The sequence below is a fragment of the Gordionus sp. m RMFG-2023 genome, chromosome 4 (genome assembly GCF_954871325.1).
Source record: "Gordionus sp. m RMFG-2023 chromosome 4, tfGorSpeb1-WG-v2, whole genome shotgun sequence".
In the NCBI taxonomy this organism is placed as follows: Eukaryota; Metazoa; Nematomorpha; class Gordioida; order Chordodea; family Parachordodidae; genus Gordionus; species Gordionus sp. m RMFG-2023.
The window spans coordinates 21,815,803-21,887,891 of NC_088778.1; the positions used below are offsets into that span (position 1 = coordinate 21,815,803).

Here is a 72,089-nt window from a genome sequence, read left to right on the forward strand (position 1 = left end):
TCATAAATATTCTCTTTTGATTCATGTTTAACTGTTTTCAATCCTTTTTACCTAAAATTTATCTCCTTATAAATGTTTTATTTTACAAACTTCATCGGCCATTATACCCCGGAACCGTTCGGGAATTCAAATATTACATCCATACTTTACCTCATCTACATCTATTTCAACCCCTTCCTCTCTCCCTTTATCTGAATTTTATTCCTTATCAATCTAATATTGGATCCTAATAATGCACTTTTCACTCATCACCCATTTGAATATAAAAAAAATTTGACTGATTTTCCTGCTAGAATTACCTCACCTCGAAACTATAATTTTGTTAAAATATATCCCTTAAATAATATAAATATGTATTATAGTGTTATAAGCGATTTTTGATTTAAAAACAAAATTTTTATTAGAAAAGTGCGTTTTTAAAACTATAATACAAGATATATTATGGTAAAGGATTAATACTTTGTATTGGGTGCTACTCCATCTGCAAACAATGTGTTGAAATTTAAGGTTTAATATTCAGACAACGATATATAATCTAATAAACAAATACTAAATTAAATTAAATTTGTCTAAATCTAGATTTTATTAAAGTGTATTTTGATATTGCAAAAAAAAAATTTGATGCAAGCATGAATGAACATAAGTATTTATTCAAATTTTTAAATAAACACATCAAGTATATACAAAAAATTTACTAAATAAATGAGTATATCCTTATTTAAAAGTGGCTATATTTATATAATAGAGGAATTATTTGTTACCAAAATCATCGTCCTCGTATTAAATCAAAAGATTTAAACTCTAATTTGTCTATAAACTTTTCATTTTTAAATTCAGTTTTTTCTATTTTTGACCCAGGACTTCCTTCATGCCTAAGCCATTCCTGCCTTGATAATAAATTAAATTTATATAAAGATTTTGATATTATAAAATATATAATTTGTAATACATATATACAAAAAAATGTTTATAATAAAGAACAAAAGATACATCAATACTTTTAAATGATATTAGTGGTCAATAGTAAAAATTTATACTTAACCTTCATGAATTATTAAAAAAATTTTTTATTCAAGATATGAATTAATAATAAAATTAATAAAAAAATTCTGAACCAATAAAAAAAGAAAGAAAGATGGTGCGGTCAATTTTTATTTTCTATCTTTTTAAATATACTTATATTTACTTTTATTTTAATTATAAATAAGTATAGAAAAAATGAGTTATGCCAATCCATAAACTTTTCACCAATCAATGCAATCCAAAATTTTCAGGCAGAACCCTAATAAAAATAAATGTTTGCTATTTTCAATGAATGTACTACATTATTATTTTATCAATATTGGGTAACAACCATTACCATGTTAATTAGTAATAGTGGTATTTGCTTAGATATCGATTAAAAATGTGGTATCAGTTCATCTCTGTAAAAGAACTATTAAATTAAGATTGGAAAAACTGATTATTCCAAAATATATAATATCTTATTCTACTACCCCATTTCACTGATGTCTGCAAATTTAGCCTTCATTAAAATATTATTAATTTCTTTAGAAAAATTACATTTTAATAAAATATTATTAAATAAAGTAACATTTTTAACATAGTTTGCAACATTTATAAATCAACCAATAGGATATAATACTCAAAATTTTCCAACATGTGTTAGTTTAATTATACTCTTTTTTTAAAATCAACCATTGCCTGCTTATTTTTTTAGTTATATTAGTATTCATTTATTTAGCACATAGGTCTATGACCTATTCTAATAAAAATACTATACGTTTTGATTTCGTAAATGGGTAGAGGTAAGACCCCAATTATTCTAATTATTGATATCATCTAACCTAAAATGATCTATAATATATTCTATAAAAATATTGGCATGTTTGAGCCTACTATATCATAAGATAACTAATTTAAAAGAGGGTAGGATTTTACAAAAAGTAGTCTTTTACCTCTTATAAAGTATGATTTGCACAGTTCCATTAGGAGATAAATTTAATAGGAATTTATTAACAAAAATAATATTTAATATATTATTCCTTTATAACGTAAAAAATGGAAATTCTGGTACTATAATATTAGCCTATGAAGAAACAATTTTTAATAATATTACTAAAGTAGAAAAAGTAAGATTGGACTTTATATATAATTCAGACAAAGGTGCAATTGGAAAACATAATCAGCAATAAAAATTTAGTAATGATTTTTGATTAGAATAAAATTGTATAAGAATATAAACAGAGACCTTCCATATTGCTTAGAATAAATTTTAAGTTTTTATATTGTAAAATGATGTAGAGTTGCATATGTATAAATGACTAACTGTGTATTCTACTTAAAATATAATCTGAAAACTTAAGAAAATCAATATGTGTTATCAAATCATATTGATTACTTTAAATAAATAATATATGTGAACAGAAAATAAACGAGCATACTAATTAAAATTAAAATAACTAAATATAATTAATTAGCTATTTTAATTATCATTTAAGAGTATATGTTGTTTTAAATATATATTTCTCACATGACTCTAATTTCAGGTTCTTTCCCTTGGATTTGTCCAATTACGGTGGATAATAAGGTATTTTTAACCCATCCAACTATACCTATTTTTAATGCCTTTTCTTGTGTATTCTAAAATTACTATATTCACTAAAAATTATAAAACGTTACCTTCCTAAAAAATACTCCTAAAGATGAAAAATATAAGCTTATTTAAAGCTTAATCTATACCTTGAACTTTCCCAAAAACTTCAAAATCAACTGATATAAATCTCATTGATATTAAGACTAATTTAAGAATTGGAAAAATGACAGCTAATATTTGACATACATCTTTACTGGACTTTCGAAATAAAAGTTGAATCTGAATAGTAATATTTTTTTAAATATCCATATTGTTAAAATGAGAAGTACAAGTCAGTATTTTATATCATTGTTCTATATAAAAATTTTAGGGTATATATATTTTAAATATACAACAAAATTTTGAATACCAATAAGATACAAATTTTTATCAATAGGTCATTCCAATTCTAGTCCTACAAGTCAGATAAACGTAAATTTATGCTACAAAAATGAATAAAAACGTTGAGCCAGAATCTAAAATCTGGTAGACACTTATAAAATAACAATTTTATTTTATGTATTTATATCTTATTTAAAATGTGAAAAGATACCTGAGAAACAATATAATTGTGTTAAATATATAAAGAATCTTTTAAAAGTAAGCAATATTTAGTAAATTTATTATTTCAACTTTCCTATATTTGTAATTATTTTTACCAAATTTTAAGTTATAATACCCATTGAGTAGCAATATTTTCCATACAATATTGAAATCTTACATTCCTATTGCAACAATATATTCGCGGAATTTTTTAAATGTCTCAAACCAGCATTTTTCAATTTTTTGTTAAAAATCCAACTCCAAATAAAAGCTTGCAAAAAATAAATTCAGGGACTCATCCAAGTTTGAAAATATAGATCAGTTAGAAATTAGAATTAATCTTTATTTTCTTAGCATGGAAGTTGGGTGATTTAGTATGGGCTAAATATGAAAATTCATCATATTGGCCAGCTATAATAGTACAAGATCAAGATAAAAAATATCATATGCCATCATCTAATCAATTTCATATTAAATATATTATATTTCCTGAAAAGATATCTTGGGTTGATAATAAGTTTTTATAGATTATATTTTCATTTATATATTTATAATGATAGTTTTATACAAAATTATGTTTCAAACAATTTGAAACAGAAAATATTGTCTTCCTGTAAAGATGAGAATTTAATATCTTGCATAAATCAAGCTGATAAAATGATAGCTTTTAGTATTGAGGACAGAATTTCATATTCTCAAATAAATGATCCCTTAAACAATAAAGTAATAACTGCTTACATTTGTTATTATTGGATTTATCATAGAAATATTGTCTTGATATGGATGATGAAATTAATATTTTATCTCATAATAGGTACACATATTTATTTTATGTTATATAAATTACAATTTATAAGAAAAAAAAGAAAATTGATTTATTCAGAAGACGAAGATGATGATTGTGTTTTAGAAAAAGAGTTTACAAATTCAGCTGATAAAAATAATAAGTGTTCACAAATAAGAAATAATCAAAGCAGTACTTTTAAATCAAATGATAATACAAATTTAGCTAAAAAATCACCTGCAAACAAGGTAGTTAAACTTTTTAAAAATAAAAAAAAGATATTGTAAATTCAAGCTTTATAAATTATGATTAAATCTGATATATTTAAATAAAAAGATTATTCCATCTAAAGGATAAATTTAGCTAAAAAATCACCTGCAAACAAGGTAGTTAAACTTTTTAAAAATAAAAAAAAGATATTGTAAATTCAAGCTTTATAAATTATGATTAAATCTGATATATTTAAATAAAAAGATTATTCCATCTAAAGGATAAATTTAGCTAAAAAATCACCTGCAAACAAGGTAGTTAAACTTTTTAAAAATAAAAAAAAGATATTGTAAATTCAAGCTTTATAAATTATGATTAAATCTAATATATTTAAATAAAAAGATTATTCCATCTAAAGGATTAATTTTTCATCTTCTATATATAAAATTTATATAATATAATAGGGTAAGACAAATTCCAAAGCAACTGATAGTTTACCTAAACTTAGCAAACCATTATATGAATTTAAATTTGTTCATCAAACATTGGAATGGCTTCAACCAAACAAAAGAAAGTATGGATTATACATAAATTTTTAAGGAAGTAACAGGACAGGAATATAGTTAAATAATTTGTTCATCAATTAACTTTAAAAAAAGGATTTAGAATCTAGGGGGCTGACAATATTTAGATTTAAAATAAACTTAGAATGTTCTTTCATATAATTTAATTTAACATGATATATAATTATCTAACCCCCTTTGAATCTTAATTTTTTCATAATTTTAAATAGGGACTATATCAATATATATTGCATCAGATTGGGGCCAATATTTTTAAATATTAAGTCCGGTCTCTACAAAAAAAACCAAACCTTTCATTTTTTTAATTACTATTTATTTTAAACATAATTTTCTAATAATAAAATATTAAAATTATAATAAAAGAAAGTTTATTGCTAAATTATCTGTTAGTGCAAGAAGAGAAGGATTTTAGATATTGAACTTGTAAATGAGATTATTAACTTTTGGGAATAAAAAAACCTGGTAATGTAGCAAATATTCCCTTGGCCATGAGATATGAAAAATTTAAACTTTGATGTTTTTATCTCATAGTTAACACTTACAATTAGAATTATATATTTTACAAAAAATAATGTTTTTTATGACATTGGTTTAACATAGATGGTAAATAAAAAAATCAATATAAATATTGGTTTATTATTGATTTTATGAATACCAAAAAATATTGAATTGAATTGGTGGAAAATTTGATGATTGACACAGACCTTATTTAAAAATAAATAATTATATATGAAATAATCAATTTAAAGTTATCCAAGATCTGGGGTTGAACCCTAATATCTACTCTTTTTTGCTGAAATGGATTTGATATTACATTTGGAGTCCCCCCACCCCAGTAAAATTAAACGAATAATTTTTATTAATATAATTTAACATTGGGTGTAAGAGAGATTCAGTGTCTTAAACCAAATTAAAAATTGACCAGACTTGCCTGATCCCAAATAAATATAGTTTATGTCAAAACAGGATATGGAATTCATGGGGAATTTCTCAATTTTGAATCATTGAGAACGATTTTTAAATTCGAAAAATCTTATTTGATTGTATATATATTCCAGATATGTAGGGTATTCAGCACAGTGTATTTCACGCAATTTTTCCATCAACTTTGGAACTACAAAAATACACCATGGGTTATTACAATATGATACGAAATTTAAAGCATGGGTACTTACAAGTTGGAATACATACCTATTAAATCAGATTTTTTAAATATAAATCTACTTTAGTGAATAGTTTAAAGTTGAGAGATTCCAAATTTATATGTTCTATGTCTCGTTATGACACATATATCACGATTCTAACTTTAAACAAATAAAAATTTATTTTTATGCTTATTTTCCGACCGATTTTGGAAGAACTTTAATCAGTTTTGAATCGTATACTTTTCATTTTAGTTTCAAAAATTACCATTCTCTTTTTTTTTTGTTTTAGCTCTTTCTCTATATTTTTTAACACATTATTTTAATCTTAGTTCAAATAGTCCTTTATCCAACCTATATATAATTTTTATACTTAATTGGTTATTTATCCATAAATTTAATTTGCGAAAAAATATTTCACAACAATCAACTTGATAGATAATGCCCTGCTATTTTTATTTAATGGTTTAAACAATTTTCAAAGCTTAAATTTTAGCAGAGCTTATTAATATGAACATTTAACGTAATAACCTATTCTATAAATTTTTACCTTATGGAAGTTTCAACCTTATAATAATTATAACAACCCAATTTATCACAGAGATATAGAGGGTCGATGTGTCGATCACCAAGACTACGATCCTCGCACCTTATATGTGCCCCCTTCATACCTATCCAAGGCCACTCCCGCTCTCAGGCAATGGTGGAAGATCAAAGCTCACCGATTTGATTGTGTCCTGTTTTTCAAAGTGGGGAAATTTTACGAACTTTATCATATGGACGCCGTTCTGAGTGTTAAAGAGTTGGGTTTAACCTTTATGAAGTGTGGCGCCGCTGATGCTTCTAACGAAAATCTTTCTGGGGGTAAAGAAATTGAATACAATATGTTTAGAAAAATATATATAGTATTCGGGGAATGTTTTAATTAAATGGTTTTTAATACTTTGTAAGATGCGACACCCAAAGACAGTCTCGTATCTGCCCATTCGGGGTTTCCCGAAATATCTTGCGGTCGATTTGCAGACGCTTTAGTCCAAAAAGGTTACCGCGTTTGTAGGGTAGAGCAAACGGAAACTGTTACTGCAATGGAAAAAAGACGCGAGAATAGAGATGGTATTTTTTTTTAAAATTATTTATTTTCATTCATGAGAAGTGTTATTAAACTTCCCAATTAGGATCGATCTTTAAAAACGCTCCGACTAAGATTTTAGAATAAATAATATAATGTAAGTCTCGAGATTTGGCAAATAAAGGTTCATACCTTTCTGCCACCTATGAGCACATGCTTTCATAATATTATTTTGGCTAAAATCTTAATCATTGCCCGAAGGATGATTTATTAACCACTTTTTAATTTGCATTTTCTTAATGTAATCAACCTTTAAAAAATAGAAATGTATATGTCGTATTGGGATACAATCCCCACTATTCGGAATCTTTTTTTAAAAAATATTCCAAATCCCCATGTTAAATTATTATTTTTTCTTCCTTTTTTTTGCCGTCTGGCTGGCATCAGAAAATTTCATTTAGAGATATTTTATTTGTTATAATAAAATAAATGATATAAATTTTGAAAAAGAATATAATTAATGCCAAAATAAGGAATTTAAAAAGAGAATGTTAAGTAAATAGTATAAAATTAAGACATATAATGAATGAAAAGGAATAAGGTTAAAAAGACATTTTTGTTTTTGTTAATTTATATAAAATCATAAATATTTTCACATGAATATATATTTTTTAAAAATCCGAATTAAAAAAAATTATTGCAACAATTATTCAATGCACTATGACATTTCGTTGAACATTTAAGGTTGTTCCTGAAACACTCGTACCTTTTATTCATGCAACCCATTTTGCAATTGCATAACGATGTTTTCCCATAGTTTGTGACATTCCATGAAGTTCCTAATTATTTTTAGCAGTTGATTTAAAAAATAAATATATTTTATGTACATGTATTAATTTGGAGAGTATATGTAGTTACTATAAAAATAGCTTAAATTACCTATGATTGATATATCTTTGTTGGGAACTTCAAAATCATTTAATTCTATAGTTATATATAGACTAGAGCAATAAATGGTGTTGAAATTCTTCCCTGCACATGTTCCTATCCATATTTTATTTTGTTCAATTTTTAATACTTTCCCTTCTAAATATTTAGGACAGATAATAGTTTTATCTGTCATATTGATAGGTAATAATAACACGAGATTACCTAAGATAAAATTATGTCCAATTATTTGAGAATAAATTATGTTTTGACGCCCACGAATATTTAAATATGAAATAAAGGTAGGGGCCTTTTTAAAATATTAGAAATACTATTCCCAATATTATTGTTAGGGCTACTATTTTTCCATGTAATTTTATGGCCAACATTTTTTAAACACACTAGACAATTTGAAAGCGCGAATCTTTGTTTGAAATCTTTGCTATTTTAATAGCAATGTATATAGCGTTCACATAATTTTCCTCATTCTATAAGCAATAAAAAAAGTGACGGCTTATCTGTGAATATATAAATAAATATTTTTATTTAATATCCCCTATTTCCCTACTCGTTAAAAATAATTACATTTCCTTAATATCAAGGAAAATCGCTATCGATATTTAATTATATAAAATATTTAGATTTTAATGATTATATAAAAAAGATCGCCCTCGACTCAGCCTAATTTTTAAAAAACCTTACTTTTAAAATGGAGTTAATATTTTTCCGATCCAGTATAAATTTGTTAATTTTCAATTTTATGGCATACTTTTGATTTTTATAAATAGTTTAAAAGGAATTTATTGGTAAATAAAAAGTAGCGCTGTAAACATTTCTAAAAAAATCGAACGCGTTCACATTCAAGTTCATGTTCAAAAAAAAAGGAACGCGTTCACGTTCATAAAACCGCTCAAAATTTTATGATAAATTTTTATAAAATTTAATTTAATATAAATAAACTTTCTTTTTTTAATACAATATATTTTAGCCATGTTAAAAAATATTATAGTTTTATTTTGATAACATAATTATAAATAAAATATAATATAGCGAATAAAAAGATATTTTTATTTATAAAAAAAATTTTTCTTATTAAATTTTAATAACAATTGTTTTCAAAATATTTATCTGATAGACAGGAACACTTGGCAGTTAATATGGCATTAGTTTAAAAACGCGATCTACAAGGGCAGATGAGGGGATTGCGGTATTATACTTAATAAACAGCTCTTTTAACGTGAAGAATTAATTTAAATTGTTTGTTATTTGCAAAAAATTGATTCAACTTATCCTCCTCCAATCCATTCTCTACTCTCGACAAAAAAAGGATATCTTGAAATTAACGGTTCTCTAGGGTTTTCAAAGCATTTTTTCAATAACGCTATAAGTTTATTTTTAATAGGTTCGTTCTGTGGAAGTTTTATCAATGGCCATTGAAGTTTGAGCTGGATGACCATATTTGAGGCCACTAATTTTTTTAATTTAATAACTATCGTTATTGTTAGGGTCAAATATCCCAAATGCATTATTTCTTCAAATTTAATGATTTAATTAATAATTAATATTAAAATCAAATGTCTTTTTAAATTGGAATCTGAAGATTTTGACAAAATACTTTTTGGCCACATTTTACACTTGGTAAGCATTGGATTAGTTCCTTCAATATAGGATGTTAATGTAAAACATTTATCATATTTGGCCATAGTAATGATAATTCATTTGATTTTGGATTTTCAGAATCAGATGATGAAGATTAAATAATAATATCCATGCTTATGCTAATCTACTAAATTAAAATATAAACAATAATATTCAAATTAATAAACTATGTGTTAAAAAAATTGAAATGTGAAAAGGAAATACACAGCCGATTAAAAAAAATAAATAATACATTTTTTTAAAAAAATTCGGAAATATTAAATTTTTCAAATAAATAAAAATATTTTTAAAATTGAACGAACATTAAATTCGAAAGCGTTCGTCATAAATTACAACACTAATAAAAAGTATTAATATTTTAAATTTTATCACTTCACAGCCCTATACGAGACTAATATAATGTTTTAGAATAAAATTTAATCTAATAATTATATGATAGATATCATTTATATATCTTACCTATATCCTTAGGTTCTTCAACTTCAGGCAAAAGAGCAAGAAAAGACTCATAATTGTTAAATCTAATGTCATTTTTTTTATAAAATATAATGAATATTTTTTACCGTTGCAATCTGACTCTTCTGATTCACAAGTAAATATACCTCTGCTGCCAATAGTATCTAAAATTTGGGAAAATACTTAATGGAAATGTTATTTTATATTTTACCCATGTGAGTATATTTTAAAATAATTCTGAGGAGTATCGACTTTTTGTTGATTTGATATTGATATGGAATTCACAATAAAGCTTCGTTAAAAATATTTAAAAACAATAATTAATGATATGATTTTTTAAAAATTGATGTATGATAAAAAAAAAATTATATAAATAATTGTTATTATTAGTAAAGAGAAAATTCTTATTTTCTTGACCTTGATCGACCAATAATGACTCTTAGGCCTCATTTATAGTAAACGCGTTATAATCAAGCGATGCTTTATTTAAAAAAACAAGACAAAATAGGTATAATTTGTAAATATGTGGCGTCATGATGTTAACGCTATGATAAAATTTGAAAAATACATGTTGCGCGACATTTATATATTTAAAAATTATCAACTCTATGAAGAATCAGCTCTGATTTCTATAGCATAATAATGCTAAGCTTGAATATAGCGCCTTTGATAAATTTACTTAGTCTTATTGAACTCGAATTTATTATTTTATGCTCATATATGAGCTTTCTTTGTTTTTTTAATTTTAAATATAGGAAAATTAACTCGTTAAAATTTTTACGTTTTATGATTTCAGGTATTAAATCACTTTTTCAAAATTTCTCTCAAAATTTAGCATAAATTATTTTTTTTTATATAAAAATACTTTATTACTCAAAAATTAAAAAAAAACGTTCTCAACTTCTTTTTTTTAAAAAAAATACAAAATTCCCCAGGTTCGAAAGACAAATTAGTCAACAGAGAAGTTTGCCGTATCATGTCAAAGGGCACCAAAACGTTCAGCTACCTAGATTCCTTAGCCTTAGAGACCGTTCCGGATAATAGATATCTGTTGGCCTTGACCGAAATATACCTTAACCCATCTTCTCTCGAACAAAATTCAGTAAAATTGCAACCCTTAAGATACGGGATATGTTGTGTAGATACTACGGTGGGAAAATTTTACATTGGAGAGTTTTTTGACGATTCTCAACGATCAAGTCTCAGAACCTTTATAACCCATTACCCTCCTGTTGAAGTGAGAACTTATTTATTTCTTTTAAATGTTTGTCATTTAAATTATAAAGGTGTAATGACCAAATGAAAAAATTAAATAAACTAATCGTTACCAGAGAAAACACTATTGATCAAAATTATGATTTTATAAAGACATTTGGTATCATGGGTTAAACTTTTAAATTTCGATATCTCTAAGAAAGAGAAGGATGGAAATAATAAAAATATGAATCTTTTGTAAATAATTTTATATTTGACACATGATATTACAACGGAAATTTTAAATTAATTATGATTATACAATTAATTTTGATTTAAGGTGCTTTTTGAAAAAGGTAAAATAGCAAAAGACACCATAAAAATAATAGATCACAGTTGTTCTCACCCATGTTTGAAACAATTTTTGATAGCGGGTAAAGAATTTTGGGATGCCTCTACCACTTTGCAACATTTTAAAGAATATAGTTATAAATCATCCGATGTTGTCAATACTTCAAACCAAATTGGTAGGATGAATTTTGAGCAAAATCTGTTATCTTTAGATGTTGTTATCGCACAAATGACTGATCAAGGTTTAAAAATATAAGGAAGGAATTTCTTTCTTTCTTTCTTTCTTTCTTTCTTTCTTTCTTTCTTTCTTTCTTTCTTTCTTTCTTTCTTTCTTTCTTTCTTTCTTTCTTTCTTTCTTTCTTTCTTTCTTTCTTTCTTTCTTTCTTTATAATTATTACTTTGAGTTATAATCACATTTATTTTTCTCTAAAAATGCATATTATACCAATTTCAATCGATGCTATTAACATAATTTTACAACAAGGTAAAAAGAAAACTGTGCTAAGCATACAATTCACTTAACTATTGGCACAACTAAAATAATCTCTCTTTTGAACAAATCATTTCCTTGTTTGAAAATCTAGAAAAAATATTAATTTTTTTAGCATGCCTAAATGATAATAGCTACCACCCACTCACATTTCATTTATAATTAGAATTATAATCAAATATGTTAACAATTTTTACAAATTAATTTTACAATAAGCCGATTTATTAGCCTTAACGCCCAAGAAGGACTGTGCCTTGGCTTTAAAATCTTTAGGAGCTTGCGTTTGGTATTTAAAAGATTCGCTAATAGATGCTGAAATACTCTCCATGGAAAACAACGTTGAAATATATGTTCCCCCTACAGGCAGAATAGGAGATACTGGTTGACATTTGATATTAATATTTTATTATTCTTAAATATGTTAAGATTATACTTTTTTAAACACCAGTTCCTCATGTTTCATTATTAGTATTTAATGTCCTTTATGACCCTAGCATATTTTCCCTTCATGATAATAATTATACAAGAATATATAAATCAGGGTTGTGTGACCCGTCAAATATGATTTGGTTAATTGACGGTCAAATATAGTCAAATTCAAATAAATGTTTTTTAAAATATTAACCTTATTTTATATAAAATAGTAAAAATATGAATCTATGTAATAATAAATTATATTTTTTTAAATTCTATAATTAATGTTTCGCTCTCCTTGGCAGAGTTATCCTGATGTGATTTATATTCAATATTATCATTTTCTTTAATATTTTTAATCTATCTTAAGTTATGATATACCCTTACCAATTTAATAGCTGTCGAGATCTTCAATCCTTTTTATTTCTTCGAATGAATATACCCCCAAACCGACAAATTTCTTTCTGCTGATAACTAGGAATTGTTAGTAAGATATTACACTTTTCTTTATGTTCAAAGTAGGCAAAGCTTAGTGTTGTTAATCTGCTTGGTCGTAAAATATATTTCCCAATTTGTGCTAGAGCATGAACCTGGGGTTCAGATTCGAGGTTTAGATGAATAATGTTATTCCAAATAGTTTAAATAAATAATATATACCAAAAATATAGAAACAGCAAAATGCAATGGCATTTTCTGGGATTAGATAGTAAAGCCCTGCAAGCCACTCAGCTTACGGTTAAAAATTTTTTTAAACGAAACCACTTAGGGCTTAGAAATACCAAAAAATAGGATTAACATGAGTTATTCCTAGAGCTATAGCATCCTAGTTCAGAATTAGATACGAACTTTCTAACCGAATTTGTTTAATTTCATCGCTTAAACGTATTGATTTTTTTTCTAATTTTACAAACGTATCTCCTTAGACAAGTTATTATGAAATTTGAGATAAATTTTTTAATAATAAAAAACCATTTTATAGATTCGGAAGGCCGATAACCGATATTTTTTAAAAATGAAATGTCGGCCCGATCCAATATAAAATATCGGTACACCTTTAATTTAAATGTTATAATTAATTCAAGCGATAGATTTAGATAATCTAATAGATTTAGTGTCTTTAGCGGATATAGTTATCGGTATTAACGTGATGTGATAAAATATATTATTTATTTTCTTATACATACTTGCCTGGTAGGTATTGTAAATATAATGTGAAAATCCAAGTTTTATAGAAGGTGCTATATTGTATTATAGCTTTTATAAAAAATTTTAAAAATATAACAAATCAGTTAAAAATCAATCCTGTATAAATATTTGAAAAATGCCAAAATTTCAATATCTAGGGGCTAACTTCACGCTATAATATAAGGTTTAAAATTTGATTTCTGAAATAAATAATGGAGATAAAACTTAATTTAAGTCATCATTAGTAAAATTCTCTATCGTTGTACTTTAATTTTTTAAAAAAAAATTTTTTTATTTTTGGCGCCATATTTTTAACGGTCAATAGCTGGAAAACGATAATGGTACAAATTCTTAAAACGGTACAAATCATTCTCTATCGACCTATACACTTTTTATTTTTTAATTCAAAAGTTGGGGGGCTGTCGTGAAGTTGGCCCCCCATTTTGTTCTTTAAATATCTCAAAAACGGTGTTGGTACAAATCGAACTGGAAACGGTACAAATCGGGTACAAATCATTCCAACAGATAAATCATTGAAAATTCAAAAAGGGGGGGGGGCAACCACGGACCTGCCTGGAAGAGAAAAAATGGTTGTCAAATTGACTCCAATCCAAAGCACCCCAATTTAAACAAATATTTAAATGGTTAGAAAGTGAGATTAATGTAGAATAAAATAATAAACAAAACTTTAATTTATAATTAGAATATATAATAAGTTTTAAGATTAGTTAATGAGATTTATTTTTTCTTAGTTTTCGTTTATCTGAACTGAACCACAGGTCTAAGTCACAGGTTTCAATCCCGGGTCTGTGCTCAGGATTCATGGAGCTGGTTTAGTCGATTTTTAGACTCAAACCCCGGTTCTGGGTTTTACACAACCAACTAATTAACAACACTAGCAAAGCCCATTCCAAAAGCCTGAAATCTGATTGTTTTTAATGTAAGTTACTGTTTTCCACATATTTTGGCTATTAAATATAGCGCGTCTTTTACTTCTGAAATTTATATATCACTTAAAATATTTTGATTATCATCATCTTATGATTATTTATTGAATCCCCCATGTATTTATACTGTTTTTTTCAAACTTATCTTTAATTTTTTTCTTAAGGTAAGGGAAATTATAAAATCATGGCATGATTGAATTATGTGTAATTACGCACGATTTACGAAGGTTCATCTATCCGTTTATAAAATAGCTAAATGTTAAATATAGTTTAAAATTTAAAATTTTTTGTCCAAAATATTTTTAATTTAATATATTATTGGTAATTCCTTTCGGACAAATATCCAACTTCTTCAACAGCTTTCGGAGCCTTATTGCCTCCTTGTATTTGTTCCTTGCATTTTATTAATGATGCCATCTTGTTTGGATAATTGTACATAATGAATGTAACAAATTTTTTTTTAGACTTAAAATTTTTTTTATTTCATATTTAAAAATTATAATAAAATATATAAAATTACTAGATAAAAAAATATATATAAGTATCGAATGCTCTAAAAAAAGCTTAATTTAATAAGGAATATGTTCCTAAAAGCGAATATCATGTTGATTGAAAAATTTTGAGGCTGTAAATGAGGAGGATGAGTGGAAAAGAGTGAGATTTTAGGTAGATATAATAAATAAAAAGCATGATGGAATATGGTTCTTTTTAAGGTTTTGCATTTAAAAGAATGTTTTATCGATAATTTTTTCCGATATATTATTAATTAGTAATGGGAGCCCAAGAGTTGGATATCTTCTTTTTCAATAATAGTGTAATCTTTAAAAAAATAAGGTGGTATCTCCGGGTTGAGGAAAAATATTTCTGTTTTAGCTTTGTTTAACTGTAAACTGATTTTAATGCATTCTGTTTCGAGATGGCTTAGAGCTTTGCTTATCTGATGTGAATTATATAGTGTTTTAATAGCCAAAATATGTGGAGAACAGTAACTTACATAAAAAAACAATCAGATTTCAGGCCTCGAGTTTTTGAAATGGGCTTCGCTAGTGTTGTTAATTTGTTGGTTGTGTAAAACCCAGATAGTAATTTCTCAAACATATGCTTAGCAAATTATTATAAATTATATTGAGATCCAATAAATTTATAAATGATTTATTTTTTTTAGATTTGCAATTTATTTTAATTTATATTGAGATCCAATCAATTTATAAATGATTTATTTTTTTTACATTTGCAATTTATTTTATTTATAAATTTAAATTATAATAACTAACTATTTATAAAAATATATATAATTACTAAATAAAAAATATATAGAGCTTAATTTAGTAATGAGTGTGCTCCTAAAAAACAAGTATAATTATTTTTAAAAGTTTCAAGTTGAAGTGTTGATTGAGGAATATAGATTCGCGGTATTCTTTTGTTATTTTAAATATTTTTCGCGATAAAATTTAAAAAAAATTGTATGTTGATTGGGAAAAATTGATTTATTTGATATGACTAATGGCTGAAACATAAAATTATTGAGTTTTGAATATTTATAAGTTTTTTTTCCCCGGTAGTTAGAAGGTTAGAATTAATTGAGGAAGGAAAAGAAGAGACGCAGGTGCTCCCAAATAAACGATTTGCCGTTGGATCAGGGGGGTATAGGTTAAACCGTCGGGTCTGAGACCATCCTGTAATGAAAGGTTAGTTGGTTTGAGGATGTTGGGAATTTTTGCCTTATTAAATTCGTTATGGATAATTTTGCTTTATGAAGGAATGGCGACCTTGACACGGATGTGGTTAAGGCTGTAATTAGGTCATTTTTTAGAAGTTGACCTATTTAAATCCAATCCATTCAAATTTTTTATACCGATGAACATTTATTTTAAAATATGATTCTAATATTTTAATAAGAAAACTTTATATTTTAATATATTATAACTAAATCTATTCTTGAAGATACAAATATATATATATGTAAATAAATATAACTTAATTATTGATGAACATACTTTTAATACATATTATAGTGATCTGCATTGGGTCTAATTTTAAAAACTTGACCCAAACCTGAAATTTTTAAAAAATGTTTTGCCGGCCTGAATTTATTTGAATATAGAAATTAATTTTTTTAAAAAATTATTATACCCAAAATAAAAGATATATATCATATGGTGTTTAGTTTCTTAAATAAAATTAAATATTTTTATTTTACATAAAAAATTCAACATAAAATTGATAAATTTAGATATATTTACAAAAATTTCCAAGGCCCAACCAGGTCTGAATTTTTTTTAAAAATATTAGACCCGACCTAGTCTGAACCCGATTTTTTTAAAAAAAATAGGTTCACCAATAAGATTTTAGAGTATTTGGCTAGGTAAATAATTCTTCTGTCAATTGACCGACTTACCAACCCTGATATAATAATTATTATTTTTACTTTATATGCAAACCCGTTATTATACTTACAAAGATAAAAAGGATAATTTAAATGGCATATATTATCCTTCGACCGAATCTTCGATATTTAAACATACCAACAATCAAAAGAGTATGATTTTGGATGATATTACCTTAGCTAACCTCGATGTTATAAATCCGATTATTTCAAACGGTTCCGTTAACGATATTGTGGCTGTAAGTTATTATTGATCCTTAAAATAAAATATCCTTAAAATAAATGAGTCTTTTTGGGATATATAAATTAAGTTTTTTATGTTTTTTTCAAAACGTAAAAGCTATCTCTTTATGACCGATTGAGCGCATTGACTTCCACCTCTATGGGTAAACGTCTGCTGACAAAATGGCTTTGTTCACCTCTTAATGACATAATAGCTATCAATAATCGCCTAGACGGTGTTGAGGCTCTCGCGTCAGGTGGGAATGATAGGAAACTACTCGATGATGTAAGTTGTATGGCCAAAAGTTTGCCTGATCTAGAAAGGCTGCTTCAAAAAATTCATGGCTTGAGTAAACCAAATAATGTGATATTTTGTGAAATTTTTTATTTAGTATATTTTTAAGTGTTTTCATTATCTTATAAAATAGATTAAGTTTACACTTTTTCTATTTAGGAGGGCGTATTCATTTTAAAAATTTATAGTATTTGACTTTGAAATACGTGAGGGAAAGGTAAAGTTGTTCGTGCACAGATATATTGGCAAACTCTATTATATAGGGAAAAACCTTCCATTGGTGACAAAGTGATAAGATTGATTCCATTGAAAAAAGATGAATTGGATAAAGGAGTACATAATGATACGATGTTAAGAATAGAGCCTTGCCACTATAAAGGCAAATGGGAATCTAGATAAAGAAATAAATAGAAAGCTACTACAAAAAATAAATTTATTAATTCCTCCATTTAATAAACTTTTAAATGATATAATTTTTAAAAATTACATTTTTATCATTAAGGTTATAGTAGACCAGCCTCCCATCCCGAATCGCAAGCAGTCATGTTTGAGGAAGCGACCTATAGCAAGAGAAAGATTGAAGAATTCGTTTCAACTTTGAAAGGATTTAACACAGTTTGTCAACTCATTGGTAAGATTGATCACGAAAGAGTATCGAGGTTCATCTTATTTTTTATTCTCTTTATATTATTATTTAGTTAATATTTAACTTATTATATAAAATGATTATACAAATTATGATAAAAATATAAAATATTACTTATTTAAAATATAAATTTGAAAAAAAGACATAAACAAAACTGGGGTAATAAAAAAAATAATGAATTTTAAAATATGTTTAGTTTTTATAGATCAAATCAAAGCATGACCAGTACGCCTAAAATATTTTCTATTGAGAAAAAACATCTATATAAGTTACGCTAAATATTTATTCATCAGGGCCATAGCCACGGAGGGGAACGGGAGGGCAGGTCCCCCAGAAAAAATCTTTGGCCTAAAAAATTTTTGTAATTTTTTAAATATTTATTCAAAATACATGTCTAGTTTGTAAATTTCTTTCTATCCTGTTTTATTTTTATCCAATAATAACATCATTGATGAACAAAAGCAAATCAAATTAAATAATTACGTGAAAAAAGATATCCATGGAAGGCTAAGATTATTTCTATAATCCTGTATAGAGGTCGAGAATGGTTGGAGTACAGTGTAGAAGCTGACGCTACTTTTTGTTTTCCATGTAGGAAATACTTGTGTTACCAAAGTGATGAATTTAAACAAAAGGGATTCAGAAATTGGAAAAGTGCGTTAGCTGCAAATAAAGGATTGCTAAAACATGAAAGCTCAAAAGCTTATTTAAATTCAATAACAATTTAACATGATAAAAATCTAAATATAAATAAGGATACTGAGATAACAATGATTTAGGCAAGTCAACAAATTAACCATAATCGTTACTATCTTAACAATATTTGATTTGATGCTATCTATTTCTTACCCTACAGGAGCTACCTTTTCGTGGGACTGGTTCAACAAACGGATGCTGCAAATGATGAAAACATAATTTATTCTTCTGGACTATTTATATATAACAATATTTTTATGCACCATCCAAAAAGCTTCTAAATTAAATAAAATTATGAAATTTATTAAAAAATGCCGAATATACATCACCCCAGATTCAAAACGAAGTAATATTTATTATATCTCAGATAAATGTAACAAAAGTGAAATGACTTTTTTTTTGTTTTAAGACTGATGAGACTAAGATGTATCAGGTTGTAAACTGAGCATAATTATTCGCTATATTTTCTCTGGAGAAATCCAAGAAAATTCAATAGGAATTATTAATTTACAGATTCTTTCTACTGAAAGCATTACTGATTGCATTTTAGAGCAACTTAGTGAGTTAAATATTAATCCAACGAATATAATAAGCCATGCATATGATAGTGCAAGCGTCATGTCTGGCCGAAATGAAGGAGTGAAAACCCTAAAAAAAATTAATAAAAAAGTTCCTTTTATACATTGCTACAACTACAAGTTGAATCATGTGATACAAAATTAGTATAATAATATTGTTTTCATTTCTAATTTTTTTAAAATTTATCCAATAATATTTTTAGACGCTTGATGTATCCTGTAAATATGCGAGTCATAATCTTAAGAGACTTTTAGACCAGAGGTGGACTGGCCATTTGGAAACATCATGAGAATTTTGAGGCCATTGGGGAAGTATTATTTTACTTTTCTAATACAAATCTTAATTCAGTGGTTTCCACTCATGATTCATTTGAAGCCTTTGGTCTTTTATCTCAATGCGTCAATATAAATTACGTTATATTAGTCATTAAAATTATGAGATATTTATAACAATAGATCCACTAAATAAGTATCTATAATCAGTAATTACTAATCTAGTGGATGTTAAAAATTGCATTGATTCCACGTTCAATATATTGAAAAATAAAAGGCTATAATTCTTTTGATTTGATTAGAATTAAGGCTATAGCAATATTTAATCTCACTCCCCAAAAAGCATCAAGAGTACGTAAAACGCCTATAAATTTTTAAGATCTTTTGGTCGAGGCCAAATTGCAATTTGATTGTGGAAAAGACTCCAATTGGAGTTCTTTAAAAGTGAATTATTATAAAATTATTGATTACTTTGTTGTTTGTTTTTTTTGATAGAATTACTCAAGATGATTATAATCTTCTATCATGCTTTATACATTGTCCCCCTTTCACTCTGTTTATTTTATATCAGATAAAATGGCCATATTAGAATCATTAAACTTAAATTTGGAAACATTACATCATGAAATGAAAATAACTAAAGGATTATTAGCTGTAGATTTAAAGAAACACATAATTTTGAAAATATCCTAAATTAGCATCATGCATTTAAAGAATTTTATAAAAGCTACTCAGCAACCATCTTCATTGGGATATCAACGGATTCTTGTGAGGCCTCGTTCTCTACACTAAAGAAAGTTCTATCAATCACTAGAGAATCGATGAAAGATCAACGTAAACAAAATTTAGTAGACTTATAAAAAAAAGAATAAAACGGGATTTATCTTTTAATTCATTTATGTTAAAATTTAAAAATAAAAATCGTCGTATTATATTATAGTATTATAGTATTATTTGTATATTCATATAATATTATTTTGTGTATTACATGTCCAATTTTTTAATAAAAATAGCAAAAAATTTCTATGAATGTTTAATTATTTGTTTTATTTTTAAAAACAAGTGGTTCCCTCAAGTAAGCAGGTTTCCCCCTAGCTATAAATTCCTGCGGCCCGGTTAGTCATACAAATTTTTTCCAAATTGTAATAGCTATTCTCAAAAAATTGTGTCATTTATCTTTTAAAAATGGACACTGTTTTTAAAAAAGTCTTGAGAACGCTATGATGCTTCAAACTCCCGCAATATAAACTTTTTAGCGTAATTAAATATATTTTAATTTTAAACGTTATATTTTAAAAAAAAATATTAAAATTGTCAAGCTTATTTTTGTTAGAATATGGAATTTCATTTTTTGAAATTTTGAGTCTAATTTAACCATAATATATTTTACAGCTCAAAATTATTGTCAGATATCCTAAATGCCAAAAAGAAAGATGGCGAAAATGTTTGGACATTTATTGACAAATTTATCAATGATTTTACATCCAAATATGATTTTGAGAAAGCCAAATCGAACGGAGTGTTGATACCAGAACCAGGTTATTTAATATATATTATTTAAAATATTCTATAATCCTGCCGTCAAAATATTTTTTTGAGTTATGTAAAGTTTATAATTTGTAAGTGCATGATTTAAACAATTATATCAAAATAATGCAAATTTTGGCAGGAAATCATTAATAGCCCTTTGTTTTTCACTAGTGGAGACATCAATGGCCTTTTTATTCAAGGGTTCTAAGCTAAGTTTTATGGAGTTCAATATTATTAAAAGGGTTAAATCCTTATATATTGTTTTGCTATACTAAGTGTTAATCAATGTTTTAGCAACTTTGAACTCATCTAAATTTTTAAAATAATCTTAGGAATTGCTAATTTTTATTTTAAGGGAGACTTACCTCTCCTTTATAACGTCAATATTTTTTAGATAGCTATTTATTTATCACTATCATCCAATTTTAACTTACCACGACCTTTTCTTTCCACGGTCTAAAGCAAGATTGGCAAGTCTATCAAACAGATTAAACATTTGATCCATCAAATACTCTTAGATAGTATTTGGTAATAAATATATTGATAAATATCTAAATACTTTTTTGAAATATGGTAACATATATTTTGTATATATTTTTCAATTATTCTTACAAGCGATTTAACACATACCAGCATTGGCCAAACAATGTGGATGTCGTAAATAAAATGTATGGAATAAATATTGATTTTTAAAAAAGCTCTGTAAGCACGAGTTGTGAAGGAAACTCTATGTTATACTTATATCAGTCCCATAAAAATTACTAATGGAATAGGATATTATGGATGAAAATTGTAAATTTCTCTACTATACTTCAACATCTAACTACGTTACTGTTGAAAATGCAAATGGGTAATTATATTTTGTCTCACGGTAAAAATAAAATGTTTAATTTAAAACATATAAATCGTGCCATTATCCAATATTTTCGCCATCTAAATATAATAAAAATCCAAAATATGTTGGAAATGATAATGAAATTGAAGAAGATCTCAATATGATACAAGAATCACACGCCATAACCTAAGGATGTAAAATAAAATAAATTACCTGGTAAAGGGAGCTAAAACGAAATTTTACCATAAAGAATGAAAATATTAATTGTGAATGTTATTTTGTACATTTACTATTCTACTAATATTTACCATTTAAATTTGGTGGATCAATTACCCATCTGACCGAATCGCATTTTGATTGGCTAAAATTGCAGCCATGATCTAGCTAGAGTTACATTAACTTCATTGTAAACCTGGACATAAACTAATTTTTTTAAAAATAGTATGATTTCAATATAAACTACTAAAAGGGATCGTTCCGGAATATGACGAAGCCGATGAAAATGCCAAGATACTCGAGTTAGATTTGCACAAATATTTGAAAAAACAAGAAAAGGCCATCAATTGTAAATTGGTTTATTGGGGAACTGGTAAGAATAGATTTCAAATGGAAATACCCGAAAGTCATTATAAAAAGGTTCCAGACTATTTTGAGATCAAGAGTCAGGTAAAGATTTTGTTATAGGATCATGTTAAAAGGGTTCAGGAATTTTAATATATTTAGCGGAATTTAGCTAGCAAAAATTAATCGGAGCCGATTTTCTGAGAGTGGGTTAAAACCCGCCCCGGTCCATATTACCACGGGTTTGATGTGTTCTACATAAATCGGTTCTTGTTTAATCTGTAGTCTTAAGATTTCGAAGCAAACAATTATAAATTTCTGAACTCTTATTAGGATTTACAGCCTGAAAATATTTTTGCCATATATTTTGGGCTCAACTCTACAAATTTTACAATTTATTTAACCGAAGAATACTAAGAGTTTTCTCTCCATTTTGTTTTTTATTGCGATGCATGCATTCCTTTTTTATTATTATTGATTAATTTAATCAGAGTTGAGATACTTTTTAAATGGATCTAGATATGTATACAACCTTTTTATATTTAGATACTTTAACTTTTTTTAATCATTAGCCGTTCACTCGTTAGTTATGATTATAAATGTAATGAAAGTTTTTTTTGCTATCTATTTTTGTTCACAGAGAAAAGGCGCTAAAAGATACAGGACAAAAGAAATAGAATCAATGCTTCAAAGTTTGACTGAATACGAATACAGAAGGGATCAGGGTTTATCTCAATCTATGCGAAAGATTTTCGCGAAATTTGATCAAAAGTTAATTTAAAATTTATATATATTTTTTAGTTTTCTACACAAGTTAATTTCTCATTGGCAATCTGATTTACATTTTAAAAGTAATGCTAAATTATTTTATTAGGGGAAAAAAGTAATGAATTACCAAGTTTTAAATTGATAATTGCTGAATTTTACATTAAGAGTGTCCAAGTTTTATCTGCGGCAAAAATGATTTTTTTTTTAATTTGAACTATCATTACCTTTTATATTTCCCTCCTATAAAATAAAAGTTTTTTAAAATCTCTTAGACTCTATACTGATTCTAGTTAAGTTTGATATTTATGATCTAAAAAGCTTTTGAACTATGACACCCTATTTGAAATGTTTTAAATGTTTGGTGGCATTATTATTTTTCGTATTTTTTATGGTTGTTTTTTTAACCTTTTACGCTGTTTAGTCGAATCTAAATAGTCAGCTAGTTAGTAATGAGTCAAACCAAGATGGCCTTATGTATTTTTAAAATATAAAATTTAAAAAACCAAAATATTATTTAAAAAAACATAGTATTTTAACATTAAAAATAACTTAGAAATATATGTTTGAGAAAAACCTAGCATATTAAAAACTGAGCATATAATTTTTTCTCCTTCTTCTCATATCAATAATATTACACACCATATTAAATAAGCAATGAAGATAATAAATATAATTATTTTTAATATATATTTTCAATTAATGCTTTGATTTATAATCTCAAGCTCAGATATATGGAATTTTGCGGTTCACGCCATTAGTCGACTGGACGTATTAATAGCTTTCGCAAGATACAGTTTTTACGAGAAGGACTCAAACTCAAACAATTTTTGTGTAGAAAATCGATGCAGACCCATAATTGTTACAAAAGAAAAACCTTATATAAAAATCAGAGGTTGTGATGTGTAAAAATGAACGAATTATGATTAAATTTGTTAAATTTTATTCTTTTTGTGATAATTTTTAAAATTTTCTAATGTTTTGCTATACATATCGTAATTTTCTATTGATTATGTAATAAAAATAGTTCATCTTTAAATTTAACAAATATAATATACCTTAATATATTTTAGGTTCATCACATCCTTGTCTCAATTTTAACACTTTTTCCGGCGGGGATTATATTCCAAACGATATAAATATCAATTGCGAGGAGACAAAATCGTTGATAGTTATAACCGGACCCAATATGGGCGGTAAATCAACTCTCCTTAGACAAGTCGGTCTTGTCACTATTTTAGCTCACGTGGTAATATTTTTTTTAAATTTTGCTTTAGATTATATAAACGAGGTTTTAGATAATTTGGAATATAAATGATGAAGAAGATTTAAAAAAAATATTTAAAAAAAAACAAGTAGTAATGCTGAGTGTGGAAAATATTTATAATTTTCACTACAGTTATTTGATTGATCAAGAATAATTATAAATCGCTATATATGCTAATGCCAGATATTTTTACTGTTCCTTTTTCTTGTATGGTAAGGTTTATTACTATAAAAATAAGAAAATATATCTCAAGCTAGAACTATTAGGTAGCAAATAGTAACTTATATTTATTAAATAAATATCAACTTAAAGTTAACGTTTGCATCAATATTATTCTGAAAAATATTGAAATATGACTAAATATTTCCTAATTTTTTAAACAAGGGATGTTACGTTTCAGCAGAATTTTGTGAAATGTCATTAGTCGATAGGATATATACACGATTAGGAGCCAAGGATAACATTATAAAGGGGGAAAGTACATTTTTTGTCGAACTCAAAGAAACATCTGCTATCTTGACTCACGCCACAATTAATTCTTTAGTTTTGATGGACGAATTAGGTATATATATATGGTGAATTCCATGACAAATAAAAAAATACATTTTCAACCCTACCCTCTCAGATTTTTCTAAAATTTTTACAAGAGTTTGTATATGTTATAACTAACAAAAAATTTTTTTAGCCTCCAACTCCAAACATGGGCCGAGGTATGAGCTTTTAAATGTCGAAAAAGTACATAAAATGCACTACCTTACATTATGGATGTCTTTGAATATAATTAAGCTAGAGGCTTCATTATTTCTTTATATAGCTTAATAATAACCCTATAAGTTAACATAATGTTAAATATTTTTTAAAATTTAAATATCAAAAATCGGAAATAGAAAACGGAAATGATCATAAAATCAAATCATCATTTTTTTCATATATAGCTATAAAATTAGTTAATAAACATACAAAATATCAAGTTGGGACGAATACAGGTTTAGGAGATATGGCATTTTATGATCAGTCTATAGCAAATATTCTTAATAAATATTTGATTAATCAATAATTGTAATATAAGCCAAAAGCTATCAAACATTTTTTGTTTAATATAAAAGAATAGTTATTTAAGATCTAGAAAAGAATTTGGGGGGAAAGGTCTTTGGTAATTCCTCAAAAATATCTAAAAATATAAATCAATTTTTGATTATAATTTTATTGAAGTCAAATATATATTGTAAATTGAATAATTTTTACAATATGAATATAATATAACTTTGACCCCACTAGACATAAAAGCATGAAACTTTTTTATTCTAGGAATGAGTAAATGACCTTTTGTACAATACATTTTTTTCATATTCATCTTTTACATATGCATACTTAATTCCAGTGATATTTGTCTTACAAAAATTAATTAAATCTAAGATGTTTCATTTATTCTCATATGGACTCTGAAGGTAGTTCTTTCAAACTTTTAGTAATGTTTGCCATGGGATGTTACGAAGAAATGTCATTCCTCCTTGATTCCAAAATCAAGTTCATGATACCCTAGATTATAAATTTTATTCGTATATTGAGTTGCTACACCAACAGAAAAAAATCATTCATTTTTGATAAATTTTGAATCAAGAAATCAGTCATTTTGGTTTAAAGTAAAAATATAAAAAATTGGTCTAAAATGTTTATCCAAGTTGAATGAATAAAAATGAAGATAATTGTGAATTTTAGGAATGAAGTAATTGTATTAGATTAAATAACAATAGCCCCACCTCCTCCTCCTCCCCATCTTTTCCAATTTTTTATTCAAAAGAATAATAAAAGATTTATAGGATTTTAGCTTTTCTTTCTTTCTTTCTTTCTTTCTGATTGAATTAATGATTTATCGGATTTTCACAATTAGTTAATGATTAAAATAACATATTCTAAACCTGGGCTCTGCCCAACTTGAAATTTTGAGTATTTGTTAATTAATTCTTTAGCTAAACATAAAATAAATTGAGATATAAAAAATGCCAATTTGATTTTATAATCATTTCCGGTTTTTGACATTTAAATATTTTAAATAATATTTAACTATAACTTTAAAAGCTTACCATTAGGCTGTATAGAGAACTTTAAATAACTTATAATTTTATTCAAACATATCTAAAGTTAAAGGGAGTGCGTTTTTCTCAAAATGCCCCATTTTTCAACTTTAGAGACCCATATCTCAGCCACTGGTTGGAGTTAGAAGCTAAAATTATTTTTTTTACTTATAATATTTTCAAACTAGTAAAAATTTTGAAAAATCTGAGTAGGTCAGGTTTAAACACATGTTGATTTGTCATGGAATTCACCATATATAATTTACATTATTTCTTCAAATGTTTAATTTTCTTTAATAATGTGTAATTTTAATTAGAATAATATTTTTTTAAAGCGAGGTCTCAATAAAACTATTGTAAAAATCACTACTTCATTTTATTTTAAAGGTAATTCTCGAAAAATAATTAATAAGGGCGTCACTTCAGCCTTTTACACATTTTTTTCCTTTTTATATGCATGTCGAAAGGAAGGGGTACTGCTACTTATGATGGTGTAGCGATTGCTGATTCCGTTATAAAATACATTCGAGATAATATCAAATGTAGAACCTTATTTTCCACCCATTATCATTCGCTTGTTGACGAGCTTAAGCATCGAGACGACGTTTCCTTAGCTCATATGGTTAGCACTTTTCTTTATAAAAATTATTTATCAATTTAATATAATTTGATTTTTATGCGATTTATTTGATCTTTTCGATAAAGTATTAAAATTTGGAAACATTTACTTGACCACAATTATAAACTCTCAATGATTTAGATATGATAGTCACCTGTCCCTCTATTTTATATCCCGCTTATCCGAAATTTTGAAGTTAGGGAAGAACAATAGAGAATTAATATTTTAGTCAAAACTTATTTTTAATATTTCTAATACCTTATATTTTTATTTAAAGGCATGCATGATCGAAACATCCGACGATTCCTTATTTTGTCATGGTGATCAAGAAAATGAAAAGGATATAGATCAAGAGAAGGAATTATACCCCGATAAAAACGTCTTGACATTTTTATACAAACTAAGCCCAGGGCCTTGTCCTAATAGTTATGGGTTTCATGCTGCCCTATTAGCCGGCATGCGTTACGATATTGTTAACAAAGCCTATAAAGTGGCAAAAAATTTTGAAAATGAATTTGTCATACATACTAATTTTAATCGCTTACTACAGTGCATTGGTAACATTGACGTTAAAAATATTTCAAAACCCTCAGATGATTTTGACGATTTAGTGATGATCTGCAAAAATATTCAAAAAATAAATTTTTTAATTTGAATTACTAAATAGTATTTTTATAACCCCTTATATATAATTATAACAAATCATTATCATATTATTAGGATAATTAGTCTTTTATTATCTAAAGTTTATATTAAAAATATTTAACATTCTAAAAATCGAAATATTTAGAATTATCATTAAATCATATTTATATTGATTCTGGCATTACGAAAATCTTAAAGCTTAACAATTACCGAGAAGATTTTCGATTGCGACATTGGAAATCTTGTATGAACCTATAAATTATTTTAGTTTTATTATCCGCATCCTTTATATGTTTGAATTATATTTTTTGTTATTTTATTTCGTTGTTTCCTTTCGATTACAAAGGCTAAATTAGCCCTGGCCAGATAAATGTATATTTGTGGGGGGGGGGGGGTATAAGAATGTACTCCATATTATATTTTGAATTTCTGATTTTCTCTCTACTTTCTTAGAGGTCACCTCGTATATGTGACGGTTGATTGATCTTTATATTTAAAATTTGCAATTTTTATCATAATTGGTCATCTGAATATTTTATTTTTCTGATAAAAAGCTCTTCAGTGCATTTTGAAAAGATAGGAATTAAAGAAGAATTAAATTATGTAACCTAACAAAAAATTCTAAAATTTTATCTATCATATATATGGAGATCAAGAATCGTATGGACTCGCCAATGTGGTTTCATAAATTGGAACATATTTGTATTAGGGGTCAATTCGAACCCACTAGGGAAAATTTTCAATCAGTTTTTCTTTTTTGACCCGACTCATATTATTTTACCCAATCTGACCTGTAAAATATATTTTGTACAATTTATTCAGCCAGATCTTAAAATCTTTTCTCGTGTTTTTGAGCCGCGCATACCATAATATATTTTTAATTAATATTCTTTTTGCAAATATTATTTCGAAAGATTTTTCTGGCTAGTTTAAATATAAATTTGGGGGGTTATGACGCGAGACCGTCATTGAAATAAAGTCGTGTAAGGATTTGTGAAAAGGCTATTTTTCTTAGAGTAAAATTGGATTTAAGTCAAATCTCTTTGATAACATACACAATTAAATTTTTATTTTACTTGCATTTAGGCGCCAATTTAATAAAGAATTCTTATTTTAAATGTCTTCTGTCTCTTCGAATATTTAAATTTTATCAATTTTCAAAAACGGCTACAGCTAAATCATGATTTTTATCAAAAAAATATTAGCTAAACCTCGAAACTATGCATGTATATGGCAAAAAGGGTTTAGGTCGGACTTAAATTATATTTTTGGTTAATAGCTTCATTTTGCTGTACTTTTAAAATTGGCTAAAGGGTTTCAACACATTTTTGTCCTACAAATAATACAATTATTAAGAAATTATAATTGTAGAATTTTTAAATTGTATAATTGAGAGAAGTTGATGATAAAATATGGAAGAATAAGAATACAAATTATTTAATTCCACTTTACATTCAAAACCTAAGTTAAAAATTTTCATATTTATTCAATAAAAAATAGCATTGCTTGTACATTTATTAATTGAACCTAAAAATTAAGATATCCGATATGTTACATCTCAAAATAATTATTGGAAATATTAGCAGTGACTACTGTTACTATAGCTAACCGTGACCTAATCACGAGGGAAGAGAGCAAAATCTTCTACGTATAAAAAAAATGCAAATTTTTTGAAATTTACATGTTTTATGCTTATTTATATACACATAAGCAATGTTATATTACAAATTATAAAATCAAAGTAATTTTATTAGCAGAGTTTAAAATACCTATTAAATTTAATTAATTAAATATACTAAAATAAAAACAATGGTGATATATGAAATGAAAAAGACATTTATTGGTGTATATAAAGATATTATGCTTTCATCTAATAAATTTTATATTTAATAATGTATGTAAAGAATTTTTTCCTAAACTATATATGCCGGATTGGACAACCCTGATAAAATATAACCGATTAGACTAATAAATTTATGTTTTAAATATCTTGAATTTTTTTATATGTTATCCTTAAATCAACTGAAGAATCAACCCGATTCTCTTCGATTTATTTTTAAATTCGTATGATGGTAGTATAACTAACTAGTAAAAACACAAAATTTTAATGCCCAAAAGCTTACTTATGTGGCCATCTTTAGAAAAGCGAAAATTCCAAAATACACTTTAATTTTAAATATCTCAAAAATTAATTAAGCTAAATATAAAATTAATTTTATTCAAAATTCAAATACCTATAAAATAAAATAAATTTTTCTCCTAATTTTTTTTACAGATAGACATTATACTTCCTAATATTTGTACAAAATTCTTTATTGGGACAGGTATTGGGCCAGAAGTTATTACACTTTAAATGTAGAAGTATAGATACAATCGTTCATAAATATCATTTATATTAAAATTTATTCATAATTAAAAGGAAACTTAAAATTTAGATTTAAAAAAAAATGTTTTAAAAAAGTTTGGACTCGATCAGGCTTAAATTTTATATAAAATTAATGAATCCCGGAAAATAAACCCCCATGAATTTTTTTTCATTTTTATAGAATTTAGTTAAGAACTAATAATAAAGGTATATTTTTATTTGGCCTACTCTCCATAAAAAAATGCTTAAATAAGAAAAACTGATGTTTAAATTGGTACTGGGGAAAAATGCCTCAGTAAAATAACTATGTATTGTAAAAAAAATTAAGTATAGTAAAAATACAATACCATCTTTAAATATGATATTAAATAGACTAAATTTGACAAAACTTAGAAATAAGAAATGTTTATTTTATTGGTAAATCATGATTATGTATATACAAATTTTATAATAATTATATTGGTTGACATCGAATATTGAAGGATATCGCTCTTATAAAATCTGGAAGGCTTCGCACCCCATCACGGTATTCTTCGCAAAGTTTCTTTAGCCGAATCTGGTTGTTAGAACTCTGCGATTTTGTTTTCGATGTCCAACTACCTACGCGCCATCTTTCAAGTTTGGTTTCGTCGGCAGCCACCTCGCATTTCATTTTTTTAATGAGTACCCAGATTGATGGGTGTTTATTCCCAACCAGATTAGAAAAACGATAATTCCAACCTTCGCATTGATTATTTGTTCGTTCTTCATCTGAGAGAGTGCTCTGATTCACGTTCCAGGTTTCTGGAAGAAATCGAGGCTCACTTCGACGTGTTTGGGATTGAGAATTGCTTCTCATGACCTCCCTTGATACTCCATTGACATAATTTTTATCGAAATAATCAAGAATGTCCTTACCATTGCTCGGAGTAACTGATCTCAGGAATGTCATTGCATTGTCCATATCACATAACGGAACGAATGCTAAGCCGTCCATCATGCCACAAAAAAACTTAGAGTTTCATCGGTCCTGTATTCGCTTTACAGACCCAGCTTCTGAATTTTTCTATGTGTACTCATCCTCTAATTACGATGTGATCCCCTAATTGGAAAAATAAATATAAATTATTATACATATTGATAATCATACCAATGATACTCTTAACCGCGGTCATAGCAGACTTTTCGAAATCCATATATATATATAATGGATCAGGAAATAAATCCCTCTTCTGACATTTAGACATTATTGTTTGAAATATTATTTCATAAGTACTTTGAGTTTTTTTCTGGAGTACACAATAAACCGCTGTAATAAAAATATTGTTTATTGCTACTCTAATCACATATAATTGTAGAATTTTTTGGGGACATGGCAAAATTATCATCCATATACCACTCTGTCTTATTAGATATTAGATTCAAGGAATCATCTGTTGCGAACATTATTATGCGTTCTTCAGCTTGTGGGCCATTATCAAATAATAAAAATCGTTTTGAGTTCTGGGAGCCACAATTTGCCCAATCACCTATAATATTTAAATTTTTATGAAAATATAATTATATTTAAACTAATACCTTCAATAACTAGGTCTTTCAAATTCTCAAGATTTGAAGGGTGTTGCATTGTTTTGTGATTCCTTAGAGTTCTTTTTATAGAATCTTCCGATAACATATGCGACTGAACTCTTTGGTCTAATTTTACAATTTCCTCTGTATAAATTTGAAGAGGTTTTGCCAAAGAGTCTGCACATCGCTTCTTCATGTTAACAATGGATTTCATTGCTACTAGTCCATCAATATTTGATGGATGATTATGAGCTGTATCAAGAACCGGGTCTTGATTATCGAGTGTTGAAAAAAGTATTGCTCGGCATTTAAAAGAAGAATACTTTGAGCAGCGCCATCTAATCTTGTTTGAGCATTTTTTATGTATGGTATAAGAATAACCTTCAAATATGAGCTTTCTAGGATGAATAAGATCCATTAAATTTTTTTTTATAAAATATAAATTTTATAAATAAAATATTTTTGTAAATTTAATTTTTTTTTTGTCTTTATATACGGCATAAAGATCCAAATTATTATTGTTTAATTTTATATTTTAATTGATAAACAATTTTTATTCTTTTGATTAAAAATACATTTTAAAACATAATGATCATAATACATTTTAATATCTGTTCATTTAACTAGTTGCTGAACAATAATATTTTTAACAAATTATTAACTTGCAATTTTCTAAATACCAATTATAGCGTTTTTAATTTATAAACAATTTTTATTCTTTTGATTAAAAATACATTTTAAAACAATACATTTTAATATCTGTTCATTTAACTAGTTGCTGAACAATAATATTTTTAACAAATTATTAACTTGCAATTGTCTAAATATCAATTATAGCGTTTTTAATTAATAAACAATTTTTATTCTTTTGGTTAAAAATACATTTTAAAACTTTTAATAAGCTAAAAACTAAAGGTAGTTGCATATCAATGAGGTGAGAAATCATGAATAAATTAAAATTATCACATATATTCAAAATACCAAATGCAAAAAAATCGAGTATTTTCCATTTGCATTTTAATGGTTTCAACAACTGAATTAAATTGTATATTGGGTCAATTTATATTTGTTTCTATTATAATAAATCACGAATTTATTTCAATATTCATCTTTTAAATATGCAATGAATTAAGTTTCTATTTCTTTATATACTGGCTGCTAACAACCAATCAAGTTATATACAGATGTATTTCTAAAAATTGATTATCTGCTTAAATAAATTTGTATTTTAAAAAAATCTGTTTGGATTGGCCTATTTATGCAAGCAGTTACTTCTAATAATTTAGAATATATACATAACGTTTTAAGTATAAAAAGTAAATATAAATAAACCATCATATTAGGGGGTAAATTTAGATGGTGCATCATATTCATAGGAGGCACACCAACTCCAGCAAGGCCCGTGACAGTAGGAGGAGGTGGGGGTGGAGGAAGCATGAATGGTCTATCAGCAAAAAGTTGATGAAGTCATAATATTTTTAACAAATTATTAACTTGCAATTGTATAAATACCAATTCAATATAAATTATTGCTAGAATATATTTAAATATGAGAGTGTATAAAAATAATCCCAAGGGGTTTTTTCCTGGGGGTTATTTTCCGGGGGTTTTATTTCCTGGTGGTTTTTTTCCGGGGATTTTATTTCCTGGGAGTTTTATTTCCGGGGTTTTTTTCCGGGGTTTTTTTTCCAGGGTTTTTTTTCTCTAAAACAATGATATTATTGCCCTAAAATGAATATATTTTATAATTTTTCATAAAATGGATAGCTAATATTTTTTTTATTTATTTGTAGAATCATAAACTAAATTTAGCTCAGTATAATGATAAACTCTATATAATAAATTCTGTCCGAAAACAAATAATTATTATTTCGCATCTGGCTTTTAGGGACAAATAAATAAACATTCGAGCCGTATATATATTTTTATAAATCTTTCGGAGGGCTAGAAAAGGCCCTATGCAGATCACTAGTAGACATTGTGTAATATTTAACACATAAGTTTAGTTATTTTTTTTAGAAATAAAATAATTGTAAAAATATTTAAAACTTATTTAGAGAATTATTTATATTAAATAACTATCAATGGGAAATTAATATTTCCATAAATATGTTAATTAAATAATATCATACATCAAATAATCGAAGGAATTAGATTAAAATTAATATTTTTTGTGTCCCGGAAGTCGTTTGGCCGTTAAAAATCTATTTTTGAGATGTTTCCATTCTTAAATTTGCTGACAAATATATAATTAACCCTCAAGATATTAATTATCGCATAATTATATAAATCCATAGGTGTTAGTATATAATTTTCATAAGGACGTCGCAGGCTTGCTCTAAACGCTAACCTCTTAGTAATACTCCTTAAACTATCTCAAGGGGTTTTGCCAAGTGCAGCTGCAAAAAAATACCATTTTGCCTTGATCCCAAAATTGTTATAATGCTCACAAATTATTATAAAGTTTTTTTTAGGTTTTTATTCTCTCTTTATGTGGGGTGAAGAGATTATTAAGTTCACTTTTAATTATCATAGTTTTTTACTTTATTAATTTTCACAAAATCTTGTTATTTATTTCTTATAATGACTTCTAAATTAAGGCGTTTGCCTTATATTTAAAACAATACAATTTTAATAAACGCAAAATAATGGGATTTTTTAAGGATTTTATATTTAATGCTACTGTTCACATATATTACTCATTTTTAAAAATAAATGAATTACTATATATTTAATATAAAAATTTAAGCAACATTATATTTGAATTGTAATAACTCTTTACCCAATATTTGTCCAAATCTAGGACTTTGCACAAATATTAGGAAGTATAATGTTTATCTGTAAAAAAAATTTAAGAGAAAAAAGAGGTCGATTTTTATTTTATAGGCATTTCCGGTTTTCTATTTCCCGCTTTTGGTAATTTTAATTAAATCAATTTAATATCATATTAAAGGGTTTCATGACCTATTAATAAAATTTAAATTATGTTTTTTAATTAATTTTTGATATATTTATAAATATAGTGTATTTTGGAATTTTCGCATTTCTAAATTAAATTTTGCATTTCTAAAGATGGCCGTAAAGTTAAACAATTTCAAAAGAAATTTTTTTTTTTTATGTGATAAATATTTAAAAAAACGGGTATAAGCTATATAAAAATAAAGAATCGTTATTATTTATTATAAAAAAAGGTAATAAAATACTGTAATGAGGAGGTGCATCTAGGTTATGGCACCGATTTTACATTTTTATTAGTTAGTCTTTATACTAAAAATTCAATTTTTAAAAAAATCAAAGGGAGTCAGGTTGAGATTCTACATTTTTTGGTTGATTTTGGAATACAACATATATATGAATATTTACTTTAAATCAATCAGATACACCCTTAAAAATGATGTTACCCAAAATGTCGTTCAATATCTTTTTCGACTAAACACGTTTAAATAGCATGAATTTTTCATAAAAATATGGCAAATTTTCGAAGGCCTGAGTATTCTGGTCCGGCTTACCTGGTATTTTGTGAATTATAATTTAACCTACTTAATTTAATATTTATAGTTTTATAATGAAAAAGAATCCCGTAAATATACGAACAAGTAAAATTACAAAATTATTGATTAAAGGGTATGATTTAGATGCTAGGTTTTTTATAAAATCATAATCTTGTTTAAATTTAAAGTATAAATGTTATACCTTAAAATAATGTAACTCATGTTTTATATATAAAATATCTAGGCTGTTTTCAATATAAAAAAATTTAAACTTTCTAAAGTTCTGTAAAAGCATTGCTGATAGTGTATAATTACAAATTAATAATTCATATATCTTAATTCAGGCTCAGCAAATTTTATTCTAAATATTGGAGATATTAATTCATCCTTTTCATTATATTCAATTTTTATAATACAAACTGGAATATACAAATATTTTTCCATTTTTAATATGTGTATGGTGACTGGTCAGTAAGCATAATGGGAAAAAGTCCAATGGGGCCTTGGCATTATATAAAAAAACAAGGGCTTTAGAAATTTTTATATAAATTTTTTTTTTGATTATTAAAAATGAATATAAATCAAGAATATGGAGAATTGTGACATAGAAGTAAAATGTAAAATGAATTTTGATTTGCAAAGCTCAAATTAAGCAAGTGTTATCAGTTAGTTCTTATGTTTGGTATAACTATATTATCATTTATATGTTAATGATACTTATAAAAATCTTGAAGTAAAGAATATCTACTTAACAGACCACTTTAAAATAAAAAGATTGAGATATAGGCCAAAATATATGAATACCATGTAATAAGTTCAAAAAAGTTCAAAAAATTTAAAAGGCTTCAAAAAATTAGTAAAACGAAAAGGTGGACAAAGGAATTTTTATTTTAAATGATATAGCAACAAATCTTTTGAATCAAAAAAGTCTCTTGATACTGAAGCTTTATTAAATACAATATGTCATTTTAAAACATTATACATCTCAAATATTTTTGAAATAATTGAGCTAAAACAACTGGTAAATATTTGAAGATAGTAAATCTTTTGTAAGTTCTATGGGTAATTTTCTTAGGCTATCCAATTTTTTTGGCTAATGATGGGCCTGATCCAATTTAGCCAATCTTTTTTTGGCTAAGACTTAGCGTAAGCTGATTTTGATTGGCTAAAATTCTGCCTTATTATAAATTTTATAAAAATTTAATTCAGATGGTTGACAATTGTCATATTCATTATTTTATAACTTTTCCAATGTTTTTTAATAAAATTAGGTAAATGAATATTTTAAATCTATTTAGAGGAAATTCAATATAATTTTGATATTCATCATAAACTTTTCCAATATTTTTAATGAAATACATAATAATATTTTAAATCTGTTTTATTGGTAATTCAATAATGTAATTCAGAAGGTTGACAATTGTCATATTCAACATTTTAGAACTTTCTGAAACAAAATTAAATAGGCTTAGCCTAAAAAAATGCAATTATCCAACTATATTTATTAATGAAAATATGACTTTGATAAAGCCCAAAAATATTTTATTGAAATATTATAACTTAGTCATAAAGAAGTCTTCAGGAATTTCCAGATTAACACCCAAATGATGCACTTCAAAGCTACTGAGTTGAGGTATTTGTTGCTATTATTAATCAGATTTAACTGAAAGATTTTTTTAATCAACAACTTATCATGGATGTTCAATATTTCTCTCCTTGAAAATTTTGAGGATAATATTGTCATTAGCAAAATTAGATAGTGAGAAACTATGAAAAGAACTAATTTCATATTCAAAATTTTATGGCAAGATATCCTTAATGAAGTAGTTAATCTTCTCAATTCATTTATTAGTGCATGGAAAATATTGCACCTTCCAGCAAGATAGAAATCCTTGTCATACTGCTTATATAAAAACATTATAATATCAATTTGTTTTCATGTTCCAGATCTTAATCCTAATGAAAAAACTGAATTACTCAAACAAAAACTTAGTAAGTATCAACCTAGAATAGAAGATGTTTTTATAGAAATCAATATACTGGAATGTGTGCCAAAATCTTAATAATAAATGTCATAAAGAATAGTCACAGTTACATATGATATTGATAATATAACAAAATTTTAAAATTGCTGGGTCAAAATAATCATCCTTTCATATTGGGGCGATAATTTTGAATAGAATTTTATATTTATTTTAAAAAATAATAATTTGTATTAAATTTTGTTCATTATATATGACAATTTAAATAAGGCTGTACGGGTCATTCCACGTCAAATGAGCAAAAAAATGAGATTTTCGGCCGACCCCCTTCGATTTTTTTAAAAATTGGTAAGCAAAGAAAGGTCAATGTAACTAAGAAATAGCCAAAATTTTAGCCTCGTAACATTTATATTTTTGAAGATATTAGGGTTCAAAGTGGCAAAAATGACGTATTTTTATTTACCATTATCTGCCTTCATTCAATTAAGCATATCTTAAAAACTACATAATTGTAAATAACAAATTTAATATCAAAATTACGTACAAAGATTCTACTTTTAGATAAAAAAAATTTTTTATTTTTTTTTCCAATTTTCGGTCATTTTATTTAATATATAAGGACTAAAAACGATTTTTTGGAAATAATACGACCTTCAATTTTTTTAAAAAATTTAGTAGACATTATTATACTCTTCCTTTATATTTATAAAAAAAATTGGTCTGGGACGCGGCCATCTTCATTCTCAAAATCGATAAAAATGTTTAGAAAAGTGTATATATATTTTCCCGAAAGGGGGCGTTTTTGTATAAAATTATATATTAATCAGTTTTTAATGGTTTTTCTTGGACTATTTGATATAATTTAAAGGATTATTCATCTTATAAGTGAAAATAACAATAAATGGGGCTTTCATTCAATTATAGAAATTGTCTATCGATAAAAGAAATTCAATTTATTACTTTATTATAAAAATTTTTGCCCATATAACATATATTTAATAAATATTAATAAAATATGTTCAATTAAGTTTCGAGTTCTTGAATATATGAATCAGAATCTTGTGCATTTCATATATGGCGCCCTAAATATTAAAAAAATTACTATAATTTAAATTTAAACTTACTTTTAAAAGATTCTAATTTTTCGGTAGCGCATTTACTTTCTTGTGACGACATTGTATTGTATAACTACGGCCAGTAGCATTTAACAGTGAAACTAATGTCAAGATATGACATTTGGGCAAGCAAAGAGTGTCGTCTATCTTGGAAATGTAAAGGAATTAGAAGGTCCGGATGGGTGTAGAAACTTTATATATATTTCTTCCTGCTTTTGATTTTTCACTAAAACAAAGCTAACCACCAATTAGAATCATAAGGATAAGTTAGGTATCATGATATTTCTCCAATAATTATACTTTCATCATTATATGATAACTATTCTAAAGTACTTTCTATTGAATTGGAATATATTTTACTTTTAAATTATGTAGATCTGTTGGAATCAAGGTGTATTTTGTGTGTTCCAGGTATAGATCTAGTTTTTGAAAATCTTTCCCTGAGTAATAGATCTTCGTAATCATAATTTATTTTGGTCATCTATTCAAAATATATGACATTAATATTTTCTTTAGCTAACTCGTACAATTCATATGATGTGTACTTTGAGTAAGGCCTTGTAAACTAGCTCTAGCGGCTAATCTTTTAACAGTGCCACCAATCCCATCACAAACACTTTTCCCGTGTGCTGTAGCAGAAAAATGCCATTTCGCCTGTACCCCGAAATCCATCTCATGATGGCAAATATTAATAAAATTTTTACGTTTTTATACTGTGCAGCGGATCCACCGGAAAATAAAAAATTTTATTAATTAAAAAATTTAGCAATGTTTTTTTAAAATTATGTACTGCTATTGTATTGTGTTGCAAAGATTCGGATATCATTACATAATTTAGGCAACAAATAATGGTAAAATTATCTTTATAATATATAACAAAAGGGTGAACAGTGGATTGAGCCTTATTCCAATGATAATTTTGTACTTCATCCTAAAGTATAAAGCTATAGTTTTCTTAAAAATCACAAAATTAAATATTGGTCTTCGTCTAAGTTCAATTTTAGATTGTTTTGATACAACGATTGTTGCGTTGAAATAAAAAAATGATAAAGATTCCATTTTTTTAAAAAAGGCATTGATAAATTCACCTACTGGTTTGGTTATTGTTTCAAGAGTGGTTCTATCTACGGATAGCCATTGTTTGTATGTTATAAATTCGATGTCCTTAGAACGAAACAATATTTCTATTTGATCGCGTAAATATGTTGACCCTGGACAATTATCACATTTGCCCATATAACTGGATGGTTGAGGCGAATTACAAATTATTAAGTGTAAAATATGTTTGTATGTTTTAAAGGGCAACATATCATTGGTTAAATTTGATCCAATGATCATTAATTTAAAATTTTGGTGGTAGCTGCAATCACATACATGTGTACCACTACCTTCAACGAGTATACAATTTTTGGGCGAATGCTTGCGAATTTCGAAAAACCAATTTTAACATCAGGCCTCATTTCTTTAAAAAATATATAAATTTTTTTCAAATTATCTAAAATTAATCTCTTATGTATGGTATGGTATTCTTTTTTCCGTCTTTGGTCAAAATCGAAACGCAATCTTTCTTGACTGGCATGATTCTGCTTATTTCGTCCATACAATAAAATTCTTGTACAATTTTAACTGTATATTCATCTATAGTTTTTCCAGGCTTGGGGTTAGGTGTTGATAGAAATCAAAATACCAAGAAATTTATTAAAAAATGAATTAATATAGTGAGCATGTGTTATTGAATGAATAAAACCCTTTCGCGCCCGAAATATTTCCCATGAACAAAAAATACTTGTACTTTGATATAATAAAATAATCATTTTGACATTTTGATATAATAAAATAATGATTTTGACAGGTTAATGATAAAATATGAAATAATAAATATTGTTTTATAAATTAATATCTCTAAGTACCAACCATTAGTTTCTTTAAATATAAAAATTAATTGACTAAAAATTTTAATGACAAATGATCTCGCTGGGCGCGAAAGGGTTAATCAATTTTAAAATTTTTATTTATTTTATTGATTGAAACACTTATTTATTGTTATTCTAATTTAGTAAGACTATGCCGATTTTAGAAAATCCGATCCAATATTTATATTGTTTTGGGTAATTTTATGATAATACTTTTATTTTGTATATAATTTCATAATAATAATAAATTAATATTTGTAATATTTTAAAAATATCAAATTATTTTAAAAAATTGAGTAGAGAAAATTTCGATATTATTTTTGGCGTCTATGAAATGAACAAGATTCTGATTCATATATTCAAGAACTATAAACTTGGTTGAATATATTTTATTAATATTCATTAAGTATATGTTATATGGGCAAAAAATTTTATAATAAAGTAATAAATTGAATTTCTTTTATCGATAGACAATTTCTATAATTGAATGAAAACCCCATTTATTGTTATTTTCACTTACAAGATGAATAATCCTTTAAATTATATCAAATAGTCCAAGAAAAACCATTAAAAACTGATTAATATATAATTTTATACAAAGACGCCCCCTTTCGGGAAAATATTTATACACTTTTCTAAACATTTTTATCGATTTTGAGAATGAAGATGGCCGCGTCCCAGACCAATTTTTTTTTATAAATATAAAGGAAGAGTTTAATAATGTCTACTAAATATTTTAAAAAAATTGAAGGTCGTATCATTTCCAAAAAATCGTTTTTAGTCCTTATATATTAAATAAAATGACCGGAAATTGGGAAAAAAAATAAAAATTTTTTTTTATCTAAAAGTAGAATCTTTGTACGTAATTTTGATATTAAATTTGTTATTTACAATTATGTAGTTTTTAAGATATGCTTAATTGAATGAAGACCGATAATGATAAAAATAGGTCATTTTTGCCACTTTGAACCCTAATATCTTCAAAAATATAAATGTTAGGAGGCTAAAATTTTGGCTATTTCTTAGTTACATTGACCTTTCTTTGCTTACCAAATTTTAAAAAAATCGAAGAGGGTCGGCCGAAATCTGATTATCCATACAAACCGTTCTGATGCAGATTTCTAAATTACGCCTATTCAAAAAAAAAATAGCAACACAATACCCTAGAAAAAACTATTTCAAGAGAAAATATAGCATTACAAAAAAAACATAGTATTTCAATTAAATTTGAAAATCAAATTTTACATTTAAATCATTAATTAGAAAACTTAATTTGTTCCTTTATTTAAATAGTTCACGAATGATACAAATACAATCAGAAATGAGTGAACGAGCTATTGAACTCCTAGCTATCCCAGAGAATGATAAATATTTTATTTTGGATTTAGGGTAAATGCGTTATAATTTTGCCAATTTATAATAAAGATATGAATATATTTCTCTTGTTGGTAATTCCTAATACTAAATGATTTAAAATATTTATTTTTTATTTTAGTTGTGGTTCAGGTTTGAGTGGAAATTGTATTTCAGAAGCAGACCACATGTGGATAGGAATGGATATAAGCACATCTATGTTAGGTTTTTAAATTTATCTTTATATAATAAATTAAAATAATATTCTTAGATATTGCCATTGAAAGAGAAGTGGAGGGAGATTTAATACTATCAGATTTAGGCCAAGGTATTCCCTTTAGACCTGGTTCATTTGATGCTGCTATAAGGTATTAAATATAAATTATCCTTTTATTATATATTTTAAAAATTTAGTTTTTAAGTTTTATTTTTCCATTTGAATATACATTTATTAAATTGGTGCAGAGCCATATATTTGAGGTTTACACAATATTACTTTAGCTAAAATCTTATTCTGGCCATTTTTAAAAACCTACCCATATCAGGCTTTTTAACAACACTGGATTTGATTCATTTTTAATTCGATATTAAAATAATTTATAAGATGTTTTAATTTATTATTTAATTTTTTATAATAAAATTCTGATTCTAAATCAAAAATTAACATCAGAGATCAGCATGGCATGAAAACTTAACTAAAATAAATTTGATCTAGGAAACCTGTATAATATTTTTCCCAGCTGGGCCAAACAAATTATTCAAAAAAAATTTTAGCCAAACTGGCCTGGAATTTTTTAAATCTTTGAAATATCAAATTTTTTTCCTCATAAAGAATATTTATAGACCTAACTAAATAAATAACTGGTTGGGAAGCCTCTATAAAATATTTTTAGTCATGCACTGATCCTTGAACCATATTCTGGCAACCCTTTATATAAATATTTAGGCATATCTCTTAAAAATATTCACTTATAATAAGATATAAGTTCTTTTAAAAAAATAATTTATACTTTTGTTAATTCTTTATCATTAAATTATTAAGGCAACCTAAATTGAAAGGGTTCTAGAGACCTGAAAACGGTTTTTTCCACCGCCTGCTATGCAGTACCGATGATTTTTTAGACCTAGACCCAGCCTGTTGAAGCCTGAATTTTTTAGGCTTATAGGGAAGGAATCTCAAAATATAAATTTTATTTTTTATTAAATGTTATGAATTAAATTTAAATATTCACTATTTTTCTTGTATTCCAGAATATCATATGAAAATGAATAGTAAAAATTTCACACCAGATATTTTTTATTCATACAGGCAAAAAGAGAATAGGAAGAAAATGTAATTGAAATTTTTTGGGCCACAGGCTGGGCTTATATTTGATTTTTGTTACTACTTGATCGGCTGATATGTCGACCCTGCAGGACGGACTCTATGAATTGTTATGCATAAAATGTGATCCGGATGGAATGATGCCTCCTTGTTTGAGGACAAAATAAAGATATGTTTAAAATAAAACCTTATTAGTTTCTATTTTCTAAAAGTATTGTAAAAACCTTAATTTAGGGGTTTTAAAATAAATAATATTACCTAGCTAACCCTCGAGATTTGACCAAAACATGGCATAAATGTTTGGCCCTCATTGGAAAAGTTTTGAGGCTTATGTAATATTTTTTTACAAATATCTTGATTTGGCGGTTTCTAAAATTTCTAAATGAAGAATTTTCGAATTTTTTAAGGTAAAACTCAAGCACTCCATAATCAAATATTTTAATCGATTGAAATTTATGTGATTAGATAAGTTCAATCCATAACTTTATTTCCAATACGAATTTGATATTTTTATTTTAAAAAATGCATCATGTTTAGTACCTGACCTACTTGTTTTTTGTACCATGAATTAACTGATCACTCTACTTCTTGCTAATTTTGTATCTTCTATCATTTTTTTTAAAGTAAATGTAAAAATATATTTATATAAGCTCGTGTTAATTTTTTGAACAAAGTGTTTATTTATTCTTATTTAAATTACTTTCGGGCAGCTGTTAACTGGTGGTAGAATGTATTTTGAGACCTTTTACGATCAAGATTTCTTAAAAAATTATTATAAGTATTTTATTTTTAAAAAATGATATTAATTATTTTTTATTATACCACAAAAGCATATCCGCCTTACAATGGTTGTGCTCTGCTGACAATAGACAACAATCGATACCTAAAAGACTATACAAATTCTTTGTCACTTTGTATTCTTCATTGGTATAATAAAATAATTAGTATTTTTTCTATTATTATTATTTTATTAATAATGCTCTACCAAAGAGACGTAATGCACGAGCCATTTTTCAAATTTATCCTGACTGTGATGCACAGGTTTTTAAAAAACTTATTATATTTGAATGCCTTCTATTTATTTTATACTTTTTAAAAATTGATTATCAAAATATTAAAATTATAAGACCATTGGCGTTGCTAGCTCTCTCATAATTTTGATAACATGTTTCTCTTAACTAATTTAGGCGTGCTCATTGTACGCCGTTTGCCCCTCTCTACTGACGCCAATGTTCGATATTTGAAATAGAAAAATAAAAATTATATATTAATAATCGATTAATTTTAATAATTTAATGCAAAAGATAGAGTTAATAACGAAACAAGCTATGCGAGCCGGTTTTACAGGTGGATTAGTTATCGATTTCCCTAATAGCTCTAAGGCCAAAAAGTTTATCATAAAAATTAATGTATAATATCAGACTGTCGATTTAATATATAGGTTTGGCGGTTAAATAATTAAATTTTGTGGAAGTAATCTTTAAATGAAAATTCATAAAGATTCAGTAGTTATTTTTTTACACAGGTACCAATATATATTTCTAAATAATTTCAATCTTATTTTATGACATGATAGAGGCATAATAAGAATTAAATCACAGTTTAGAGTTAACCCATATAATTATCAATAGTTATTTATATATAAAAATGATAATAACAGTAATTAAAATATCATCTAATATGTTTGTCAAATTATATTCTCTGTGGTGATAGAATATTTATGAGTCCTGAAAATGCTTTTTCGACCGAAACCTCTATAGCTAGGACTAGTGTTGTTAAACGGCTCGTTTTGAGTCGATTTTTAAAAACGGCTAACTCAATATTTCAACTAGAATAATATAACGCAAGCCTGAAGATTTTGTTTGTAGAAGGAACAAAGGTTTAGACATCTATTACCAAAATTTTGAGGCTTCGGCAATATTTTTCTGGCTAAAATATTGAGTTAGCCGTTTTTAAAAATCGTCTCAAAACGAGCCGTTTAATAACACTAGCTGGGACTAGCATAGCAATTTTTACTAATAGATAAAGTTCGGGTTATCTAATTTTCTACATTTCACATATACCAATATTTCATCCCATCATTTTATTTCATATAAATATTATTTCAAAAACCAATATAACATCCCATGATTATATATCAAAATATCAATAAACAAATGAAAATTCAAAACATATTCTTCTCGAAAATATATTGAAAAACATCCATAAATGTCAATTATAAATCGACAGATACAACTGTATTCTTTTGTGTATTATGTGGCATATTTGACATTTGTTATCTCTCTTTAGGAAGGGCTATAATTGGGGAGGGGCGCACATAAATATTAGAAAAAATTTTAGCTTCCCAGGTAGATAATTTTTTTTATATAATTTATGCAATCAGAGTACGACAGAAAGAAAGAAAAAAAGTCAACGACCACAATAAAATTAGCCATATTTATCCTCTGAGGAATGAATAGTATTATATAATTATTAGGGTTAACTGCTATGGTGTTCATTTATATTGTTTTTTTTATTTGTTCTGATGATTCACCCATTTTAAGTCTAATAAGTTGTAGTAATGTTCAATGTTCATATAAGATTAAACTAACACATGTGCACAAAAGTTAAATATTATATAGAAGATTAATCCCTCATATGATGAATTTACAATCAATAAATTTGATAAAGTAATTTTAAACTTCTCACTTTAAAATTTTTATACATTTATTAAGTTCTCAATGTAAGGAGAACTCAAGGCCAATGAAAGATTTAACATTTAGTGTGGAGAGTAATGACATTAAGTATTTTAAATTCTTTTATTTAAATATATATTATTTTTAACTTGAATTTGAGGTTTGGTTGTTCTTGTATTAAATATTCTAAATAATGATTGGAAATAATTTACCTATCCTTAATTTTAGTAAGTAGAGATATAAAAGAATATATATTTAAATAAAGAATTTAAAATGTTGCTTTATATCATTAATCACCACATTATGTGATTAATCTTTCCTTGTGTTGAGTTATATTTACATTAAGGACTTGTTAAATATATAATAAAAATTTTTTATTTTATCAAATATATTGTATTGTTTATTTATTCATCACATGAGGGATATATCACTAATCAACGTTAATTAATTTATACAGGGATACGAACCCGGCAGGATACGAACCCGGCAAAATTTTTGTCCATGTTCGGTTTAAGGTTTAAAAAAAATAGGTGGGTTTGGTTCAGGGAAATATTTTTGAACCCGGGTTTGGTTCCGGGTTCAGCTCGGGTTTAAGAATTTTTAAATTGATAAAAAAAATCTATATTTAAATCATAATTAAAAAAACTAGACATAAATTTAGTATAAAAAATAAATTTTTTATTTTATTTATAGGCAAAATATTGTTAAAAATATAAAGCATAGTCAAGCATCAATTTTAAAAATTTTTACTTTGACTTGTTCCCTTTCATTTTCCTCTAATTAATAATCTTTGAGAATAAGTTAAAAATTAAAAATAAATAGCGTATATGAATTTAATTGTTCAAAATTTATTAACACTCCAATAGGAATCTGAGAATAAATTTAAAAATGGCGTAAATGAATTAAGTTATTTAAAATTTATTAACATGCTTCAATTAATTGGAAATCTGAAAATATTATAAAATCTCAATTAAATTGTTAATATTTATATTTAAAATTATACAAATATCATATATGATTTTTGTCAATACACTGAACCCGGTTGAACCGGGGTCAAATAAAATTCCCGGGTTCGGTTCGGGGTTTTGAAAATTTGATAAACGGGGTTCAGGTTCGGTTCGGGTTCAGATTTGTTTCCAAGACCCATGTTTTCTTCTCCGGGTACGGTTCGAATCCCTGAATTTATTTTTACGAATTTATTTTTAATTGAATTTTTAATTTATTATATGATAAATACTAAATAGATTATCTTTCTATATTGTGTGTCTGTGTTGGTTTAATTTTATATAGGGCTGTGCCGATCCACATATTTTTCACCGATCCGATCCGATATTGCTTTAAACCCGATTCGAAACCGATCCGATATTATTACTGATTTTTAATCACCCCCATTTTAACCAAATGTAATTAAGAAATCTATTTTTTATGCAAAAAATCGAATTATGAATAATTTAATTTTTTTATTTCTACAATTAAGACTATAATAAAAAAATATATATTTAATAATAGGGGTGGCCTAATGTAGATGTATGCTTGGAAACAGAAGTAAGAACAAGGACGCAGGTTCAATCCTGGTAAGGATATAAAAACTTTCAAGTTTTTCTTCGATGACTGATGTGTAAAGACATATGGTATGATGAATTTCGGAGCTTAGAGATGACATACCAGTCACCGACAGGCCTGGACAGCCGGGTGCTAAGGATACATGTCCAATAAACAAAATGAAGGAAACAAATAAAAATATGAAAGCTAAAGCGTTCCCTCCAAGCGACGCGCAGTGTATAGACCTCCATCCTGTGAAAAGTAAAGTAAAGGTCATAGCAAAGAAGACAAGATTATCAAGTTTGAATATTGGGACGCTTAAAGGTAAGACGAGAGAATTGACATCAATGTTGAACAAGAGAAAAGTTGATATAGCGTGCATACAAGAGACGAAATGGGAGGGCAGAAAACTTTCATGATTGGAGATGGGTATAAATTGTACTATAATGGAATTGTTAGCAATAGGAACGGTTTCGGCATCATCCTCAGTCAAGATCTAACCTCCTCAGTAGTAGATGTCAACAGGATCTATGATAGACTAATGAAGATAAAACTCTGCATTGGTCAATCAATACTACACATCCTTTCAGTATATGCTCCTCAAACGGGTTACAAGGAAGAAGGGAAAGATGACTCTAGAGCTATCCTTGATGAAGCTGTAATGGAAATCCCTAAGGATGACCTAGTCATAATTGGTGGTGGGTGACTTAAATGCGCATGTGGGGAAAGCAAGAGATAGCTACAAAAGGCATCATGGTGGTTTTGGATATGGAGAAAGAAATGATGAAGGAGAGCATGTACTAAAATTTGTGCAAGCCTTCGACCTTGCCTTAACCAACACCCACTATAGGAAAAAAGACAGTCATCTAATATCATATGAAAGTGGTACAAGGAAAACACAGATAGATTACATGCTAATCTCTCGCAGAAGATTAAAAGATGTAATAGACTGCAAAGTCATCCCAGGAGAAGATATCGCCGTGCAACACAAGCTACTAGTCATGGATTTACACATCTCAAATTAATCCACTCAAAACAAGATAAAACTGGAACTAAGCATCAAATGGGGCAAATTAAAAACAATGAAGATGCCTTTGCAATCAATACAAACATTAAAACAATAGATTCCTCACAAGTCACTGAAAAAATGTGGACAGACCTTTCATCCAGATTAATAAACACTGCCAAATCGACACTAGGCTTGACAAGGGGAGGTAACAAATTATACAAAGAACTATGGTGGTGGAATGAAGAGGGACAGACCACTATACAGGAGAAAAAAGCCCTTTATAAAATATGGTACAAATCCGAAAACCCAGATGACAAGACTAATTACAAAAAATCCAAGAAAATAGCTACAAAGGCGGTGGCTAGGGCCAAATCTATGGCATACGAAGGGCAAAATAAAATATACATATTAGCCAAACAGCGAGAAAAGAACTCTAGGGATATAAACGGAGCTCCGAAAGTAATCAAAAATAAAGATGGGAAATTGATAATAAAGGAAAAAGAGATAATGAATAGATGGAAAGAATATTTTCAGGAGCTTCTCAACTTTAATCCCCACATACTACATTTAGACGAACACTCCCCATGTCAAAACCTTGTACAACCTATAACAGAACAAGAAATAATCACATGCCTCAAGCATATGAAAAACAACAAAGCTAGGGGTCCAGACGATATTCCAATAGAAAGCCTTAAAGCACTAGGAGATGATGGAATACACCTCCTCACAAATCTGTACAATAAAATACTTGGAAATGAAGAGGTTCCCCAAAAATGGAGGCAGAGCTATCTAGTTCCTATCTTCAAAAATAAAAGGGATCCACATAATTGTCAAAATTACAGGGGCATAAAACTAATGTCACACTGTCTAAAACTATACGAAAAAATATTAGAAAAAAGACTAAGAGATATAATCGAAATAGGAGAGACTCCGTTTGGCTTTATGCCTGGAAGATCAACAACCGATGCTATCCACGCAATTAGGCAAATGAGTGAAAAATACAGGGAAAAGAACAAAAAGCTACACATGGTCTTTCTCGATCCAGAAAAGGCCTTCGATAGAATTCCAAGAAAACTTATCTGGTGGGCGCTACGCCACAAAAAGGTTCCCAAAAAAGATATAAGAATAATACAGGATATGTATATGGGCCATACAACAATGGTCAGTAGCACAACAGGTACTTCAGCAGGCTTCACAATAGCCCAAGGAGTTTATCAAGGGTCGGCTCTCAGCCTACTTCTCTTCATTACAATAGATGTATTAGCACAGTCTATACCTTAAACAGTCCCGTGGAATATGATATTTGCAGATGATATTGTGATACTTGCCGAATCTAAGGATGAAATGAAAGAAAGATTAGTGAGTTGGATAAATATCTTAGAAACGCACGGATTAAAAGTATATAGAGAAAAGACGGAGTATATGGTGATAGGAGGAGATGAAACAGAGAGTATTGATATAAATGAATGGCAGATATCGGCAATTGAAAGCAATATTTGGGCTCTACTATACAAACAAACGGCACAATAGAAAAAGAGATAAAGAGTAATATTAATCAAGGGTGGTTAAAGTGGAGATCTTTATCTGGAGTGCTATTTGACAAAAGAATCCCACATAAATTAAAGGGAAAAATTTACAGTTCCATAGTACAACCAACTATTCTATATAGTTCGGAAACATGGCCAACCAAAGAATCAGACGAGAGAAGTCAACAAACTATGGAGATGAGAATGCTGGTGTAACAAGAAAGGATAAAGTGCGCAGTACAAGAATACTAAGTAGTTTAAAGGTAGTGCCCATTAAGACTAAGTTAATGGTTAACAGACTTGTGGTATGAGCACACAATGAGAAGGCCTATGAACTACATAGGAAATAAAGTTGAGAGTTTGGAAGTGATGGGCAAACGTAAAAGAGGAAGGCCAAAACTTCAATGGGGCCATAAAGTTATAGCCAATATAAAGAGATAAAAGAGATTGTATGAATAATATAAAGTGGAGAGAGATGTTGAAGGAGCTTACCACCAGAAAAGGTGAAAGCTAAAGAGAAAAAAAAATTCCATTTTATGTTGGAATTATAAAATTGTAATATTTAATATATAAAATTATAATATATTAGATTTTTTTAATAAATATGAGAGCCTCTAGATTTTCTGGAAATAAGCTTCTACTATATGGACTATCTATATCTCCTGCCGTACTGAAGGCAGGCTCAGATGATTCCGCAGATAATCGCATTTCGCAAAATTATCTGTCATTTGTAAAATATTTCCATAATTCAGATACCATATTTAAAAAAAATCTTTTATTTAAAATATAAATAAAAAAATTGGAGTTATTTAAAAAGATTTAAAATAAATAAAACTTTGGGTGTTCCTTTCTATTTTTATAAAAAATTATTTTAAAATACTATAAATCTATTTTTTAAAAAAAATTTAAAAAAATTATTTAGAAAATATTATAATAATGTAAAATAAATATACATAACATAAAATAAAATAACAAAAAAAAAGAAAAGTAAAAAGATCGGATCTGATCGGTATTTTTACAGGTATCGGCCCGATCCGATATTTTCGGAAAACGCTAAATATCGGCAACGATTCGATCAGATATTTAATATCGGCACAGCCCTAATTTTATATGTTTACTTTACTTTAACTTATTAGATTTAAAATGGGTGAATCATCAGAATAAAAATATTCTAACAATAATGATAAACACCTTAGAAACTCTACGAATTATATAATAGTATTTAATTTTCTATGGATAAATATAATTACGCATATTCTTTTTCATCATTTTCATTGATTAGTTGTTTCTTCATATGATTATATAGTTAATTTGTCGTCGATTTGGACATCGTACTCTGATTGCTTAAATTATAATTATAAAAGTATCTACCAGATTTTTTCATTGCTCTTACTCATCTTATAAAAATAATTTTTAATTTTTTTCATCTTCATTAAACACGGCTAGTCAAAATTGATATAATGCCATTTGATCGAATTTTTTGTTTTTAAGAACCTTAAAAAGGCAAGGGTTCGTTTTTGAAATTAAAAATGTACAATATATTTATATATTATATTTTATATAGTTTTGGAAAAACACGCTTTGTCCTCTATTATTTTGAAAGATGTTAATAAATTGGATTAAGTGACGCACTACAAGCCCCTTACCCGACTATAGTCCTGTTAATATGTTTCTTTAGTTATAAATTATTAGTAACATCATATGAGTAAATTATATAATACATTAAAGTTTAAAAAAAGAATCCGGCTGTGTCCAGCACATCAAAAAATGTAATCTAAAATCTTATCGAAAAAACTTAAAATATGCATTTTTTCCAAACGTTAAATTTTTACGACTTTATAACTAGGCTTCCATAAAGTTTTGAAATGTCTTAAACAGTTTTAAGATTACAAAAACAATATGTAATATTTAAAATTACATTATTTAATATTTAAAAAATAAAAATTTATATGGACCTGACCAGTTTATAGATGAAAGTAACTCCTTTAAATTTTTTAGAAAAGGTACGCTTCAGGTTTATTAATATTAAATTATAAAGGTTCGGTTAGATTTTCAAGGTTCGGTTCGACAATGTATAATAAAATGTATTAAATTTATTTTTTTTTAAATAAATTATTTTTAAAGGATATATTTATGCCTTTTTGCTGGGATTAATTTAAACTTTACGCTACCCAAACCAAAACTCGTAAACGAAAAAATTTATAAAAAGCTTCAAAATATTGATAGCGATTCCGATGAAATGATGTCTGAAGATAATGAAAATACATCTATGGAGGATGAAGAGAATGCTAGCGATAATTTTGATAATGACGAGGATATTGAGAAAGGTTATATTACCCAATTTATTTTTATAAAAGCACCATTGAAAAATAAAATTTTTTTATTAGAATTAATAGAAATTGAAAAAATTTATTCAAAATAACGATCAAGAGTTTGCTTCTTCTCGAAGCAAGGCTTACATTTGAAATTAGAATTTAAAAAAATTATTCAAAAATTTTTTGAGCAAAAATCTTTGAAATTTTTTTTTTAATGGAGTAACCCACACTGAATTTCAGACAATTTTTCCTAAATTTGATACACAATACTATATAATACAATATATTTATTATTAATTTAAATAATTATAAAAAAAATAATAGTAAGATATGAATTAAAAATGTTCAAAATAAAATGTTAAGTTAAAAGTAAGCCATTTAGTTAATCTTACATGAAAATTCAATTAAGAACTAATATAGCAGGTTATGATAATAGAAATATAATTTACGATACCAATTTTGCAATATGATGTGCACGAAGGGTAATGAATATTTATGACTAATAATTTACAATATTTCAATTTGATACTGGCAATAATAGATAATAAGACAAAACAAACTTGCAAAAAATTTATACCAATCATAAGGTTTGATGGGTATTAACATCCAAGATATAAAACTACAATTTAATGTGAATTGATGAGATTATTGAATATGTATGGTGTAAAAAGGGTCTTTTAGGATATGATTTCGTGACTCGAACTCACTTTATAACAATAATGCAGCTCGAATTATACTATAATTGAATTATTCATTTTTAAATATTTTATTATATTTCTTATTTTAAAATATTTGTTAGGGCCTCAAACAATAAATAAAAATGCTTCACAAATTCAAAATTCGTCAAAATCATCAAAATGGTATAGAACAATAGATAAACTAAATAGATCTATATTTAAGATGGGTCTGTTTTAATATAAATAAGTCATCAGGAAGGGGCATGAGCTTATCTAAAATATGTCTTATTTGAGACAAGAGCTAGAGACTTCTAGTGTTAAATAATCAGTTAATTTTAGCAGACTCCAGGCTTAACCGAGTTTTATGAAAGATGGTCTAAAATTAATAAGGCATAGGCTACTAATGTGCGTCAGCATTACTTAATAAATATAATAATATCTATATATAATTTTAATAAATATAAATAAATATTAATTATGGTGTTGGTCGGCCGATGCCTAATTTTGACTAATTAGTTGTAGTCAATTTTTATCCTTAACTTAATTACCCTTAGGCTAGATTTTTAGATTACGCAACACTATCAGACGCCCACTTGAGTTCTCTTAATATTTAAAAATATTTTTTTTATAAAGCATGATTAAATTTATTTATATTGCATTTTTTTAATTTTAATATACATTAAGATGATGTTTTAAATTTTTTTATATCGAAGCTATAATTTCTAAAAAATTAAAAATTTCATAATACGATAAGCTACCTCAGTAATAAACGCAAATCAAAAAACGTTCTTAAATCAAAAAAGGGAAGAAAATGGATTATGCAAAAAAAAGAAACCTGGAAAAGAAGAGGAAAGTAATTAAAAAATATTAATATAATAACCATTATATTGTTTAAAATTTAAACAAAAATCATATTAAATTTTTTTGACAGAAAAGTAGCGCATGATTCAAAATACACAGGCCGAAAAAGAAAAATGAAATTTTAAATTTGAAAAAATTGATGCATATGAAGGAAATAAATGAATTGTTCTCAAGAAAACAAAATTTTTACAATGTTTTAATTTTTTAATACCACAAAAAATTTTGAGTGGGAGGGCTGAAGTTGACAGTGTAAATGATTTTTATTCGACATTTATGAGGGACCTTGGCTAAGCTGAGAGGCATGTTAAAATATTTTATTTGTTAAATATTAAAGTTTCGAGAATGAAACTCAGTTATATTATAGAAATTGATATGAATATGTAACATAAATATTATATAATGGGACGTGAACCCAGACCTTGAACCCTCGTATTTTGGCTGAACCCAGACCCGTACCCTTTTTAAAAGTGTAGGGTCCAAGGGTTCTAGGTGTCATAAAAATTTTTAAAAATAAAATATTTTTAAAAAAAATAATATAAATTTTATTAACTTTTTTTGTGGAATCATTTATTTTATCTTCGCGTTTTTCTTTCAATTTTCTTCCTGGACTTCCATTATATTTAGAGATTGATATCATAAATTATTTTCCAGTGTAATAATATTTTATTATGTAAATTAATTAATATGCTATGTTATAGAAATACGTTGATTATTTTGAAAGTGAATTATTTTTTAGTACAAGTAATAATATTTTAATTTAAATGATAATGATAATGCACAACACGTTGGTCCTCAATTTGTATGAAGCTAGAACGATTATTAAGTTTGAAAGATTTCTGTAATGATTTTATTATGAGCATGTGAAGTCATTTTGTCGGAAGATGATTGGTGCCAAATAAATGGCCTTACTAGTGTATTAGTTCCTTTAAAAATAACAATATTAAGATTACAATCAGAACAATTATGTTTATTTGATTTTAAGGCATATGGATTAGATGCCGATTAGATTTCGAAAAATTTACAAGTCCTTTTTATACGAAATATTAGAAAACATGAAAATTCGAGAGCAACAATATTTGCATGTTGTATACGCCTCTATATATTTAGACCCTCTATATCAAGTTTTATTGTGTATTGAGCAAAAACAAATGGCTGAAGACCATCTTAAAGATTTATGGCATAAACAAAACTCCATTATTTTCAATATATTGGAGTAGTGAAGGTCAACGGTCCGATCCTATCTGTCTTAGACCAGGACCGGACCGATCTTTTTTGAGGACCGTGGTCCGGACCGGTTTTTTATCTTTTACCGTCCAGACCACGGTCAGGACCGGTCTTTTATTATTATTTAAGTTTGCTTTACTATTTAATTAATATAATTTTTTTGTATATTTTATTTTATGATATTTTTCTAGATGAGTTATTTTAGATTTTGTTAATTTTTATTTTACAATATGAAAACCATAAGTTTGTCCAAGAAACATTTTACTTATAGTCACAATAAAAAACAGAGTATGTGTTCACTGCAGTACCAAATTTAATGTATCGTCAGCAACAAGTAACAAAATAATTGTTTATAATTTTTTAAGCAATAAATTATTCAAAATAAGCAGTATTATTATTAAAATATTCTGGTTATTATTTATATAGTTCTATTTTTTCTTAAGAAACTGTTTTAATAATTCATTGTCAAAATAACTTAACCTTATTTAATAAAATAATTAGGTACCTTAAGCAGACATCTGATAAAACATAAAATATATACTTCTAATGTTGAAAATGAAAATATCTTAAAAACACAATCTACTCTTAATTTTAACATGCCCCCCACAAGCACAAAATCACTTTCTTCAATACCATTGGATAAATTTTATTGTTTATATAATACTCTTATATTTAATAAAATGATAAAACAAATTAAATTAGGTTAAAAAAAATATGTTTTTTAAACAAATAAAAAGACCGGTCCTGGACCGGTCTTTTAGGACCACGGTCTGGATCGATTTTTTCTTAAGGATCGTGGTTCGGTCCAAGGGTATCGTTCCAGTCCGGGCCGTGACCTTCACTATATTGGAGGCTACTACAATACCATTTGTTTGTAGTGATAATAATAATGATAACATTGATGATCTTGAAATTTTACTTTTAGATAAAAAAAATCAAATTATCATCAGATAGAAAGGAGGATCAATAAATGACTATTGCATCTTTAATAGTAAAGTTCTTAGAAATTAGGAGAATAAATAAGGATATAAATATTTTAAATAGCTATTGCATCTTTAATAGTAAAGTTCTTAAAAATTAGGAGAATAAATAAGGATATAAATATTTTAAAATTCTGGGAAGAAAATTCTTCAATATATCCAGAATTATATATCTTGTCTAGAATCTTCATGGCTGTACCGGCGATATATTTTATAAAGATAACTATCTATTTTTGGTAAGTTTGAAATATGTATTGTCTACTTTACTTGGAAATCTCAAGGATAATATTTTAGAAGATATTATGATTGTGCGAGAATAAAACATTAAAAATATAAATTATATCATTTTTTTTTATGTCGAAGGGTTCACATCCCTGATTATATCTATATTTCTTGATTTTATTATATATTTTTTTACCTTAAATTTATGCAAAGAAAATTATGATTTTTTTTGTTTAAATTTCTCAAGATTAGTAAGTAGTTCACAATATTTATAAGGAACTGAACCAAAAATCTCAAATTAACTACCTAATCGTTATATCCTCTTCAAAAATTTTAATCGATGTAAATCAAGGCTATTTTTTTAATAATTTTTTTTATAATACCCGAAAATTATCACAAATATTAATTTTAGCTCGCTAACTTTTTTTGGTAGCTAATATCGGCTACTTTTTTTGTAATTATTTAATTTTTTAGCGCCCTACCTTTTTTGAAAGTAGCTAAGTAGCCGCTACTTTTAAAAAATATAATGAAGTTAAGTTTAACATGAAAATTTAAATATAATATCATAATTAATTATAATTTTTATGATTTATTATATAATTTTGAAATTGAAATATATTTTCAATTTGTAATTTATATTTTCATTTGTATTATAAACCTAAATCAAGAGTTAATAATTTAAAATGTCATCGCCTATGGATATCCAAATCGTTGAAAGTGATTCAGACAATGATATTAATGAAATGGAAAATTCAAGAAAGAAAATGTTTTTAATAGCTATAATACAAATTTCCCATTCCCTAGATTTGAAATTTTTTTTAAAATAAATATAAAAACCAAAACTAGCTTTAAATTAATTTGTTTAAAATGTTAAAAAAATATTTCCTCAAATCAATCCAGTTATAACCTCAAGAAACACCAAAAGGCAAATTGTCATTTTTACATTCTAATAGTATTTATTTTATAAGACTGTTCATACCAATAGCTTTAAGGAAATGGAGAAACATTTAAGTAATTTTGGTATAGGCGACTCTACATCCAAAAAGACTAATTCAATTTAAACCAAATTGATTAATAATACAAATGTCAATATTTCTCAGAAATTGGTGGATAGTTATTGTTGATTTTATAATTGATACAGTTCAGCCAATGTCCTTGGTTGATAATCCATCATTTACCATGATGACTAAAACTATTCTCTGGTACAACAATTTTATGTCGCCAGACTCTAATGAATAAAATAGATAACTTTAAGGTGATAAAGAAGCTCTAATAGTAGAGTTATCAGAGATATTATATATATGTACCACAGCAGATAGTTGGACACATAACATTAGGTAAAAGCTTATAAAATGCAACAAATTACCATAAGTATTTATTTTTATTACATAAATTTTTTTATAATCAAAACTAACTATATTTTAAAATATATAAATGTTGATTTTTATATATTTACTATACAATAACATTATAAGCAAAAAACAAAACAAATTTGTTTCTAAATTTTTTTTATAAAAAGTAGCTAAAGCTACTTGTGAAAAATAATAGCTAATAGCGAGCTACTTTTTTGACAAATAGCGGTAGCGCGCTACTTTTAAAAGTAGCGATTAACAACTCTGAATTTTTCGTTAATACCATTATTAATTTAAATCGTTTAGTGTAAGATTAACTACTGAAACAAAATAAATTATATATCTGATTCTGGTGGTACTGATTATAAAAGATAAAGGTGGTTATTATTTTTTCGGCATTTTATTTTAAAGTATGACTTGAAAATATATTTTTTCAGTAAAATAATAAATTATCAATATTTTTTAAATTTTATTAGGTGTTCAATTTAAAATTATTTTCAAGAAGTACATCCATCTAGATTATACCAAAAAAGTTCGCTAAATATAAGGACAATTGCTAAATTATTAAGAATTTTATTATACTATTTTTTATTAATACAATTTTTGAAAAACATAATATTAATATGGAAAATTTATTACTAAATAATTGTTGAAAACCTATTCATGCTTTATATGGAAAGGTGTCATATTGATGAAAACCTTCTAATGTTCTGTAGTTAGCGACGAATAGTATTTCAAAGAACATAATTTAGGCGCACAAAACTTTTGGAGAGATCGAGATTCAGGAGATACTGATATTTTTTCGGAATATTTACGAGAAAAACAGATGTGTATATTTGCATATGATATTTTTAGAACAACGAAAGGCTTAAAAAAAACAAAAAATAAATAAATTTTTATTTTATTTTTTATTAATACTAATACTGAAAATTTTACAATTTTATATAATACAATTTTAATTTACACTTTTTACATAAGTTTTTTAAAAGGTTAAATTTTAACAAATTCGTCCTTAAATTAAATTAACATTTAAGAAAATTAGGAAAATATAAAAGGTCAATAAATTTAAAAGAAAGAATTTTTACAAAAAGATCTTTAATTACAAAGTAAAAAATGTATAAAGTTTATGCAAAATTTATATATATTAACATTTCCCTCTTTTTTTTTAATGTCTTCTTTTCTCAGTTTCTTATCTTCACTTCCAATTCGTTTCTCAATTGCTCCATTTGTCATTTGTTCGTATAACTTTAGATTGTTTGTTTGACCATCTGATTATCGTTTGTTGAATCGACTATCGAACTTGCACGTCGTTGGTTAAACATTGCTTGTTGATTTGCTGTCTGTATTGATCATCCTATTTCTCTTTCAAAATTTTATATATATTTTTTACAAAAATTTTTATTTATTTATAACAATCATTTTCTATGTCGTAGGTCATATTCTCGCTTTTGAATTTTGAACTTGACTTTGAATTTTCGAATTTTGAACTTGAACTTGTTTACTTCTTACCCCTCTAAAAAATTTTTCTCCTTTGTAGTAGAATTTTCATTTGATATTTTGTTGTTTAGCCTCAGTCATATCTTTTTCATTGGTTTGTTCCTAGCTTGTTATCCTTATCGTCTAATCATTCGCTTGAACATCATCCTCACATTAGCTTGTTCATCTCGTTATTTATTATCATTTTTACTTTATTACTCATGCTATCTCTGTTTATCTAATTTATATTTCTGATATCCCACCAGAGTATTCTTATCGATTTCATTTGAATCTCCCACCGGAGTATAGCTATCGAGGCCATGTATCTTGATCTCACACCAAAGTATCAAATGGACAGATATCCCACTGAGATATTCTTATCGAGCCATTGTAAGTTTATCTCCCACCGGAGTATCAATCTCAATGGATCCCACCGGAGTATCATTATCAAGTCCATTATAGATTGTTGGACATTGTGCTTGAACGGCCCCCGAAGTCACCATTATCCTATAGCTGGCCAAGGGATCGCTATCATTCTTGAATGGCCCACAGCTGGCCATCTTCCATTTAGTTTACTGAACAAGTATCCTAGCACCCGGTTGTCCAAGCTTATCTGTGACCGGGGTGGCATATCTCAGCTCAGAAATTTATCTTATCATATCTCATTACACATCAGTCAACGAAGAAAAACATGAAAACTTTTACAGTTCTTATTAGGATTGAACCTGGGACCTTCGTTTCCAAGCATACATCATAAACCACTAGGCCATCCCGGCGAATAGAAATAATCATTTAATAATATTAGATTCCTTTTTTTTAAAAAATTGTTCTCTTCTCATAGACCCGAGCACCAACTCCAAACCAACTTATATTATTTTATTGTGAATATTTTGCTCAATCATATTTTTATGCATAAAGGGCGAATATATTAATATTAGCATAGAAATAGTCAAATTTAATATTAGATTTCTTTTTTTAAAAATTGTTCTCTTCTTATAATCAGGACGGGCAATTGAATTCCATATTATTTAAATAATTGATATCGAATTCGAAATAATTATCTTCTAAAACCGGGAAATATTTATTATAGGATATCGATTTTTAATATTTATAATTCATATATCATCAAAAAATGAAGGTTATATATGTTTACTTAATTAATCATTTTGGATCTGCCCTAAAGTTGTAAAATTGGTTAAGGCTCAAAACGATTAGATGAGTTGGCTCAATAGTTAACATTAATCACCTCAGAAGTTGGTTCTAGTTGTTTCAATAGTTGGCTCGACTTTATATTTGAGCCGGTTTAACTCTAATTCGCTAATGAATATTATAACAAAGATTGAATGCTTAATATATAGCCAAAAATTACCTTCCCATCAAAATATATCAGGAATCTGTATTATATACTCTCTATCGAGTGATTTATTTCATATATTATGCTGCCCAGGTCTTATTATTATTCCTGGTTCCAATCTTGAATATCGGTTTTTGTAATATACACATATTCATGCCAAACAATATACTATAGTAATGCTATCATTGTAAATGTGAGTTTTTTAATTGAATTCATGTTCTAACATAACTCTTTTACGTTTACAATATTTTGATAGTTGTTAGTAGAGCTTTAATAATTGAAATTATTCTTTTTAAAATTTATGAAGAGACTACTATTATAATTAAAAAGATATAATTAATAATGTAGAAGCGACATATTTTTTAGGGGGGTAGATATTAATTTTTGAAGGGAGTTTGCATCCAGTAAATATCCTGTCATATAGACCCTGATTTTATCTAGACCTTATCCCAGTTTGTAAAGTTAGGTTGTTTTCTTGCTGCATAGATGGACTCCGTTTCTTTTGAAAGAAAGAATAGAAATTAATATTTGCATATTCTATAAAATTGGTCGAAATCTCCAAAATTTTAATTTCCCTCAATGGCGCCATTCCATAAATAGAATATTTAATATATGTTTTCCATTACTATTCACAATTATCCTTTAAAACAATTTGTACAACTAATTAATCAAAATAACGAAATTTTAAAAATTTAGGACTGGATCATTAAATCAAAAATAAAATTCCGAGCCAGGCCAAAAAATTTACAAAACAATCCTGGAGACTGAAAATAAAATTTTCATATTCGGGCCGAGCCTAAAATTTAGATATCTGCAGGTCTCAGACAATAATAAAAAATATATATAAATATATTTTAGATTTGTTCCCATTATTATATAATGCGTTCACCAGTTTATAAAGATGACATTTATGTAAGTATTCAAATTTGCGTGAATATATTCAAACTAATTGTTTAATGTTTAAATAAATTTCTGTATCATATATTCTTTCTTTCTTAATAATCATGTCATTATTTTACAGAGTTGTGAAAGTATCTACATATAAAAATGTGCTATCTGTAGCTAGATCGCTATTATAAACAGTATATATATTATAGAGGTGTCTCTATCTATTTTTATATAATTTTATTTTACGTTTTTCTTTTTTCTATATTAAAAAAATAAGATTTGTTATATCCGATTTTGTTACATTATAAAAACATAACATACAAATTTATTTAACTCAGTGGATGACGTTAATAATAAAATATTTTATATTAATTTTAATTTTTATATATACCAGATAATATTACAAGTGATGGTGAAGAAAAAGAGGAAATAATCAATTCTCATTTGAACCCTCTTTCCTTGACCAATTTATAAAGCCTCATTACTGTTCTTAAATACAAATTGAATAAATTTTAATAAAAAAAAATATTGATTAGTTATGAATATTCAAAAAAAATCATACAATTTAATATCAGAATTTTTTTCAGGCCCCATAGAGGACATTTATGAAAAACGATTTTGATACTCAACAAATTTTGAGTCTCGAAATTTCACTATATTTAAAAATGATCTCAATATAATATTGTTATTCATAGATTCTAATACCACACTGTCCTCGAGTTTCCTGGTAGAAAGACTATTTAGTACGGCTAAAACTGTTATTACAGATAAACGATAGGACTGTGCCGATATTCATTATCTGATCGGGTCGATATTTAGCATTATTTTAAAATATCGTATAGAGTGAAAATTTAAAAAAAAAACGAACCCTCGAGATTTTCATTGTTTTTTAGTTATGATTGTATATATAATTTATATTATACATAATTTCCTAAGAATAAATTCATAAAAGGAACCAAAATTTAATATATTTGTAATGTTCTTAAAAAATCGAATTATTTTAAAACATATAAAAATTTAATTTTTTGTTATATCTACAAGAAAATGATTTAAAATATCCGAGTCATATTTAGCTAAGTTTTAAAACTGTGAACTAGAGATTTTACCCAATGATGTTGACCAGAGTTGGCAGAAAGGTTTGGACATCTATTGTCAAAATTCGAGAGGTATTAATATTTTAGCTAAAATTTTGTGAGCCATTTTTATAAATCGGCAAAATTGGGTTGTTAATAAACACAAATCACAAACTTTGCACATATTTTAAATGAGACAGAATAAACAAAAATTAAAGAAAGAGAGATGGTAAATAAAATCAATTTAAATATCGGATCTGTTTTGTGATATCGGATTGGTGAAAAATTTGTGGTCGGCACACTCCTAATAAACTTGGATGTCTTAATGTTATAAATTTTATTAATGTTCTAATACTGAAATATAGCAATTATTATTTATAAACATTTAGTTATATATTTTGTATATATATTATTTTTTATTAAAAATGAATTTAAAACAAATATATAAAAAATAAATCATGATTATAAAAATACAATAGATATAAAAATTTAAAAAAACATAAAATTTAATTATATATTTTATATATGGATGTGATATCAACTCAATAAATATTTTTGATTTTTAAAAGGAGCTAACTATTACACAAACCTTTAGATTTTGTTAATAGATGCCCAAATCCATCTACCACCTATGAGCAAAATCTCCAGGCTTGAGCAATATTCTTGGCTAAAATAATTTACTAGTCATTTTATAAATCGAGCTGTTTAACACACTTTAACAATAAAATCCAAAATTAGGCAATATACATTAGAGGTCTGCATTGGGCGGGTTTTCGACCCGCCCGCCCATCTAAGTGGGTGGGCGGTAGGGTGGGTAAAAAAAATTTGAGAATGGGCGGGTGGGTGGGTTAAGAAATTTTTTTGTTCAAAAACAAACTAAAGAAAAATTATAATTAATTAAATGATCAATAATAATATTTCTTTTTTTATAGTACCAATCGTTTTTTTAAGTGAAGAACACTTTACTAGTTTTTCTACATCTTTATCTAATTCTTCCCACCATATATAATGTCTGTAATGGATTTCATTGATTTAATACCCGGATGTCCCGTATGCAATATATGTAAAACTCTTTTTTGAAGTGAGTACGGAATGATTAATCTGTCATTCCATAATAAAATACAGTCATCATTTTCTATTTCATCTATTCTTGTTCTAAAAGCTTGTAATTCTGGTGCTTGATTTTGTATATTTGTACCATTTATTAATATTTTTACTTTCTTAAAATTAAATCTTTTGCGGTTTCCTCTCTAAGTTCTTTTCTTGATAGTTAATGTGTCATAAGTAAGATTTCTTATATTTTTCATTGTTTTATTTTCGCTTGTTATTCTATCATCATTTTTCTCTATTGGGTTTAGTGATAAAGCATCTGCAATTATATTATTAGCGCCATTCTTGTACATTATATCATAATCATATGCAGATAATTTATAAGCTCAGCTTAATAATCTTTGGTTTGTTAATGAGCTTAAATCTCTGCTATTACCAGGTTTGTGGTCTGTTCGTATTTTAAATTTTGGTCCATACAAATAGTTATGAAATTTTTCTACGCCGTTTATTATTGCTTTTGCTTCTATGCCTATTTCAGAATAATTCTTTTCAGCGTCTTATAAAATTCTCGAGATGTAAGCTATTGGAAATTCGTTACCATTATCATATTTTTGCATGAGTAGAGCTCCAAATCCTTGGTTAGATGCATCTGTTTCTAATATTAACTCGAAGTCCAGTTTATAAAACTGTATAGTTTTTGTTCTGTTACTATTCCGAATAGCATGAAAACGATTACAAAAATAGCATGGTGTTTTATTTTGGAATGGCAGATTAATCATTCCGTAATCATTTCAAAAATGAGTTTTACATATATTGCTTACGGGAGATCCAGATCTCACTTGAGGAAGAGGATATACTTCAAACGGATAGATATCCTACTTTGGTGGAAACGACAAGAAAGATTTGGCAAAGCTATCAAGAATAGCAAAAAAATATTGGCAATTCCTGCAACTAGTGCTTCTTTTAAACGAGGATTTAGCTTTGCTGGAAGGTTTTCAGAACAAAGAACGTGTTTGAATCCAGAAAATGTCGATTCATTAATATTTTTGCATTATAATTACATATAATATCAATTTTATATTTATATTTTTTTCATAAATATTTTATTTGATCAAATAAATTGTCCATAATTTAAATTGATTATTTTTTTAATTAAATTTATTGCCTAAATTATAAACTTTTTGTAGAGGTGTAATGCTGAAATATTTCTATTAAATGCTTAAAAAATTGAGAGAATGGCTATAATTAAATTTTATAATTGGTTAAAAAATAATGGACAGGTGGGTAAAAATTTTAGACTAATGGGCATGCGGGTGGGTAAAGAATTTTAGACAAATGGGTGGAGCAGGCAGGTATATATTTTTTTGAAAACTATGGGCGGGTTGGGCAAGCGGGTTAAATTTTTTTTTAAACATTGGGTGGGCAGGCTTTTAGTACAGACTTCTAATATACACACCATACATAAAAATTATATCTGTTTCTAAATATATTTGGAAGAATGTATGTATATTTTAAAAAATTAATCTGTATCTAGATCCATTTGAATAGTGTATTTTAACAACCCTGAATACAATTTAAGTAAAAATTATATAACCATTTTAGTCCTGATTGGTAAAGATTGGATTAATATCTGGCAAAAAAAGTATTTATTTCATATTCATTGATTGAATGAACAAGTTTCAAGGAATTGTATTTGGATTAAAATTTAACATAATATATAAAATTCTGTTCTTTGAATATATTTATATATGATAAGCCATAAAATAAATTAAAGTTGACTTCATATGATATAATTCAACTAAAAAAATTATATAGATTTTTGTACTTATTTTACCATTTTTTAATTTAATTTTCTAATGCCATCCAAATATTTCAAAATCTCAAAGCTCAACTTTCTTTATAACTAGACAACCCCAGGTAATTACCAGATAATAAATATGCATCTTTTATTATAAATAAACTGTTTTATGTCTATGCATGGTGTATCACAAAAATTAAATATTTAAATAACATGGAAGGAATTTATAAATTGCATAAATAAATCAATGATGTTCTTGTTGTTTAGCCCATTCACAAGCATGTTTTAAATATTAAAATGGAATATGTAAACTGTTATAAATACATCAATCACGTTCTTGTTGATTAGCCTGTTCACAAGCATCAACCCAATTACAATATACATCTAATGGTTCTGATAAATAATTTATATTATCATGAAATTCTTCAAGGCACACTCGACACATTATACTTGCTGTATTATGACCTCGATCCCTAATAAAATATAAAAAACAATAATTTAATAAATAATTTATTATATTGACAATCATATTATATATTACATTCTTACATTTTTACATCGCATGATTTTTCATGATTGCAAAAAGGGCAATTAAACTGTTTTTCTAAAGGTTGAATAGATTTTTGTTTTTGGGGAGGCTTTCTTTTACTTTTCTTACGTCCCATTTCGATTATGACTGACACTGAATGTAATTTTTTCTGATTAAAGAATTTCTAAACGGTGACCTAGAGCTTAATCGAGTCAGCTCGAATATCCCAATTTTAAGTCATTTTTTGATCCCTACTTAAAATTTGAATATTTTTTTACCTTGCAGAGACGAAGCAGTAAAAATGGCTTCCATGCTTATTCAGCGAAACCTTTATCGTGAATCAATAATCGCAAAAACAATATATCATAAACTATTTCTCCGAGATATTAATTTTGATTTTTTTTCTTAGATGTGACTAAAATTATAATCTTTTGCTTAAATTATTTATGCTTTGTTTAATTTAAGGATCTGTTATAATTATCATCAAGTTAAGATTTTTAAACTGAAGAAAGAACATGGCCGAAAACGGCAGAGTCCTGGAAGAGTATACATGCTGTTTTACGAATTTGAGGAAAGGAGTACTTTTTGGTAATGAATGCATTCTCGAAATGGGTAAAGTTTGAGGGCGTATGAGGTTTAACAGTGCAGGTTGTGATCAAGAAGCTATAAAATTTGTGGGCCAAGCTTGGAGTGGCTATGGCAGTGATCGTTTCCGACGGAGGGCCGGCATCTTTGCAGTGCGGAATTCGTAAGATTTTACAAAGAGAATGACATCAGACATATTTTACCCCCATCACTCGAGTTACCAATGGAGAAGCAGAGCTGTTTGCTGGATTTATGAAGAATTGGTTACGAAAGGCGAAGTATGATAAAGGAGAGATAGATGTCAGTAGCATATTATAATAATAGCTGGAGAGGTGCGCGGAGTTGTTGCCATCAGAAAAGTTTTTGGATTGTAGAACTAGAATTGGGTTGGATTAATTGAGGTAAGAAAATGAGAAGGAAGGAGTGGAGATTGATCAAGAAAGTGATAAAAAGTTTGAAGAAGGTCAGAAGGTGCGGGCAATGTCATTGAAAGTGAAAAAACTGGGAGACAATTGGGGGGGGGGGGGGGTGATCGCTAAAATAGGTAGATGAGCTGTATTAGATTTCCGGATGGGAGAAAGGTGTTCAGGCACTGTAGCTGAGATTAGGCAGGAGCTTCAGTAGCTTGTTGCTCATCTAAATTATGCAAACAATTCCTTTCAGCAGCAGGAGTAATAATCTTAAATTTGCTGGTTAATATACAGTCACAGTCATGACACTCACGACACGATGTAAACTAATATCAGTGTTTATTATGTTAGATAAATTGATAAAATAAAACAAAATCTTTAGAAGAAATAATTAAACAAATATATTGAAGCCATGAGTTATTAACATGGTAAGGATGCCGTGTTAGAAATGAATAATTTAGTAACTAGAAAATAAGGACCAGAGTAATATGATTAAAGCAATTAAGATTTTATATATTATTGCCCAACCACCTCTATTTGGTATATTATGTCTTAAAATATTAGTAATTTGTAATAATATCAAAAATATACCTCATATTAAAAATAACTCAAAACTGTTCTTCAAAGAAGAAGAAGAAATGGCCTTCTTAAAAACGCGTAAAAAAGAGAAGGGAAAAAGATATCTAATAAGAATTATATCCATAGGGATGAATAATATGATTAATTTTTAATAAAATTTATTTTACTCAAAGGCTATAAAGACTTTAATGCAAATTGTTGTTTATATATATTATCAAAAGCATTGATTAGTAAAGTTTATTAAAATATTAACAGTAATATATTCTAAAACTATCAAATAAGTGCCATTTTACTTAATATTTTATAACCAATTCTATATAATAGAGGATTATCAACTATATGTCTACTCAGTTAGTCTTTATAAAGAAATTTCTTATACTTGTTCGGACGTTGGAAATATTTTTAGAAAGAGGCATGTAGTTAAATTTAAAAAGGAGTCAGATAGTTGATTAGTGATTTTGAACTAGGCTAATTACAATATTAAATTTGTTAATTTCACATTAATATGATTATTATTTATTTAACTTAGGCTATAAAATAAATAATAAAAATAATTTAGCTTGAGTGATATTGATATTTCTTTATTAGCACAGAATTTGATTGCAAGCTAATATAGTGAAAATAAAATGTATATGTATTAATATAATCTAATAATTAAAATATCATTCATTTAATAAAAATTTAGATAGCCTTCTTAATTTTTAAATATTAAATCAAATCTATATATAATACTTAATAGAATTATAAAAGAAATTGTTATGGAGCTATCAAAAAAATTTATTTTTAGTTAAGGGGGATATTAAGGAGCCATTAAAAACCAATTTTTGCTTCAGGGGGCTTTTCAAATTTTTCAGGGGGCTCGAACTTCTGCACACCCCCTCCTAGTGACGCTACTCAGAAGAGGAATGGAACTGGGTAGGTTGAGGTCAGGAGGAGAAAGGGCAGTGAATGACCTGGGGTATAAAAAAATTTAAGGTAACGATGGAGTAACGGGTTTGTGCTCGCTAAAGAGTGAGAGGATGTAGTATTTATAGCGTGATCGTTGGAATTTGTCAGAGGTATTGGAAAAGCTTTCCAGAGATTGTCGCTGGAAGTGGAGAAGTATTTCGTCGCAGAAAAGTGTGGAGTATTTCTAGTATTTGTCGCAGGAAAGTGTGGAGTATTTCCAGCATGTGGAATAGAGGTGGAGATATATTTTTAGCGTGTGTCGTTGGAAATGGTTGAGTATTTTTAGCGTGTGTCGCAGAAATGCGTAGGTATTTCGGGTGTAAAATAAATCTTTAGAAGAAGACGAGAAAATAACGGTAATTATGGAAGTATGGCGGAACAAACAATGGTCTAGGGTATCCACTGACAACAACAACTTGGATATGTTTATGGATGAAAAAGAATTCTCAGATGTGTTCAAAGAAAAATATTGCCTAGGCTCTCAAGGATTAGGAAAAGAGCCGAGATATCATAGTTGAATGTTAAACATTTGTAAAATCATCCTGTGTTGGGATTATTTAGTTATATTTATATTTATATTTAGATTTATAAATTATAGTTTTGTGAAATCATCTTTGGATTATGAAGTTATATTTTAATTTAGATTTATAAAATTCGATTTTTTTGTAAAATCATTAATTTAATTGAGTTATTTATATAATTTTATTTTTAATGAATTATAATTTTTCGGCCTGATTTTGGGGTTTATATTTTTTAAATAAATGATTTTTAACTTGTTATTTTCTTACAATTAGGAGCTTCCCTATAAAAGGGGGGCAAATTGTAATAATTAAATATTGATTTTTAAAATTTATTGGAATTAAATTAGTATTAGATATTTCGTTGTTTTTTCAACGGGAGGTTAACAAATTCTAAGCGGTAACAACCAATATTCAAGCTTCCTTTAGTATTTACAAAACTACGCGTTCAGGTTTTACAAAGATAAGGGTTAGTGTTTATATTAGATGAGGAGAAATACTAATTTCTTTAGACACCACCCAATACATTTGGTAAAATCTAAAAGATACATAGGGCTACTGAGCAGCGTGAAGTAATAAGTTTCTTTTAGTTTTTACCAAACTACATGGTTCAGTTTAAGAAATGATCTCATGATTCTAGACCACATTAGGGTTTAGCCTAAGGCTACGCAACAAATATGAAGATTTATGTCAGATTATAAAAAATAGAATATTATATTAGCCATCGAACTCAATGCAGTGGTAAAAACTAAAATATACATTGACTGCTTAGTAGTTAAGTCATAATAAAAGAACTGTGTTAGTGGTTAGGCCATTACTATGCTACAAAGATAAAGGTTTGTATTAGATTATGATAATACTATATTTTATTAAACAAAACCCCTCACATTTAAAATTTATATTAACTTAAAAAATTACTGAAAACCAATGAAAATTAAATAAAATTAAGGCTACACCCTAACTTGGACTTCGGCCCGGGTGAGTGTAGCCTGGCAATCACAAATGGCGCGGAATCAGAAATCCGAATTATAAATAGTGGCGACTAACAAATGCCAATGGATCACTAATCATGAGAATCAGAGTTTAAACAAAAATATAATGTAGGTATGGGACGAGGAGGGATATTTAAAAAAATAATATTAATTTATGTATTGCCAAAACATAATTGAATATATTTTAATATATAATTTTATTGAGCAGGAACAATGAGAAATAATTATAAAGTTATTTACTATATGCAAAATAATAAAAATATATATGCGGATAAAAACGAATTTTATTTGAAGAACCATGACGAACTTTCTATAATGTAGATTCCTTAAGAATAAAATTATTTTTTAAAATATTTAAAATTCCTTTTTTGAATGGCAAAAGGGAAAGAAAATGAAAGGAAAAAAGAAAGAGAAGGGAAAAAAGAAATAAAGAAAGAGAAAAGAAATAAAGAAAGAGAAAAGAAATAAAGAAAGAGAAAAGAAATAAAGAAAGGAAAGGGGAAAAAATGAAAAGATTAAACATATCATCCATTTAGACCTCGATCTAATACGTTAGTTATAGCAGACAATGGGTTTAAATTGCCAAACAGTAGATGCGAATCCACAGCATTGGATACGTTCTCTAAAGGGTATTAATGCTAGCACTTTATTATTATAGAAAAGCACTTAAGTACTCTTCTAGATGTTTTATTTCAATAAAAATAATTATATGTTATATATATTTTTCTATTTCCTTCCTTTTTTCTTCTCCCTTTCATTGTTCCTTTTCCCTCCTTTTTCTTTGCCTTTCAATTTTTATAGGTTTGTTAAAAAGCCTAATTAGATTTTAGAAAAAATAAAATTATACAAACCTCGATATTTGGAAAAATATAGTTCCATGCCATCTACGAGCAAAATCTTTAGTCTTACATAATATAATTTTGGCTAAAACCATAATTGGGTCGTTTTTTCTTTTCTTTTCTTTTCTTTTCTTTTCTTTTCTTTTCTTTTCTTTTCTTTTCTTTTCTTTTCTTTTCTTTTCTTTTCTTTTCTTTTCTTTTTCTTTTCTTTTCTTTTCTTTTCTTTTCTTTTCTTTTCTTTTCTTTTCTTTTCTTTTCTTTCCTCATTCCCCTTTCTGACAGACTCCTACGATTAATGATCTAGCAAAGGGAGGTTCTTTTCTATTTACTTTTCCTTTCTCTTTCTCTCTCTCTTTCTCTTTCCCTACCTTTATATTTTTCTTCTCTGTTAATATATAAATTTTGCATATTTTTTACTTTGTAATTAATGACCTTTTTGTAAAAATTCTTTCTTTTAAATTTATTTAATGACATTTTATTTTCCTAATTTTCGTAAATGTTAATTTAATTTAAGGACGAATTTGTTAAAAATTAACCTTAAATTGTATATGTGTAAATAGTATTTAATATATATAGTTGTAAAATTTTCAATATATTCAGTAGTAGTAATAGTAATAAAAATAAAAATAAAAGTAAAATTAAATAAAAGATTTCAAATAAATTTTTAACTCTTGCCTTCCATGAAAATATCATGGTGGTAGATAATTATTACGCTACAAATTATACTGGAACATTGTGAAACTAGACGAAAGGGGATTATGGAAAATGATGTTAATATAATTCTAAAAACACGTAAAAGGTGATTAAAATATAAAATTAAAAATAAATACAATAAAATTTTAATGATGAAATATTTAAAATATGAATAAACCTATATAAAACAATAATGATAAAGCAAAATCCATAGATTAATTAGAAGATTATTTAGTAAAAAAAAATCTAAGGATGATGAAATACGATGAGCACGATAAAGGGATGAAGTCGCACGTACACAGATATCAGTGGAAACCGATATATGATAATTATGGGAATATTTTTGATTCGAGGCATACAAATAATTATGAACCAAGATATCGAAACAATTATAATCCTAGAGTTTATGATAATGATAGGGGGTGTAATGGGCCAGGACCGTATAATAATTTTACAAGATTTAACAATAAAAATAATTATAACTACGATAACTATAGTTATAATAATAAAGATAATTACAAATATAATGAAAATATTTATGGATATATAGACATCAGAACGAATCGAGATACATACCTAGATATAATAATAATCAGAACAATAATCAGTCATACAACAACAGATTTGACGTAAATAGAATGGATGATGATGACAAGGCAAATGATGATTACAAAGTTACGATATATCTTAATGATTTACCAATAGTCATGCAGATCAACACCGGGTCACGATTTTCGATATTGCCGATTAATATTGCTAGAAAGATAGGAATTAAAGTCTTAAATAAATCGGATACGAAACTGACTGGCTATGATGGGAGAAGAATAGAGGTGCTAGGAATCGTATAAATAAAAGTGAAGACAAAACTCAAAACTTAGATGCGTATGTAGTCCAAAATGA

The 72,089-nt window shown here is 26.7% G+C and overlaps 3 protein-coding genes across 3 annotated transcripts; 2 read left to right on the top strand and 1 right to left on the bottom strand.

Moving 5' to 3' along the window:
• Positions 1–665: 665 nt before the first annotated feature.
• LOC135927946 (acylphosphatase-1-like) lies at positions 666–2,832 on the bottom strand. Its single transcript, XM_065464226.1, has 4 exons — positions 2,743–2,832; positions 2,683–2,699; positions 2,534–2,643; positions 666–887 (listed from the first exon to the last, which is right to left on the bottom strand). Exons 1-4 carry the CDS (start codon positions 2,786–2,788, stop codon positions 767–769), a joined length of 294 nt encoding a protein of 97 aa, XP_065320298.1. The 5' UTR covers positions 2,789–2,832; the 3' UTR covers positions 666–766.
• Positions 2,833–3,957: 1,125 nt separating this feature from the next.
• On the top strand, positions 3,958–28,063 carry LOC135928718 (DNA mismatch repair protein Msh6-like). The gene is made up of 20 exons (XM_065465174.1): positions 3,958–3,992; positions 4,036–4,210; positions 4,637–4,746; positions 6,500–6,721; positions 6,869–7,011; positions 10,945–11,246; positions 11,544–11,796; positions 12,261–12,425; positions 17,052–17,209; positions 17,317–17,548; positions 17,996–18,152; positions 21,079–21,224; positions 22,521–22,717; positions 23,253–23,383; positions 24,103–24,272; positions 24,451–24,626; positions 25,029–25,206; positions 27,187–27,341; positions 27,616–27,895; positions 28,059–28,063. The coding sequence occupies exons 1-20, from the start codon at positions 3,958–3,960 to the stop codon at positions 28,061–28,063; spliced, it is 3,390 nt and encodes a 1,129-aa protein (XP_065321246.1).
• Positions 28,064–35,295: 7,232 nt separating this feature from the next.
• On the top strand, positions 35,296–53,887 carry LOC135928079 (probable 18S rRNA (guanine-N(7))-methyltransferase). The gene is made up of 12 exons (XM_065464414.1): positions 35,296–35,408; positions 35,455–35,492; positions 41,691–41,786; positions 41,893–41,975; positions 42,022–42,118; positions 43,905–44,001; positions 44,065–44,115; positions 44,379–44,464; positions 51,951–52,153; positions 52,941–53,001; positions 53,573–53,671; positions 53,750–53,887. Exons 1-12 carry the CDS (start codon positions 35,364–35,366, stop codon positions 53,802–53,804), a joined length of 1,011 nt encoding a protein of 336 aa, XP_065320486.1. The 5' UTR covers positions 35,296–35,363; the 3' UTR covers positions 53,805–53,887.
• The last annotated feature ends 18,202 nt before the right edge of the window (positions 53,888–72,089 follow it).

Bases quoted from the DNA above. Each gene is read 5' to 3' on its own strand.
- LOC135927946 (XM_065464226.1), bottom strand. From the start codon at position 2,788: ATGAGATTTATATCAGTTGATTTTGAAGTTTTTGGGAAAGTTCAAG. The intron at 888-2,533 runs GTGAGAAATATA...TTTATTATCAAG, and splicing joins GAACCTGAAATTAGAGTCAT to GCAGGAATGGCTTAGGCATG.
- LOC135928718 (XM_065465174.1), top strand. From the start codon at position 3,958: ATGGATGATGAAATTAATATTTTATCTCATAATAG. The intron at 4,211-4,636 runs GTAGTTAAACTT...ATAATATAATAG, and splicing joins AAAAATCACCTGCAAACAAG to GGTAAGACAAATTCCAAAGC. The intron at 17,549-17,995 runs GTAAACCAAATA...TTTATCATTAAG, and splicing joins TCAAAAAATTCATGGCTTGA to GTTATAGTAGACCAGCCTCC.
- LOC135928079 (XM_065464414.1), top strand. From the start codon at position 35,364: ATGGCAAATTTTCGAAGGCCTGAGTATTCTGGTCCGGCTTACCTG. The intron at 41,976-42,021 runs GTTTTTAAATTT...TAATATTCTTAG, and splicing joins TATAAGCACATCTATGTTAG to ATATTGCCATTGAAAGAGAA. The intron at 53,002-53,572 runs GTATAGAACAAT...TAATACGATAAG, and splicing joins TCGTCAAAATCATCAAAATG to CTACCTCAGTAATAAACGCA.